Genomic DNA, 72,089 nt, shown 5'->3' with positions numbered 1-72,089 from the left:
GTCACAGTCATTAACAAGATATTATTCAGATACTTCAGAGTTTCCATGTCGTAATGAAATGCCTCTTCCTCCTTCCTCATTCAATCCCTGTTTGCCTTCATTCGTATTACTCCATCTCCCTCCCTCGATCTCTGTTCCCTTCCGTGTTCATCCTTGTTCCTCACTTTATCTCTGTTCCTCTCTGACTCCCCTATCTTCCTGTCTTTATTACTCCTTCTATTCTTCCTCATGTTCTACTTTTAACACCCTCAGACCACATCCTGCTTCTCTGCTCGTATTCCATTCGGTCTTTTTTTCTGCCTCTCAGTCCCTCTCTCCATCCTTATCTATTCCTCACCATCCTTCCCACTACCCACGGAGTCGATTTTAGGATGGCTGAGCGGGTCCGTTCGTGGAGGGGGGGCTCCGATAATTCGGGATTCCCGGCGCGGGTCCAGAGCCCGGCTCTAACCCGCCCACTTCCGGGTTCCCCAATGACGCGCTTAGATGCGTGCGCAGCCCCCGCATGTGGGACTCCCGCCGGCAATTAAAGCTGGCGGGATCCCACTTAAGGCAATTATTTTGATACTTTAGGTCGTTTGCAGACCTGATTGGGTGGATATTTTAGGAGGGGTAGGATTTTCAGGTCAACTGAGCTTGTTTCCCGTACTGGGGGAAACACTCCCAATTGAAACAGACGTGTTGCAGCCACCAGCCTGTGGGAGTTGCAAAGGTCCATTTGACAGGTTAGGGGGGAGACCCTCACTCATTGCAGGAGGCCACTCTGTCACTTGGGACAAGGTTGGCCTGCACCATCTTCCTCCTAACACTAAAATTCACCAACTTGCAACCTCAACCCCGGTGTGCAGACACATTTACCTACCTTGCGGACCCCCTCAAATGTACATCTTCCGGATGGGGGCCGCCATAGCTGCAATCATGACCTCCTCGGAGGACGAACAGCATCACCAGCCTCGCCGGCCATGCCGTCCACCTCTGATACTTGGAGCTCCACAACACAGTGCTGTGACACATCCACCTGCACAGCAGGAGGGAGGGCAACCGCAGAGAGAGATGCGTCGCAGAAGGCACTACCCTCGCCACAGGGTCTACAGACCGAGGCTCAGCTTCCTGGACCTCTCTGAGGAGCAGTGCACACGGAGGCTCAGAGTCACTCGACATGTAGTCGTGGACATCTGCAGCCTCCTTGATGCCGAGCTGCTCCCGGCTGGCCCGAGCACCATCTTCTTACCTGTCGCTGGCAAGGTCACCACTGCCCTCAAAAATTTCTCCTCCGGATCCTTCCAGGGTGCCACCGGGGACCTCGCCAGCGTCTCTCAGTTGTCTGCACAAAAGAGCCCTGCAAATGCACCTACACCCACTCTGCAGTGATACAATGGGTGGCATCAGTTGTGGGTCTTCATGGTGATCCTCAGGAAAGGGAATTATTGCACAAACCAGACAAGATTTGCAAAGACGTGGCAGTAGTGGTGATAACAAATTTTAATGTGCTTTGCAAAGCAAACGAAACTAAATCAAAAACATGACATTCGGTCATACACCCTTGTGCATCCCCTTTGTGCTCACAAAACCTTAGCCTTACGTTTACGGGAACCCCTATGTGGTGCTACCCCTGTGGCTTCAGCAGAGGTAGTGGCAGGTTGCTCTTGTCCATGCCCTGACCGATGAGATGCTTTGCGCGGACGCCTTCTGGGTCTCGGTGCCCGTGAGGGCCCCTCCAAAGACTGCTCCACCTGCACCTGTGCAGGGGCGGACTCAGCCACTGGAGAGGAGGCAGCATTGCAGGTCATGGTTGAGAGGGGGGCAATGGATGAGACGTGGAAGCGCTTTGAGTGGCGTCCCCACTTCTGTGTCCCCTTTCACCATCATCCCTCTCCTGGTCCAGGCCCACATCACTCCTTCCACCCTGCTGGACGACAGTTTGAAGGACTTGTGTGAAGCCTTTGAAGGCCAGTTGTAATGTATCTGTCAGCCTGTTTAAGGCGGCAGAATGTTGCTCACCCTTAATCCGAACGGCTGTTGTCAGGGCCTGAATGGACTCATTGTTGAGCTGTGCTTGAAGCTCGATGGAGGCTAGCCTTTCCTCCATCGCAGACATTACCACACCTACCCGCGACACTATCTCAGAGATGCCTTCACATCCCTGTGACAGTATTGCACTCATGCAGGAGTTGGACTCCTCCATCCTCTGCGCGATTGTGGAGAGTGTGCATGGCAACTGTTCCAGTACCTCGGCAATGTGCTGCTGGCCCTCGATGACTCTCCTTTTCACGGCTGGCCCCCAGGGTTCAGCATCTGGGTCCAGCTGAGCAGAGCCTGGAGAAGAGTGCCCCCACCGACGCGGACTCTCCACGGCTGCCCCTGCCACCAGGGTCTGCTCGTGCTCACATGTGCGTGGTGACTCACCATGTGCAAGCCCAACTAAGTGAGGATGGGGACCCACCGAGGTGTGTGTATCTGCGCTGGTGGATGGCTGGCTCAGATGTGACGATGCACCCTCAGAGGCCGGCAGGTCCTCTGAGGAATCGCCCTCCACCGTCACAGCGGTCGCAGATGGCCCTGCAAGAGAACAGAAAGCAATATTAAGCATGTGGACAGATGTTGAGGTGCTGCAGATGCCAAATGATGTTAAGATCATTCGCTACCATGAGTACTGAGTGTTAGATTTCTGTCACCAGCCGCTTGTGCACTACCAGTCTCGGTGTCCGCCACGGACAGGCATTCCAGCGTCCGGCTTAGTTCCAATGCCTGCTGCTCCGCGTCCGTTAAGTCCACCTGGTGTGGCGGGCCCCCTCCGGTCCGTGCCCTCTCCCGAGCATTCCGGCATCTCTTCTCCTAACAAGGCAAAACACAGAGAGGCGTGATTGAGTGATGGTTGCATGGTGACCCGCTGCATGCATTGGTGTGGGTGGGGGTGAGCGTGAGGGAGATGCATAGGAGGGTGCGTTTGAGACATAGCCATGAGAGTGTATGAGGATTGGGTTGCGTGGTAGTGTTCAAATGGGAACTGGGGCGGTGAGTAAGTGCAGGCAAGGTGAGGATGATGGTTGAGTGGATGTGAGGAGTGATGCGAGAGCCTTGTGGTGGCAGTGCAGAAGGAGTTGTGTGGTGGTGGAGGTGATGTGGAAGAAGGAGTGTGGGAGAATGCGTAAGTATACTCACTTTGGCTGACCTGGTTAGGTCATTAAAGCGCTTCCTGCACTGGACCCAGGTTTGGCACACATTGCTACTGCTGGTAACCTCCTCTGCCAGCTCGAGGCAGACCTTCTTGGTGGCAGAGGGAGGACAGCTCCTCCCATCAGATGGGAAAAAAATTTCCCTCCTACTCCTCACCCCATCGAGCAGCACCTGGAGTGAGGAGTCAGAGAACCTTGGAGCAGCCTTGCTCCTGGCCTGCTGCATGATCCAAAATGGTTCTTTGCCGCAGGAGGAGCATTGGAGGACTGCCCCTTTAAATAGGGCTCCTCCTGCTGACAGCCTGTGATGCGGGTGCGCAGTGCGCCCACTGCGCAGGTCTGGAACGGGAAACCCGGAAGCCATGGTAAGTGCCTTCAATTAGGCTGCGACCGCGAGCGGAGCACCCCGATTTCACCGTGCACGTTACCCACATGCCCAGTCGACCCCCCGCTGCCAATCCGCCTCCCTCCTAATATCGGGCCCCTTGTCTCTATTACTCTGCCTTCTGCCCCACCCCGCCCATATCTGCATTCTGATCTCTTTCTGCCCTTCTATCTATCCCTGTTCAGGTCAATGTTTTTAAATTGTTTTGTTTCTCTCCTTATCCCTGCCTTCCTGTTCATGTCCCTTTCATAGTCACTTTGAGTTTGAATCTCACCCCGGAATCTTCTCTTATCATCCTTGGCCAGTTTAGTAGCCATTGTCAAGCCAATCCCAGAGCAGCATCCCATGGTCAAGGCAGTGTTTTGAGCCATTCTGCGAGTTGAGGGTTCCTGTTCAAGAGAAGAGAAATAATTAGGCTTTGAGATAACCCAGCAACCATTTATCTGCAGCAAGACTGTCTAATCACTTCCTGTAGTTCACATCGCTAGGATCAGGGTGACAACCTCTGCTAAACAGACGGCCAGCACAGGAAAATTTTGACAACGTGAGCATGTTAAAAAATCACATCTTTGCTAACACGACTTGCAGACATAAATATTCGTCCTGCTGTCTTGGGAGCCCATTTTGTTAATCAATATTATAAGATGTATTTCGTTTCTCAAAAACAAAACCTTGTCAGCATTTTATTTGAATATTCAAATAAAGTTAAGAAAGAGGTGTACATGAATTAGTGCAACGTGTGTACGTCTCAAGAGACTGTTCTGTTGAAGAGTCATACCTGAAATGTTAGCCTCTCGTTCTCATTCAGATGTTAATTTATTTTTGTTATTATGTTCTTTGTTTAGATTCAGAAACATTAGGATACGAGTAGTGACATTGGCAGCTACACAGTCACTCACTGTATTTACTATAGTTTAAACAGCAGCCACTGTCTTATGTCCTGTTAAAGGAGGCGCTTTTTTAATGCAAAATGTTTTCCTTGTATAGGTTCTTGCCATGGCTTTAGTTAGGAAGTAAACTGCTTGTTATGGACCTGAGCCACATAGACAAGGAAGGTTAATCGACCAGGGCAGCAGCAGGGTGCTGCAAATAGCATCAGCGCCCCAGCTCCAAGGCAAGGGGTGAGAATCAGCCATGCTCCCTCGTCCAATCACTTATTCAGTGACTCCAACTGGAAAGTGCATTCCAGTGGGTGGCACATAAGTACAGGACTGGGCTGGGCTGTTATGCTCACCGTGGTTAAATAGTCTGTTAGAACTCACTCTTTAGGCTCACATATAAAGAGTAGTCAATTAGGTGAAGTACTGGAGGATGCCTGGCTCCAGTGTGAGACAGCACCTTTAGGGGTGAAGGAGGATAGAAAATTGGAGAGGGGACAAATAATCATCACAGAGTAGACCTAGAGGGGTTTACAGAAAACTCCCTCGCTCTCCCCATTCTCCTCTTTTTGGAAGCTACTGACTGGTCCCAGGGTAGAGCTCCACAGCTGCCAGCAATACTTAATTGTAAACAATTTTACAACACCAAGTTATAGTCCAGCAATTTTATTTTAAATTCACAAGCTTTCGGAGGCTTCCCCCTTCGTCAGGTGAACGATGTGGAAATGAAATCCTCGAAATGAAATCGCATTTATAATTCACAGAACAATGCTTGGTGAGTACAGACAGTTTTTTCAACTGCCCGTTGCCAAGGCAATCAGTGTGCAGACAGACAGGTGTTACCTGCCAGGTCTCACAGAATATACAAATCACCAAAAAAAAAACAACAAACAAAAAAAAAACAGAGATAGAGAGGTAGAAACATAGAAAAGACAGCAACTGACCCGTTATATTAAAAACAGATAACATTTGTTCGCTGGTGGGGTAACGTGTAGCGTGACATGAACCCAAGATCCCGGTTGAGGCCGTCCTCATGGGTGCGGAACTTGGCTATCAATTTCTGCTCGACGATTTTGCGTTGTCGTGTGTCTCGAAGGCCGCCTTGGAGTACGCTTACCCGAAGGTCGGTGGATGAATGTCCATGACTGCTGAAGTGTTCCCCGACTGGGAGGGAACCCTCCTGTTTGGCGATTGTTGCGCGGTGTCCGTTCATCCGTTGTCGCAGCGTCTGCATGGTCTCGCCAATGTACCATGCTCTGGGGCATCCTTTCCTGCAACGTATGAGGTAGACAACGTTGGCCGAGTCACAGGAGTATGAACCATGCACCTGGTGGGTGGTGTCCTCTCGTGTGATGGTGGTATCTGTGTCGATGATCTGGCATGTCTTGCAGAGGTTACCGTGGCAGGGTTGTGTGGTGTCGTGGACGCTGTTCTCTTGAAAGCTAGGTAATTTGCTGCGAACGATGGTCTGTTTGAGGTTGGGTGGCTGTTTAAAGGCGAGTAGTGGAGGTGTGGGGATGGCCATAGCGAGGTGTTTGTCCTCATTGATGACATGTTGAAGGCTGCGGAGAACATAGCGTAGTTTCTCCGCTCCGGGGAAGTACTGGACGACAAAGGGTACTCTGTTGGTTGCGTCCCGTGTTAGTCTCCTGAGGAGGTCTATGCGATTTTTTGCTGTGGCCCGTCGGAACTGTCGATCGATGAGTCGAGCGTCATATCCCGTTCTGAGCCTGAGGAAGGAGGAAGCCTCCGAAAGCTTGTGAATTTAAAATAAAATTGCTGGACTATAACTTGGTGTTGTAAAATTGTTTACAATTGTCAACCCCAGTCCATCACCGGCATCTCCACATCAGCAATACTTAAGAACAGGCTGATAAGATTTGCGAGACTCTATCTTACATCTTCTGTAAGATGCTAACGAGGGGCCTAATGCCTGTTTTAGGCCCCCCTCAGAGACAGCGGGCTGGCCTGAGTGGAGCAGACAGTGGGCCAGCTCCGTTCAGGTTATCTAGGTGCGGTTGCGGACTAGCCGACGGCTGCCACCGCGAGGGTAAGTTTTTAATTATTTTTTTTAAAAATTGATGTGGAGCAGATGTGCCCCTTCCAGCCCCACAGCACTCCTGCCGGCCACAATCGACCCCCTCCACCCCGCCTCCCACCCCGGGCTTAACTCAGGGCTGCAGCCACCCCGAAATGTGATTCTTCAGTCAGGTGAGCTGCCGGTGTAAGCGCGACAGGCACCGGCAGCTCGCCGCCGGTATTTAGTTGTGACCCGAGGACCAATTTCTGGCGATCCTCCGGCCTCCCTCTTCGGGAACAGGGATCGTACCCTGCGCCCTCTTGGCGCTTGAAAACCGGCCTAAACGAATTTCCGGGCCCTAGATTTTTGCAGATGATTACAGTCATATTGGATACCAACTTGGCGAGAATGAAAAGATTTTCTGTAAGCATAAAAGCAGAAGCTGTCAAAATGGGACGTTGTATCAGTACGCAGAAGACCAAGATCATGAAGAGAGGGGAGAATGCTATCAACACTGGAGGATGGGTGACTGATGGAGAAAAGTGCGAAGGGGTTCATCACTTCGTCTATCTTGGAAGAATAATGCCTATTAACAGCCAGCACGCCAGAGAAGTGAAGGCAAGAATCGGCACTTTTCTTTCGTTTGTCAAACGTGTGGAAGAGTAAGAAGACATGTCTTCGCACTAAGATGAGATTGCACAACGCTATTGTCCTCCTAACATTACCGTGCGCCCCGGAAACATGGCGGTTGTTGGAAATGCTCAACAGGTAGCTGAATGCATTGCACCAGCTTTTGTTAAGAAGAACCTTGGTCAATCGTTCATTGGAGAGATTGTGTAACCAGTGAGGAAGTGTTGCACCGCATGGGTCAGCTGCCTATGGATGCAATAATCAGGCAGAGACGGTTAGGGTGGTTTGGTCGTGTCGTCAGGCTACCCCGTGGCAGAAGCACAGAGTATGTCCTGGACTGGATTCCACCTGGAGCGAAGAGAAGGCATGGAGGTCAAAGACTGACCTATTCTAGGTCAACCAAAAGAGATGCTGCCAGTACAAGTTACAATGGATTCAAAACTCGTGGACAGGCAGCACTTAGCCAAGTCCTCACCCTCACAAGATTTTCCTCAGATTGGAAGGCATGAACCTGTAGGCAAATTAAATTAAACTAAACTAAGCTTGTGATCGCCTCCTCTCTCCCCACGACTTACCTGTTTGCTGGCGAGCTTTCCCTTAGTACCGGCCCATGGCATCTAGCTGCCTGAACTTCCTTTCCCGTCCGCTGGCCTCCTACCGCTTACCGCCTGTTTTGGGTGGTCTGCTGGCTGGCAGTGTGTAGATAAGGCCTCGGAGTTAAAATCCCTTGGGCCTGAAACTTAGGTCAACGAGTGCATTCTGCACTCACCCCACCTGCTTGAAACTCGCTCAGAGTTAAAACCAAAATATAGCAGTCAGTGGATTTTGAAACTGCTCATTAACTTTTCATTTTCACTTCTATTGAAAACACATGCTATGGGTAATGTTTGTGAATGTAGAAATCCAATTTCCTGGCACATTGTCAAATTAAAACAATTATTCACACTTTTTTTAATGTGTTTTATGGCAATGGTAGCCTAAGTGATGAGGCAGGTCTCCATACTCAAGGCCTGAATATGGCCTTTCCACGCAGCAGTTATTTTATTGCATTAAATATAGGTTATTTTCACCTGCCTTCCAATTTGAGGAAAATCTTGAAGGTGAGGACTCGGCTAAGTGCTGGAAGTGCCAGGTGTAACCAAAGTTGCTGGAGAGTCAGGGAGAAGCTTTTGACCCCAGAACCTTTGGATTGTCATAAACCCTTCATTTATTCTGTTTTACAAGACATACCTATAAGTGTGTGTGTCTGTCGGATCAGGAATAGGTCATTCAACCCGATGAACCAGCATTATTATTCTTATACTTCTTACACTGAAGATTTTCCAGAGATTTAAGGGGCGATTTTCATCCGACACGCCTGGCGGCAGCCGGCTGACTTGCCCGTCGATCCCACATGGATTCTCTTGTCTTTAATTTTAGTCTGCTCTTCTGAGCAGGTGGTAAGGAGGCCAGACTGAAGTCGGCGAGGTCCTTTTTAAATATGCAGATTGAGATCTGATGACATAAATAACGCCACGACAGCAATTTTAACTTTGGTCTCATCATTGAAACCGTTGTGGATTTCCCACCAGGTGAAGATAGCCAAGAAGAATATCCAGTAGCAGAAGAGGCCCAGGCCTCCGTGCTCCCTTTCCACCCTCCCGAAACCATCTTCCTGCCTTGTTGCCGGCCGTCATTCCTTTGAAGCTGGCCAGAATTCTGCTCCTGCCCTATCATCCAACTGCTGCTTCCTATCCATTTTGGGCGGGCAGCTGAATGGTGGCATGCACATAAGGCCTGGGAGTTAAAATTACCCGCTTCACGCTGGTGAAGGTGGGAGGGGGTTTGGTGCTCGCCTCGCTGCATAATTCATGCTTCAGGTTAAAATCGGGGCTTTCTCTTCTGCTGCCTACATGCCCGGCTTACTCTGATAACACGTTGACTTTTAACTAAGATTCTCTTGTTGAAGTTGCATTCAGACAAATGAATTATTTAACCAATGTATTGGAATAAAGTACCATTTCCTGGTTCAAAGTCTAAAAATCTACCGTCAGATCTTTGCCTGCATTAGGAACTGTGGAAGAGTAGCCCAGGCTAACAAACTATTTCCACTGGCAGGAGGGTCAGCAACCAGAGGACACAGATTTAAGATAATTAGCAAAAGAACCAGAGGGGAGAAGAGGAGGATTTTTTTTTTAAGCAGCGAGTTGTTATGACCTGGAATGCACTGCCTGAAAGGGTGGGGGGAGCAGATTCAATAGTAACTTTCAAAAGAGAATTGGATATATGAAAAGAAAAAATTTGCAGGGCTATGGGGAAAGAGCAGGAGGAGTGAGACTAATTAGATAGCTCTTTCAAAGATCCGACACAGGTACAATGGGCTGAAGGGTGGGGAGTGTCTGGAACGAGCTGCCAGAGGCAGTAATAGAGGCGGGTACAATTTTGTCTTTTAAAAAGCATTTGGACAGTTACATGGGTAAGATGGGTATTGAGGGATATGGGCCAAGTGCAGGCAACTGGGACTAGCTTAGTGGTATAAACTGGGCGACATGGACATGTTGGGCCGAAGGGCCTGTTTCCATGTTGTAAACTTCTGTGATTCTATGATTCTATAATGGCCTCCATCTGTGCTGTAAGATTCTATGATTTTGTTCCAACGATTTGCCCTTTTCTCGTACCTGCCAAACTACATAAAATAAGATTATGGCTGATCTTCTACCTCAACGCCATTTTCCTGCACCATCCCCATATCCCTTGATGCCTTTTAATTTCTAGAAATCTATCAATCTCTGTTTTGAATGTACTCAATGACTGAGCCTCCACAGCCCTCTGGGGTAGAGAATTCCAAAGATTCACCACCCTCTGAGTGAAGACATTTCTCCTTGTCTCAGTCCTAAATGGCCTACCCCTTATTCTGAGACTCTGACCCCTGGTTCTAGACTCCCCAGCCAGGGGAAACATCCTCCCTGCATTTACCCTGTCAAGCCCTGTAAGAATTTTGTATGTTTCAAAAACTCAGAAAAGCTGACAGCTTCAAAAAAGCTGGCACAGCCCCAAACACCTGATAACCCAGAAAACAATACAACTGAAAAATAGCCCAGAATGTTTTTGCCGCAGGATGGTGCCTTAAGTGTAAAGCTCATTAACAAAAGTCTCATACCTGGAAACTATCCAATGTTGACAGCTCTGGATGAGTATATGTTCTATTTAGTTCTGGTTCACTCAAGTTCAGGGTGTCTGCTCTTTTAGATTAATTCAGATATTATGAAATGTTTTTAATAAAACAGATTAAATAGGATTATCCAACATACATGGTAGCAGTGTTCAAGATTTAGATTTATTAGTTTCCACACAGCTGTTATAAACTAACCAAACATAAAATCAAGGGTGATCACTGAGTATTCATTGTGTTTACTCCTTATGAGGTAATGAATGGAACATTAAAGTTGATTCAACATTCAAATGGAGTGAGAGGCTTATTATACACCTCATTGTATCAAACATACTCCATGTATTCTAGATTTCAAATGCTTCAATAATCATTTGGAAGAAGATCCTTTAAAATCCCAGATTGTTTATGGGTTTATCTCTCTCTCTCTATATATATATATATATATATATATATATTTATCAGTTTGTTATAGTTCTCCAATACCTTGCACTGTAGATTAGTGAGATTGAATGTATGATTAATAAGACTGTACTCTAGGACAGGGAACTGAAGGACTTCTACTCCAGAATAAAAAGCTGCTGAGTTCAACACTGAATGTCTAGTTCAGGTATTTTCTGATTTACTTTGAGAAAACATTTTGTTTCTTTTATTCTATTACCAATTTGAATTTGTTCTTAGAATGGTGAGTTTTTGCTCTGCTTTTTAAAAATTGTGATTTTTCTTGGAATACTATCATGAACTAGTAACTATTAGTTAGCAAAATTGAATTGTATTTTGCTTAACTTTCTCCTGGTGACTAACATTCCTACTTATCCTACAATTTCCCATGAGACTCTTTAGACCTTGCTGATCATTGTGGTGGAAAAGAATCTCTGGAGATTCAAGTCATTCTTAACCCCAGTTCAGTCATCGAATGGCTAATTGGTTGGAACTTTTACTTGTTTGATATATTGATGAATGTGTTAATCATGAGTTAAGAAATTAATATTTACCTGATATTTGGTTTCCTTTGACTAACTTAGTTTCACTCAACACCAATTGATCCATAGGATTTTGCTTTGGCTAAAATGAAGTGAGTTTCTCTTTTGATTTTCTGAGTCAGTTTGGGTCTGACTGCAGCATCTCGCTATGAACACAACTGTCAATGGTGGGCAGGCAGTGTTTGTCTGCCGAGAGGTGTTACTAATTCTTAAACCACACTATCTTACACCAGAGTAATGTTATCTGGTTCATTTTGTGGGTGGTTAGAGAACTCCTGGATGCTCAGGCTTTGTTCATTTAGTTGCTCAGTTAGACATCTAGCTTTTCTTTTAATTTAAAAAAAAATCTTGTTCCGTACTTTAGGCTCATTCCTTTCTGCCCAATAGCATGCACCAATTTATGCTTCTGTAGGAAGGTCTAGTGTGCTTTTTTAACCAAACAGTGTTTTATTAATTGTCTGCTGGAAATGTACAAGAACAACCTGGAATTGCTTTCCTCCCTCACAAAGAACTAAATTAGATGCCCCTCTCGTGGTCCAAAACTCAAATGCACAAACCACCCTGCAGAGTGTGTGGGTGCACCATCAAAATGCCTGTATGGATTGTCTTCTATTACTGATTATAGCCAATTGAGTGATAATTCACCAGTTCTTTTCTTACCATATTCCAATTGCTTTGTTGTGGCTAATAAATGTACATGAACAGAAATAAAGAGTACAGCACCTCCTGGACCTCAATTGCTTCCAGTATTTGAGTTTAAAAGAGAATGTTCTATCCCTACACCCAAGTTTACTGGATGGTTTTATAAATCAGTTTTGTAACATGTTAACTGCATCCTGAGCAGTAATCATTCCAGAACTTGAACAGTTAACTATTGTTGAGATAGTCTGAATAAATCTCCATGGTATAATAGTGGGATGAAGTTCACACTGGTTGTCTGGGACTAAAGTGATATGAAATCTCCTCAATCACCAGGCTTTGTACTGCTTTCAGATTCCAAGTGAGGTGGTAATACTTGTATTTTTATTCTGTTCTCCTCCACAATGTCAATAAAGACAGAAGACATGGAGCACTGTGCAAAATCACCCAATAGCAGATGCCAGGCACTCCCAACAAGGTGCTGAAAAGTACTGGTACAGTAGCACAGTACATTGGTACTGCTGCATGTTACACCAAACGTGTTAGGCTTCAACTTCATGCTTGCACTTTTCCATACAGAAAATTCCCCATCAGCCTAGAGCTAGTGGTGTGTGTCAAGTAGATACTAGACACACTCCTACAGGGAAGGAAACAAACGTCGATGGATGAGTTGCACAACTTTCTAACAGCACAGGCAGAGACTTAGTTAGAAGCCTGGCTACCTGCTTTAACTGGAGAATGGTATCTGACAGCCCGAAAGGGTAGGGGTGTGGGACTAATTGGATAGCTCTTTCAAAAAGCTGGCAGAGGCCTCCTTCTGTGCTGCATCGTTCTATAAAAAGAACTTTTAATATGGGCAAAAATAAATTAAATGTAAGTAAAATTATAGCACAGCACACTGTGTGGGCTCCTCCACATCCACATGGACCAATACCAGTATGGTCCATGTGGATGTGGCTTTTCCAGTTGCCTCCTAAACACTACTGCATTGTAATCTGGGGACTACTCTAGAAACTGTGGTGTTGGGCCTGCAGTTAATTTCTGAAAGATTGTAGAGGCTCTCAAAAAGCAACTGATATTGCATTCACCCAGAATATGACAAAAACTTAATGGAAATATTAAGGTGACAATTACTAAAATACAATATTGTAAGGCCATACAACCGAATTAAAGCATGGTGTAGAAAAATGTACCTTAAGTGTGAGCAAACAGTTTTGCAAATACCAAGAGTTTATTAAGACACAAACATAGGAATAAACAATGAATCTGGATATGCTTATAAGATGCTTTTTGTTTGAGTCAAGCAATTCAGCAGAAGCCTTGCTAACATTCACACCTAAAATTCCCTTGCTGTTTGCAAAAACTAGAAATGCAGCAAAACCTGAAGAGCCAGTCGCAGGAACACGACTCAGGTAAGATGAGCAGCCCAGCCTCGATGCTCGGACAGTCCAATATCGGCAAGCATGCTCTGCACCAAATCAGCAGTGGCAGAAATTCAGTTTAATTTAACACATTTAAGGTCATGAAGGTTCAGAATACTCAAAGATTTTGTGATACAGTGCAAGTAAATTATTTTTGCAAATGGTGTGGCGTGTTTCCTAATGTTGTTCCCCCCCACCCCCCAAACTTCGACATGCTACCAGCCGTCCTCAAAGCTGCACCTTGCCTTGATGCTAAGTACTCATCGATATTGGAGTCACTTCCAGAGTTACTATTGATCTTAAATGGTAAGTAAGCATAACCAGTCCATGCCTTTTCTTCCCAAGTTGTAAAAATTTACGTGTAGTTACCGCACTTAGAAAATGCACAAGCCTCTTCCAAACAAGTGCTTGTCAGCATTGCACAGATTCCCTTCTGACTATCTCCCATTTCCCACTGGATTCAGTTTAAGTCCCATTATTACTACAATCAATAAGAGGTGATCAAAACTGTTCAAATAGTGTTACTGTGTATGACACTAACCTGCAGTCTAGAATGAATGACCTTATACACAGTCAGACTTCAGGGTTTCTGGCTGGCTCAACCCAAATGGACTCCATCCTGTCAAACACAGCCAGAACTATGGCACCGAGTTTGAAGGAAGATCAAAGGTGAAACTTTGGGTCAGTAGCTAGTTTTTCCAACTGATGTCTGGTTCACATTTCCTAGTTTAAGAAGACTGAACCAGCAGCAGAGGCAACTTTGAAGCCTGTTACTGTGCTTATTCCCAATTTAATTTATAATGTATCAAAACAGCATTGAGCGTAAAAATATTAATTCACTCGCTTCCTTAAACTGTGGAAAATGTTGCTGAATTTCTACGAGCACTACAAAACCCAACTCATCAACGTCACTGCTTTACAGTTGGGGCATGCAAAAAAGAAAATGCGAGGGGGCCCAGTGCTATCCCTTCTCATCACTGCACCTGGAGAGCAGCCAGAGCTTTTTGCAGAGGGCTCACATCCCACATGGTGGAGTCCCAAGCTAAGAACCACCCTGTGAATGTTGGCGGTTCATTTCCTTGTTTCACAATGACAACGGGAGTGCCAGTGTCTCTTCCAGATGGGTCAGCTTCCAAGTATTTTTTTGCTGCAAGAAAGCAAATGAATATATTAAGTTTGCAAATTTTATAGAAGCGGTGACATTCATTCAATTTATGTTTAGTTTTACATCTGTTTTGAATGATTTTCTAGTCAACGATTAAAGCATTTAATTATCAAATTGAATTGTTTGTTTAGTGTCTGTCAGTTCCTAAACATTTTTTTTTGTATTTGTTCATGGGATGTGGGCGTCGCTGGCGAGGCCAGCATTTATTGCCCATCCCTAATTGCCCTTGAGAAGGTGGTGGTGAGCCGCCTTCCACAGAGCCATTCGGTCCTCTTTTAGAAAAGGTGTTAACCAAAACTACACTAATTGGGAGTCTTTCACATATGGACCATTCTGTGACAAAAAAAAATTCTAGTCTTGCCTGTGGTTTGTTTGTTTTATGCTGATATCCTTCATTTGTGGTCCAAGAAAAATAACTTATTTGTTTCAACATTATCTATTCCTCTCAGCATTTTAAGGCATGAATTTATTTCCTATTAACCTTCTTTTCCCCAATGTAAACAAAAACTAGTCCTGTGAGTTTCTCCCTCTTAAGAGTCCTTAATCCTGGCACCAACCCTGTAATTTTTCTCTGAATCCTCTTTAATTGATCAAAGTTTTTTTGAAGATAGGATGCCTAAAACTACACAAAATATTCAAAGTGTGGCCTCACCAGTAAGCTAAGGTTAAGACAATGTCTTGATGTCCATCAGATCAACCCCAGTGCATGTTCAGTCCTGAAGATCACATTGACTAAATACCCTCTGTGAATGATCAATAATTACTCCCAAATTCTTTAACACTCCACAATTACAGGCAGTACAGTTTATCAGCTGGGCAATGGGCATTTGGGTTCGATAAATGAGTGAGCTCCTGATGTCAGGTAAGAGAAGCCCAACAGATCCAAAACTCTCTTACCTTAGCGACCCCAAAAATGGAAAGAAAGTCATGAGGGCATATTAGTATAACTAACATATCCACTACTTAACCAATGTTTGAAGGGGAGAGGCCTAGGAGCAGGTCACTACATATGATGCTGATCAGAGCAATGACTGGTATAGAAGCCCTTACAAGGGAAGAAAGTAATTTTTTTTTAAATGGAGGGGGCGGGGAAAAGCAGTTTAACAAGAATGCCAATAATTATACAAATGGATATTTTTATATCAAGTTCTTGTGCAATATAGGTTCCTGATTTTTGCTCCTCCTACAAATGAACACCTGCTACAGCTACTCACCGCATTTCAGTGACTCCGACTTCTCCACTTCATTTGCATCCGTGCCAAGCCAAAGAAAGAGCTACAAAATTGTTTAAAAAACGTTAAACTTCTTGACTGTATAGTTGGTACAGCTCTACTTCATTATCTGCATAGCCAATTTCAACATGTTTCTCCACCCCAAACCCACCTAAAACTCCCCTTCCCCTGAGCCATTATGGCCTAAATTTGTTAGTGCCCCAAACCTGGATTGATTCCAGCGGTGTGCAGCCTAAATTTGTCCTGGCCTAATCATCACAATTCAGGTTAGCTGTGGGGACCCCAAAGCTATTCACGTATCAGGGCCTGACCAATTTCAGCTGGTGCCAATGCCCACAGAGACCATCGGGAGGAGAGGCAAGAATGGGCTGGCAGTGGCCCACAGTTGTTTTGTGGAGCCAGGAGGAACACAGCCTGTTCTGACCTGATGCCTATGCTGTTGTCACTGGCTAGCAACCAGGATGAAAAAAAGATGCCGTTATTCAGATGAGACATTAAACGTTAAGGCCCAGTCTGCCTTCTCAGGTAGATGTAAAAGTTTCCACAGCACAATTTAAAGAAGAGCAGGGGAGTTCTCCTTGGTATCCTTGCCAATATTTATCCCTCAACCAACATCACAAAAACAGATGATCTGGTCATTATCACATTGCTGTTTGTTGGACCTTGCTGTGCGCAATTTGGCTGCTGCATTTCCTACATTCCAAAAGTGCTTCATTGGCTGTAAAGCGCTTTGTGACATCCCGAGGTCATGAAAGGCGTTATATCAATGCAAATTATTGTTGTTGAGGAGGAGCAGGAAACCTGCCTGAGACACCAAGAACAGCTGTAGAACTTCTGCAGTGACTGGCATCAGCAAAGATCAGGAACCAAACCTGGGACCTTGTAGTCCGCATTGCTTAGTGTTACACTACGGCCACTGGGAAAGCTCCAAGTTGATGCATAATAAGTAAAATGAGCCACAACTCACTTGATCCCCGGTATCTAACAGCATCACATCATCAACTGCCAAATCACTCTGTGTGAATTCACCTGGAACTTCCTCAATCTATGCAGAAAAATAAATATTAATTTCATTTAGAAAACCAAAGCAGAAATGCTTTAAAAATGGAATCAACCTCTACATAAAATTTTCCAAGATTCAAAATGCCTCAACTCACGACAAATGTTCCAGTTTTGTTTGAGCAACCAAACAAACGAATCGGGTGGGTAGCAACTTCATTTTTGAGGCCTTTGGAGCTCTGGTATTCCTTCTTACCACCAAGAGCCTTCCAGAAGTTATCTGTCAGGAGAAAGCAGAAATGAATTGCCGCAGTGGGGTAGAATTTCCACGGGAATTCCCCCAACGTAACTTTGGCAGAAATCCCAGCGAAACGGTGTCAGCGGCTGCTCACACCGTTTCTTCAAGGTTTCCGCCAAACATATGACAGGAGGTCAGAAGAACCACTGCAGAAACTCAAGGCAAGTGTCTTTATCTGATACCATGTAATTTATTACAGGGAGTTAGTGTTATGACAAGATAAGTTGTGGCTTACTAGTTCAGGAGTAAGGCTAGGGATGCCAACCCTCCAGGAATGTCCTGGAGTTTCCAGGAATTAAAGATTAATCTCCTGGACATTGCTGTGAGCAGCCCAGGAGAAAAATCATGGGGCATTAAAAAAAAATGTTTCTTTTTTTTATTTCCTCTGAAAACCACTCATTAGTTATAAAAATATTGCAGATGGGAAATACGGCTGCTTGGTCAGGGCATTTGAAGGTGGGCGGTCATGTGATAAAACCTCCAGGAATATGTCCAACCAGAGTTGGTGACCCTAAACAAAACGCTTGTGTCACACCAATGAAATTTCAGACTTGAATGGTGGCTATAGTACCCAAATTGCACACAACTACAGCATGGAAACAGGCCATTTGGCCCAATCAGTCCATGTTAGTGTTTGACCTCCATTCGAGCAGTACCCCTAATCCCACATGTCCCGTCTTGTTCCCATTTCCCGTTAGCCCCGCCCCCTAATTTAAAAGAAGAATTGAATGCTCTACCTGGTTCTTTTCCTTCTTGGACCTCAGTTGCACTGCCCCCAAGAACACTGACCACATACTTTGCAGTCTTCAACTCAGTGGCACTAGCACCCACACCTTTCCAAATGTAGCTCTGCTGTGATGTTTTCAGCACAAATGCATCGTTGCTGTTTAGTGACCCTGCATTACAAATCACCTGTAAAGCACAAAGACTTAACTGTGAGCAACTTTTAAAAAGAAAATTAATAAATCCAACTTCTAAAACAAAACATTGATGCCATGCGACTGAACAGGGACATTACCCAGAAACTGCTGCGCTGCTGGAAGTACGGCAGCGCGCGAATTATGCCCAACTATTTGCCCTCGCCTTGACCCTGTCCAATTCTCAGCGATGGGGGTCATTTGCATATTGGGACGAGCATTTGCAGCACTAACAATGGTCCCAGGATGTCTGCCCCACGGACCCAGAAGGATTTTGGAACAGAAACACGCCGCTCTGATTAAGGGGAACCCAGGCCAGGTCTGGCCAAAAAGTTTTAAACCTGCCACAAATTTTTTGGCAGAGATGCTCCCTTGCTGATCTGCATATTTCCAAACAGCAAGCTGTCGTTTGGAAACGGCATTGTGGGCCCCACTTACAGCCCTGCAGGACAAGCACACTTGCTTCATGTCGGCGCACTTACAGTAGGCAGAACTGGTTGGATTTCTAGGGAAGCCCGGCATCCCACCGCTCCCGGCCCCCAAAAGTAGCTTCATGATGGAAGGGGGAGCGGTGCAGAAGAAATGCCTATGCCCACCCACCCCCACAATCAGAATTCGCAATCTCAGCCAGAATGGGACAGAAGCACAGCAGGAACAGGCCTGCCCCAAATTCCCAACCCTTCTGTGCTGGATTTCTGTCTCCCCCCACCCACCCCCAAAAGCCTAGAATTTCTAGGCTATTTGCTTCATACAAACAATCGTTTCAGTAAAGACAAGTGGAAAGAGCCAGTGTCCTCCAGGAAGCCTCACTCTGCTCCATACCATAGATGAAAAATGGAAACCACCTCACATCAACACTACACATAGTGTAAATGCACCCACGTACAATGCCTCTTGAAATAAAAAGTACATTTCATCTTTAAAGTGGTAAACAGAAGTCAGACTACCTGACTTTGTATTGTTGATTCAGCTCCAATTTAAATATATTATATCCCAAATATATGTGGCCCTGTCCTATTAAATGAGACTGAATTAATGCTGATGACTAATCAACAGCAAATTATGTAAAACTATCACTGCTTTTATTTTAATTAAAAGCAGAGTCTGCTTCTGCAGTCTCTTTCCGTTTTCACATCAGCTTTCATACTTTTAGCCTGAGGGAAAGAAAGTCACTTAAAACATAAGTTCAATAGAAGAGGCCATCCGAGATTGTTGCAAGATAGAGCTAATCTTTCACGCTCCCTTTAAATCAAAGTAAACATGAATTAAGTATTGCCATTGGTGGAGTAAATAGAGTTAGAATATAGGCAAAATATTGGAACCCTTAAAGCTTGATTTTGGTTTTACTTACCTCAACTGCTCTAGTTGCTCCTGTTGAGCTTTTCCTAATGTGGAAAAGTCGAACTGCTGCAGCAGGGCTCTGGCCGCCCTTCCTGGAGGTCCCCCCGAGGTGCACAATGAGTGGTTTATCTTTGAACAGGCTCAGCAGATGAGGAGGCTCCTGACCTTGTGTCACCCGTACCTATAAAGCAAACAAGCCTTTACTAATAATGATAATGTAAAAAAAAAAATTTAATTCAGAACCACGGTAACCAACAAGGTAAAAAAGGGTGATGAGGAAGTAACGATGCTAAGCTTGGGTTGGAAAAGCCTGAAGATTATAGGAAGCAAGATAGACTGAGGGAAGCAAGGAGTTCCACAGTCTTGTAGTCCTGAGAAAAATGAGTTAGAGTAGGAGATTGTGCAACAAGACTTACGCTGGGAACTTCCTCGGAGCTGCTCCCACTCCACCACCGATGAATCCACTTCATCGGAAATGCAATGGAGCAGGCAGCTGTTAGGAAATTTCCAGCCTTCATTTCAGTACAGTGGGGCCATATGGAGGAGGAAGAGTGCAGGATGTTGGTTTAGGAGTTTAGAAGGAACAAGAGATGAAAGTTCAGGGAAACATGGTAGCATTAGAAGATAAAGGCGAGAAAGTGATCACGTTCCTCACTCCAATCTCCCCATTATATCCTCTAATGCATTCCTCCCAACAAGTAAAGACAGCCCACGAAAAACAGGGATGAATGACCAAAAACACTTCTTGTTAACATCTACTGTCACCTTAAGCCTGTCATTGTAAGGAGCACATCAATCATGACTCATAATTTGAAGTCATGGTAGGTTAAGTAACTACCTGTGTTAGGATCATGGTGGTTTATTAATATTAAAATGTCAGTTGAAGGGCAGGAATAAAACAGCCGAGGAAAGAGATTGCTGAGAACGACAAAGATTAAGCTGTTTGATAAAGGATGTTGAAGATAAGTGGAGAGATGCTAAGATATAATTGTGCAATGCTGACAGGCATATTTGATGTGTTATTTTGAGTGTACCAATAAAAAGCTATTGGCCTGGAAATTGCTAATATCGGTGATGCCAACAGGACTCATCGTTATTTCAGGGCAAATGGAAGAGCAAGTTCCGACAAGCGAAAATCCGGAAATTGCTCTACCATTTGTCCTGCTTGTTTGAAAGCTGCGCGGGAAGGACAGCTCACCAGCTGAATGAATGGACCAGCGCAAACTTGCTGCACTGCCCACCTGGAAACAAACTAATGTCCCCATAAAAACAAAAAGGTATGCTGGTTTATTTTTTAGGTCTAAACTAACTTTTAATGGCATGGTAAGTCTTAATGACTGCCGAACAACCTCTCTGCCACTGAAAATTAACTTTTAGAAATGTGGAGTCTTGTTACTTCTGATTTTAATTATTGTTGGACATTTCTGTAAAAAAAAGTTTTAAATTTCTAAAAAATCTTTTTCTTTCTGTCTCTTATCTGTCTTAATTCAATATTTTTTACCCTCTATTTATTTTGCTTTCTCTAACTGATTTTACATTGAATTTACTGTTGTAGCTTTCACTTCCTGGTTCTGACTCAGTCAAGGATGCTTCAAGCTGATTAGTTTGGGGTGGGGGTGGGGGTGGGGGTGGGGCGCGTGGTGGACAGGGAGAGGCAGAGAGTCTGAACCATGAGTATGAAAATAGTAAAAGTCAACATCACTGTACCTTATTTTTCCTCAATGAACTAACTTACAGGGTTCAAACACCGTTATAATAAAATATGAATCCTGCCATTTAATTTATTAAGAATAGTAATGTTAGTGACTTTGGCTTGCAATATTTGTTCTGCACTTGCCTATAATAATACTGGGGCTCCAAGAATTGCTCATTGATAAATGGAGTCACACCAGGCCTGGATGGTCTGATAACAAGAAGGAAGTTTCCAGTTGCTATGTGGGCAGAAAGAGGTAGAACAACAATCCTTTGAAGCACACTCCTGAATAAAATTGAAGTGCCAAAAAGGGGGAAAACAAACCAGGGAAGTTGTAGCGCAAGGTGAAAATCATAGGATTTGTTGTGGTCTGTCACACCACAACAAATCGCTTGTCCTGCCAACGGCTGCTCTCGGTACGAGGAGAGAAAACATTGACCATTTACCTTTATTGTGTATAAGTGTAAAAAAAAATTAACAGGTAATGACACTAAATACTGGAGGCATGCACCGTGTAAAATGTAAATTGTTTGGAACTTGCACCGTCCCTTTAACTTGCCAAGAAAAGAATGCACTGAATTTTAGATGGAAAGTCTGATCATTGTGCGAACATAAATTATGCAATAAATGAATGATTAATCTAGTGACGGTTAATACATACCTGGACAGGCAAACCTCGCATCTCGTCATCAAGGTTAATTGTGAGGACTGCTGATGCTCCCAGCTCATCCTTTGTTGCTTTGCTGCCTTGCCTTTAAAAGTAAACAAACGTTAAAAATCCTTGCTTTCTTTTTAGTCGTCCAGTTTAATATTTCATTAATATGTGAGGCGGCTTACCAAGTGTAAATGAGGTGCTGCTGCCTTTCACCCGATTTGTAAGAGTACAGAATAATGTAACAGTCTCCACCGTAGAACTGACCGTACGAGGAAGGGTCAACGGGTTGTTTCTTGAACTCTTCGATTCGCCAAATCTGCAGAGAAACATTGAACACGTTGTGATGCACATTATTGACTCCAGGTCCCTGTGCTTCGGCAAGGTAAAATTCTACGTTGATAGTTGTTGACTTGTTACCTGGACTTTGCCCGATCCGTCATCCACCATGTTGTATTGTGCTGCCATGGTGGTTGAGTTGTGAAGCTTCGTGACATCAAAGGGAACAGATTTAATTTTAGCAACAGTGCCGATACTGTACACTTTTCCAAGTCCTTCACTTTGGTCTTTAGCCTTCCAGTCTTCAAAAAACTGGGTGAACAGTGGCGTCTCACCATTCTCTGGAAGTATTTGTATCTACAAAACAAGGCAAGACTCGGGCTTCAGTTTTCCCCCAAATAACAAAACATGATAAACTGAAAAAAAAGTTAGTGCTATGCAAGTAAAATGCATCTGTAAATTGAGGCTCTGTTCTCCCCATGCCCTGTAAAATTTTACAAATCATTTGGACCTTGCCACCATGGGGAGAGGAGTGCTGGTATGGTATCATTGTTGTTTCTATAATTATACGAGGACTGGGCTGTGATCTGGGTTGTATTGGTGACATCTGACTCGTGGGATACATGACCTGCACCAGAATGGTGAGGTCCGAGGCTCCCCAGATAATGGGCCTCATTATAACGCAGCCGGCGCCCAAAGACTAGTGAAAAATCGGGCTGCTATTGGTGTGGCGGTGGCGCCAGCTGCCTCAGGGCAAGCCAATCTTGGAAAGGGGACCTCAAAACAGCCATTAGGCCCCTTATTTGCATATGCAAAGGATCCAAGGCCTGCTTCAAGCGTGGATAAAGGACGTCTCTGGCCTTACTCAATATGGCCAGCAGCGCACTTCCGGTTATTTTGAGAATGTATTAGGCCGCTTAGCATCTGAAAAACGAGCGCAACTTGGCCAATTTCTAAGCCTTTGTTTGCATGCTAATGTGCCCGCATTAAAACTCTGGATCAGCAGTAGTGGAGGGAACTATCAAAAAGGTTTGTATACAGTGGTCTAATTTTTCTTCAATATCGTACATCCTGACTGAACCAGTCTTGTCTCACAGAAACGCATATCCCATTAGATAGTCACAGAAAACCAATGACAACAGCTGACAAGAAATCTGCAGCTCAGACTGTACTACACTCTCCAATAAAAGAAGAATTGTGTTCTTAGTGGAGTTCAAAAAAAGGGGAAATGGAAATTAATATAGAAACATGTATTCATACACCACATCCCTCAATAAATTTAACAGAAAAGAACTGAGACTGCATAATTGCCAGATACAGTACATTTACCAAATAATTACCTGATTTTGAAACTAAACAGTAATCAATATATGGATGAGGGCATATTAGCAAGCAAAGTGCGAGGTCAAATCCTCTCTTATATTTGAACCTTGCTTACAGGTATTTTATCCTAACTAGAAGCAACTGAACTAGCACAGGCCTCCTGTTGCCTTTCTACTCTGAATTATCTAAAGACAAGGGGTGAATTTCCTTAGTGGTTCTCCTGATCACTCACCATAAAGTCGGCGGAAGTGCTGCAGAAACCCCCAGAAAATGGCATTTACATTATTACTCCTCCCACCATTGAGATGTCTGCGGCGTTTCTGCAAAGTTACAGCAGTCAAGCAAAACCACCCCCCCGAGGAAATTCACCCCATAGCATTTTCTGCTGCTGTGTCCTGTTAGACTTGTACAACCTATAATTACGCCATTTAAAAGTTGAGGTTGCCCACTCTGAAAATGGACTCTGTGCACTTGATTAAAAAGGTTGCTGACAGACATTTTGTGATCAAGAATTATTCAAGATATGTTTAAATTGAGAATCTGCAAGATATCAACAATACTTCTGTAAATTGTAAATGGTCTTACGCTTTGATTGACACATGCTGGGGTACATTTCCAGTGGTCCCAGCCACCTCCGGTACCCCATCTAAGCGACCATTGCGAGCCTACACAGTGGGTGTTGGGAGACTTGCTAAAATATACTGGATGATTGTTTACCTGAGTATTTTTTGAATATCGCTTTGAGTTTATAAAGAACTCGCACGTCTCAAATCCAACCTTCCGTTCAGTCTTGCTGGAACACTTTCCTGAAGAAAGAATAGCTGTTTACATCTGAACCTTGGGGTACTTCATCCTAACTAGAAGCTAATGAACTAGTACAGGCCTCTTATCACCCATACACTCAATCATCTAAGGACCAAGAGGTCGAATCTCTGCAGGGGTTCCCAGTACTCCAGTCATAACTTCAGCGGAAAATCAGTAGAAACGCCAGAGACACCTTTGTAAACAGCCCTTTACGCTGTTTCTCTGGGATTTCCGCCAAAGTTACAGCGGACGATCAGGAGAATCCCCATGGAAATTAATGGTGTTAGTATTTCCTGTTGCTGTGCCCTGATAGACATTATACATCTTATAATTAGACATCATTTAAAACTTGTGGCGAGTCACTTCTAAAATAGATTTCGTGCACTTTATTGAAAATTCAAATGGCTGTCTAGAGACAATTTACCAGTCCATAGGCATGGAGACCTGATTTAAGAATTATTCAAGATAAAGACTCCTTTATGTTTAAAATGAGAATTTGCAAGGTGCCAACAGCACTTCTGTAGATCATAACTGTGTATTGTAAAATGGTCTTGCAACTGTTAATAATGTAATATTACATTATTGTCATGTGATAAAACAGATGAGCTGTGACGCTGGAAAACTGAAGGAAGCAGGTACAACTATTACAAATCATTCCATTGTGTGCGGAGATGTTAATGTTGAAAATTCTTTAAAAATGGGTATCAATGCTTTTGATGAAACACTGAAAACGAGAGCAGGCTAGCGTAATCAAGAAAAAAAACAGTAAGAGCTTTGTTTATAACAATGGTGTGAAATCTTGAAGATAAAGTCCCTAAAATTCCCAGACCCCAATGCGACAGTGCAGGTGTGATGAGGCAGGATTTATGCAGGCCAGAATACAGGAGCTTGACCCCATCGGAAATCCCAGAACTCTGGCGGGACAAGGGCACGAGACCCACCAGTAGAAGGCCAGATGTGCCATTGGGCAGTGAGTGTGGAAAATTTAGGAAGGGGGTGCTGCAAGGGCACGCAACATTGTCATTTGAAGGACTGCATGCAGTTAAAGGGTAGAGTAGGCTCGTGCACGAGGGAGTGAAATGGCTGCCGCAACAGAAGGAAATGAGGCAAGCTTCTAACTTCTCAACTGGAAGTGCTGCCGTCCCACATTAGTTTGCAATTAAAGAACGGAAGGATGCCATCATTGGAAAAAACTATCCTGAAGTCAAGTCACTTGGCAGCAGTCATGTCAATTGTCTCACATCCAGCAATGCTAGCACATTGACGTCTCTCCTCCTAGGTCACTGTTGCCTTCCACCAACCCCGACAAATTATTTCGCCAGTTATTGGTTTTGCCAGCTGTGTTTTGTGGACCAAATAGCCTTTGGAAAGACAGAAATTATACAGCAGAGATACTTAGTTTTTCCTAAAGGCTAACTTTTTTTTTTGCCTTCAGATTCCTTTAAGTGAGCATATCCCATTAGCTTTCATAGCTGCCCTGTAAGAGCTGCTGGTGAGTGCAATTTCTTACCCCAACCCTTTACCTGAGCTGCTAACTTCAGACCCAATATGAGTTGAGTGCTCGTCATGAATATGTAATTAGGGCTGACCCTGAAAAATGCACTGAAATTAACATTGCTAGAAACTGACAAACGTTGTGCTTGTCAAACGATTGATTTCTCTGGTTTCTCTGGCTCTACAGAGAATCTGTCCTATAGTGTAAATCAGGGGGGTGGGGACGATGCCTGATGAACACAGAACAAACCATGATTGTGGATGATGCGCAGTAAAAACAATTATTAAAAATAGATGTTGTAGCTAGCCAATCTCTGGGGGAGATGAAACCAGATCAAAGTAGAGGAGACTTCAATATGGACCTGACGTGCAACCATTTAAACAGTATGGAAGTTGTAAGTCTTTTAACTAATACCATGAACTTCAAGAGAGCATATAATTGCTATTGGTTATTTTTGGTTGTACAACTACAAGAAAGGAGGGAGAGAGAAAACAGGGAACTATAGGCCAGTTAGCCTGACATCACTAGTAGGGAAAATGCTACAATCTATTATTATGGACATAGTAACAGGGCACTTAGACAATCATATGATTAGGCAGAGTCAACACGATTTTATGAAAGGAAAATAGTAGATTTGTCAAATACTGTTTTTTGAGAGCGTAACTAGCAGGGTAGGTAAGGGGGGGCCCAGTGGATGTAGCCAATTTGGATTTTCGAAAGGCATTCAATAAGGTGCCACATAAAAGAGGTTGTTACACAAGATTATGGCTCACGGGGTTGGGGGTAATATATTAGCATGGATTGAAGATTGGTTAACGGACAGAAAACAATAGGAATAAACGGGTCATTTTCAGGTTGGCAGGTTGTAACTAGTGGGGTGCTGCAAGGATCAGTGCTGGGGCCTCAGCTATTTACAATTTATATTAATGACTTAGATGAAGGGACCGAGTGTAATGTATCCAAGTTTGCTGACAATACAAAGCTAGGTGGGAACGTAACTATGAGGAGGACATTAAGTCTGCAAAGGGATATAGACAGTGGGCAAGAAGGTGGCAGATGGAGTATAATGTGGGAAAATGTGAGGTTATTCACTTCGGTAAGAAAAATAGAATATTTTTTAAATGGTGAGAAACTATTAAATGTTGATGTTCAGAAGGATTTGGGTGTCCTTGTACCACACTCTGGGTACTGTGTACAGTTTTGGTCTCCTTACCTAAGGAAGGATATACTTGCCTTAGAGGCGATGCAACGAAGGTTCACAAGATTGATTCCTGGGATGAGAGGATTGTCCTATGAGGAGAGATTGAATAGAATGGGCCTATGCTATCTGGAGTTTAGAAGAATGAGAGAGAATCTGACATTTCATTGAGATCACAAGAGGGCTTGACAGAATAGATGCTAAGGATGTTTCCCCTGGCTGGAGAGTCTAGAACGAGGGGGTGTGGTCTCATGGTAAGGGGGTCAAACATTTAGGACTGAGGTGAGGAGTAATTTCTTCAGAGGGTTGTGAATCTTTGGAATTCTCTACCCCAGAGGGCTGTGGATGCTGAGTCATTGAGTATATTCAAGACTGAGATTGATTGATTTTTGGACTCTAAGGGAATCAAGGGACATGGGGATCGGGCGGGAAAGTGGAGTTGAGGTTGAAGATCAGCCATGATCTTTAATGAATGGCAGAGCAGGCTCGAGGGGCTGTATGGCCTACTACTATTTCTTATATTTCTAAGAGACTGCATGGTGGTAATGAGCTGGCGATCAGACCCTGCTCCTGCCAACAAATATCAGAAAATCACAGGTGCATTGCCCACAATTTTCCATTGGGTTCTGAGTGGTATCAGCCTGCAGTACAAAACTGACCCTAATCCTCAAGGGATTCACCTGTAGTATCCATTTCCACTTGTACTTCATAGGGAAACAAAGAAGTCCTGTATCTTATCACATTCATCTAAGCAAACAAAAAGCTTTTCACACCCACCACCTGCAGAAAGACTTCTGCACGACAAGCTTGCACTAGATTTGAGCCTTTCTGAATGCAGTACATATAAACAAATTATGTGGGGATAAAAGCTGCTTTTTGTGAGGTCTATAGTATCAAACAGAGAAGATTACAAGCTTTGTCTGTAATAGTCCCAAGAGTCACACTGAATGACTGCTTACCCAATTGAGAAACCCAAGTGCAAGACTTGAAGAGTGATATAATGAAGTGCATGCAGCTACTAGGGCCCTGGTGAAGACAATATCAGCATCCTGAAGCAAAGGTTCAGATGCTTGGACTGATCAGAAGAGTACTCCGGGAAATCCCGCAAAAGGTGTCCAGAATTATTGGCATCAGCTGATTCTTATCCAACTTGACCCGACTAAGGGACCTTGCTAATTATCAGGTAGCAGGAACCGGTGACGCAAGAGAAGCCTGACCAAGAGTCAGAAGATGTCTGTCCCATGAACTCGGCAATTAGCAAGTGTTAAGACAGGCTTTAATAGAGAACATTTTCGGTTATGTACATAATGCAGCCAAAGTGTCTCATTAGTGAGCATCTATTTGAACATGCAGGGCAACAAAGCCAAACCCAATCCTGTCCTCATCAGGCAGTTACACATGTGCACTTTCCAGTAGATAGTGATCATAAACAAAAAATGCCAACTTATTTTCCCCACTGGGGCCGATGCCAATAGCAGCCTTCCGACTGCTGTCCCAGGTGAAATCAGGTATCTTAACCTGAATATTTTTTAATCTGGGGTGTAGTTGAAATAGTTATTATTATTGCAAGGGTATTTAATAGAATTTGCTCTAAGTGAGGTATGTTAATTTGCAATTTATTTTTATTATTTTAAATAAATTGAGTTTGTTTTAACTCTAGTTGCTGATTCGGTTTGTTTATAAGTGATTGATTTCTGAAGGGAGAGCATCAGCTTCATGGAAGGAAGTATCCACAGGTATTTGAAAGAGTAGTTGTTACTATAAGCATCACCACCAATGATTCCACCAGGGCTTCTTCTGGTCTTCCGAAAATTGGTAGAAATTCCAGAAATTGCCATAGACAGACGATCTTTTGCCGAAGTTACAGCTGGAGATTGGGGAACCCCTGCAGAAATTCTTCCCATGTACATAGATTGCAAATACAAACAGTTGAGCCAAGGGAATCAAAGGGCAGTGGTTTTAGAAAAGGAAAACTCTACTTTAGAGAGCTGGCTGTCGGGAAGGCCATGGACTGGGTACAGCTCTAAAAAAGGTGCAGCCTCATCCAGTAGGCACATGGAACATGGGTTATTGATGTTCTTGGTACGATATCACTCCTGTGAAGCACCTTGGGATGTTTTACCAAGTTAAAGGCATGATATAAATACATGTTGTTGTTGTTGTGGGCCTGGATTTTCCAATCTGGTGGGAATCCTGCCCAATCAGTGGCAGTGCAGGCTTTAAGCACATTCATCTCTACTCTGACCCCGGCAGGTATTCTAGGGTCAGGCAAATTTAAATTGTTGTTCCAGTGCACCTGGGTCACATGCCTTGGGTGGTGCTGCAATAACTTGACTGATGATACCAGCTGAAAATGTTTATTTTCCCCCCCCAAAATCTCCCACCATGCCTAGTGCAATAAAAATGCTTGGTGATTATCTGTACTATGTGAGGAGCCTGCCCTCCAACCTTTGCTGCCCTGGCAACGCTGGATGTCAGGAGCATGATGTTGTGTCTGACGATCAGCATTGCTAAAGCATTAATAACAGGAAGTACATCAGATCATGCAATCCTGCTATTTGCATAAGCCTGCCCAAATATGAGTGGGCATACTGAATGTCCCATCTCACTTTTGGTAGAAAATCCTATAAATAGTGGTGGAAGCAAGTGAGCCAGCTGAACAGCTTCCCACTACATTTCCCACTCCTGTCACTCAAACTACCCCAAAACAGACAGATTTATTTCAGAAATTCAGACCCCAAAATTGTGAAAATAAGACTATAGGTATTTGAAGGTTCATTTTTGGAAATGTTGAAAATCTTACAAAGAGAATCATTAAACCACAGTAGTTTTTATAAAGAATAATTATAAGCATACAGCAATCCTAGAAATAAAAGGAATTTTTAAGAATTGAACACTCATCTGGTAAAATCCACACAATTAAAAAATGCACAAGTGTGTAGACTTTCTTACCTTTCCACATAAATATATGGCCACACGCCCCATTATCAAGAATATAACACTCCTTGGTTGAAAGTGTTGCCATGGTAAACGGATTCTCAGCAGCTACCTCCGTTAAAGTTAATTCTCCACTGGCATCGGAAATCTAAGAGATTACAGTGTTTAGTATCCAGGATTGTTGTTATTTGTGTGGTATTTTAAGAGAGCATTGCAGTTGACTGAGAAGGCTGCAGCTCAGAGTCAGGAATGAAATTGTGCATTATCCAAGATCCTTTTTAAAAAAAAAAGTTACCATGTAGAGTTTGGCTTTTTGCTTGCTTGATGATTCAGCTGTAGAATCTTCAACAGTTGCTGCCGGAATGGTTGGTTTGGAGCCCAGTAACTGCCATTGAAAAAAAGGAAACATTTAATCTTGCAGAAGCCCTCCTGCATTATATAAACTTTACAATAAACTCCTAAGTGTTCTCCACATACTCACATCAATAACCACTGTGGGCTCGTTTCCTTCATCCACCACCTGTACTTTGGCACGTCCCATCCTCTCACCGTCACGAATGCCTGCAGCAAGCTGACAGCACTTCAACCGCTCATAAACGTTGCTCTTTGATCCATTCCACTGATAGATGGTCTACAATTACAAGTTCATCTGTGACTTTGCATGTTGTATAACCGTATTTTAAACTGAAACTAAACCTTATGCTAATTATGTACATTACTTGCCAGTTTAAGTACAGCTGGGTATGAAAGCTATTACTGTTTGCAGGTGTCGTTTGATCAGTGGCTTAAATTTCATCGTACTGTAACCCAGCTTGGTTTTCCACCTCCACTCCCCACCCTCTGCTCCTTTCCTCTCATTCTCTGTCCATTTCCTTTCTCACTCTCCCCCCCCCCCCCCTCTACTGCCCCATTCTCACTGTTTTAGACTGAGATGGTCTAATATTTCTGGGGACACACCGCTGTCTATGCTGCTGGAGCTGAGTGGGTGAAGTTGTCTACGGTGGTTCCTGCACACCAGGATGAAGAATGGATAAGTGGGGAAGCATAAATATTCTGGAGTTTTGCTTGGTTATTTGTCCAGAACATTCCTTCAGGAGATTAAAAAAGTGAAGTAGTCAATGTCAAGGTAGATTGTATATGGTCTGTGGACATTATTGTTCTGTATACTTTCTTTCTCTCTTGCTTCACAACGTACGGATAGATATACATGTACTACAGGCTGATTGGCCAATAAAATAGTTTGCAAAGTTCTGCATGCCCCTTTTAAGTGCACGGTTAAGAGCAGTAACATCCAGTAGTTCAGGGAGGTGGCCATTTAAGTGTTTTCAGCTGCTTCTTTTTTCAAGCTCCCAACTTGGAGATCCTCATGGTACACCAAAGCTTTCAGAGGGACTCCCAGCTCCATGTACCTAGCTTGATTTTCCATTCCATTTCCCATTGTTTCTATGCCTCACTCCTGGACACCCAGTCAGCAGATATCAATGATGTTGGGATATAGGACTGCTCACTCACCCACCCCAGCAAGATAAAGCAAAAGAATAAATATTAGCAAGAAGGGTTTTCCTACAACTGTGACGTAGCACCCACAGCACTAGATTCTCAGACAGAAGAACTTGGTATTTTCTCAGAAGATGAGCTTTCCTAACCTTGCTCAGGTCCTTTGTATGAAAGAAAAACAATTTTGACCCCACCTCCCCCCCAGTTTACGATAGGTTGGCTGAACTCGGCCAAGGCGGTGGGATGCCACAATGGGCCTCAGTATCCGTGTACTGGGGGGGTGGAGAAATCAGCAAGGGTTTCCACTCTCGATCACTATGCAGTGACCCCTGCTAGAAATTGCACATGGGGTGAGGACAGAATCATGCTCAACTGTGATGGGTCCCCCCACCCAATGACTGAATATTCTGCCAACACTTACCCTTCTGGGCTCACAGGTGAAGAAGAGCCAATTGGACAAGCTACCAAAGGGCAACTGGCACCTGTGGAACTGTGTCCAACATGATTCAGCATCTTCAGGAGGGGAGGGACAAAAACTGCAGGTAAAAAAAACAAACCCAAGACCACCATATAGATTGACTTGCGGTGCCACTGGTCTGTGATGTCAGTGGGCTGGATCGTCCTTGCCCTCAACCAAGGAGGAGAGCACGATAACCGTAGATAACAGAGGAGGGGAGTACTGAAAGTAATAAGGATCAAAGTGTAACTGAGCTTGCTGCCATTTCTTGAAAACCTTTAACATATTGTACTCACAGCTCCTACATCAATAATGAAGCAGTCTCCGTTGTTAAAGCTGGACCATGTGAAAGGCACTTCACTGGCTCGCACATTTCGTTTGCCTTTAACATGCAACAGTCTCTTTGCATTTGTGTCATTGGTGACAACATGCTCAAATCCAGATGCGACACCTCCTTCCTACATAAGGAGACAAAAACGCTGCAGACGATTATGACGGCAACAATAAAGAGAATTATTTTCAAAATAAAAGTCCTACAGGCCTTTGTATTCCTGCTTGTGAGTTTCAAACATTTAACCTTAAATTACATAAAGGAACGCCAAATAATGCACCAGAACGAGTCCTATGTTTTTCTGTGCTTTACAAGATTATAGTCTGAGTTACAATCTATTCCAGACTGATGACTGTTAAGGATCCGGAGTGAAATGAGTCTGGTTAGTCTTAACCCAGTTCGAAGGAGTCATAAATTTACTGCAAAAAAATCTGGCAATCTCACTTGGATATGTCATGACGATGGCTGGAGTGGGATATTGAAATATCACACTGGTGCAATAAAGAAAACTTTATCCCCTATCTCATGCTTTTCAGGCCTAGGAATGCTTGATATTAACATTGGATACAAAAAGGAAAAAATGGTTAATTCCCCAGCACAGTCATTCTTCACCATCCAGGCTGACACTCTAGTGCAGTATTGAGGGAGTGCTACAATGCCGGAGATACCATCTTTCAGATGAGACGTTAAAACCAAGGCACCGTCTGCCCTCTCAGGTGGATGTAAAAGATTCCAAGGTACTATTTTGAAGAAGAGCAGGGGAGTTCTCCCTGGTATCCTGGCCAATATTTATCCCTCAACCAAAATCACTGAAAAAGATTATCTGATCATTATCACGTTGCTGTTTATGGGACCTAGCTGTGTGCAATTTGGCTGCCACCTTTCCTACATTACAACAGTGACTACACTTCAAAAGTACTTCATTGGCTGTAAAGCACTTTGGGACTTCCTGAGGTTGTGAAAGGTGCTATATAAATGCAAGTCAGTCTTTTTACAAATTATGGCTCTAGCCATGTGGCTAAGCTCAAGGGCGGTACTAATGGGAATATCAGGCACAGTTAGCTCCCCTAGTCCATGGCCTGCCCAATCCAATTGGGTGTGCTGCGAATCAGGAGCACTAACCTCCTCACCCGACATTCCAATCGCATTCCCATTGGGAAAAGCTCTGCACTTGGAGCACTAATTTATAAAAGTTACCCTGTTTTGAAAAAGAAACAGTTCAAGTATCCTGCCTCCTTACACTCCGGCAAGTGCCTGTTTCATTAGTTTCAGGTCAGGCCGCTAGAATGCAATACTTTTCACACAACAGGACTGATACCTTTATCAGATCAGATCTATTTCCCACCAATACAATTTTTTAAAAAAACAATGTAGTTTGGTTGTGGGTTTTCCACTTTGTAAGCAACTAAAAGGAAAGTTGATTCTACCATGCATCCCTCAGACTCCATTAGGAAATGACTTGGGATTCAAAACAGCTTCCATTCTCTGAATGCATTAAACTTAAATTGCAGTAAATTATTTAAACATTCAGAGAGTGCACTGAAAAAAAAATCAATATTCCTTCCATAAAAGCTTCTGTTCATAAGCCTTACAGTTAAAACACTAAGTGAGGATACAATTGAAACATGGTGACACAGTACATGCTGACATTAACAGTGTAAAAGGTACTTCAGGTGTAAGGATGGCCCTCAGGTTCGAGTGGGATCTTTGACTGACACCAAACTCACCTTTGCTTCCTCATTTCTTAATCAGGCCACTAAATGGACAGGACCTGCCATTCCTCAGAGTATCAGCTATGGAGAAGACTCAGCAGACGGAATACATGACACCATCCAGCTTGTCCCAGAGCGAAAGTGAATCAGTACTTTTATGCCTCCAAGAGGACACTTCCCAGTTGTTTTTCCCCTCATACTTCAGTTTTCTTGATGCTAGTGAGCAGCCTCATCTCCCTTCTCCAAATAGCCTCCAGGACTTGATTGTCTCCCTTATGTGTCGGTGACCAGAACTAGACGCAGTACTCAAGGTGTGATCTGACCAGAGCAGAATATAGTTTGAGCACAATTTTCCATGTCTTCTAGTCTATTTTGGTTATATAGTTCAGCATCCTATTTGTTTTGTTGATTTCTGCTTCCCAGTGGTTGGACATGTTGAATACCAAGGTCTCTTTCAGCTTCACCCGTAGCTATTTCAACACCATTCATGTTATGATACTCATTTTACCAATTTTTCTTGCTCTGTGCAGTACTTAACACGTGTATTAAATTTAATCTGCTATTTCTCTGCCCCCATACATTGTTTGTCCTTCTCATTTTGCAGTTTCAGAGCTGCCTTCTCAGCTTCAGCTGACTCCTCCTCTCCTCCCAGGTTTGTATCATTTGCCGATGTGAACAATTTGCATTGAGCTTCTGTACTAAGTTGTTCATCTAAACAAGAAACAATCAGGATCCAAAGATGAATCCCTGGGATACCCCACTCAGTATTTCCCCCTGCCTGGATATAATTCTAACTAGTACCTACTGTTTTTTACCCTTCAGATAACTTCTTATCCATTCCCCAGGTTTACTCTGAATCCCAATTGCTTTGAGCTGAACAAGTAGCTTTTTGTGCAGAACTTTAGCAAATGCTTTTTAGAAGATGATGGGTTGGCAGGAATTAGGCAGTGATGGGGTAAGAAACCAGAAAAAAGTGTGTTGGGGGGGGGGGGGGTAGAAAAGAGTATGAAAGCAGGGAGAATTCAAAACCAAATGTATTTGAATATCCTAAATAATCATGAGAAAGGTGACCTTGATACACCTGGGCAACATTAAACATTTTACTCGGGGGGGCGGGAGGGAATGCTTTGTTTAAATGGAACTCCTTCCTAGTACATCAATCAGCCCCTTTAACAACTTTTGCTCAGTGTAAAGCTAGTTAGGCAGAGCTCCAAGCTGCCGTTGAAATTCAAATGCTTGCAGCACATACAGGACAAACGGGCCAAAGTTAGTGACTATCTGACTGAGTTTGTACGTACCAGAAAGAAAGAACACACACTGAAGAAAGCCACTATAGTCATTGGTGAACATGGGAGGAATCATTGCAACCCCTTTTTAGAAATATATAAAATTGGACTTTTTTTTTACACCCATTCGTCAACAGATAAATGGTGCCTCCAGCTTTTGGTGACAAAAATGGCATTTCACACTTCGGGTAACAAGAATGCATAAACGTTAGATACCTCAGAGACTTGATATTTTGTAAAAGATTCCAAGCTCTTTGAAAGACAATGTTTATTGTTTACATTACCTTGTACACAAGACCATTCTTAAAGTAGCTCAGGAAAATGTTTGATTCATTGCCTTGCGTTTCCCTGTGCTGCACTGGTTTGCCATTGAGACTATCATCCAGCTGAACACAAAACATGGCAGCAGATCCAGATTCATCTTGACTGCACTGGTTTCCTGGAAGAAAATATTTATCAAAGACCAACCTAAAATAGTAAAAAAGTTTTATTCCGAATTGCATTAACAATAGTCTGAAAATCCATATGCAAATATGAATGCAGACATACCTAACCACATGTGGGCATTGTATGAAAAATCTGGAGCTGTATTTAGTACAAGATAGGCATCACCAACGTAAAAATTTCCATACAGCTTTTCAGGAACTGGCGTGGGGTTCAATTTCTCAATTCTCCACACCATCAGCCCTGGCTTTTTGCCGATATTTTCAAATGCCTCGTGACAAGCCATTGTCTGTGGAGAAAATTGGACAATTGGTAACTGGAGATAGACAGAAGCGATAAACAGAACTAACAAACAGAATGCTGAGATGCAGAAATTTTTAATCTGGGGGGGGCGTGGTAGATTCAAAAAGTAAGTCAGTAATTTAGCGAGGTACAAGACAGATTTGCAGCCGATTCAATCATCTTTTGTAACACAGCAGCTTTCCATACCCTCCATGTTACAATCTGGTGCAGTTTAGGCACTCACGAAGAGCCAGCATTTTTTGCAACTTACCCACAGGAAGAAACTAACAAAGAACAGACATGGATCTTGGCAGTAAATCTGAAAAGTCTAACAGAAATTAGAACCTTTTCCAGAAAATCACTATTCGGATTTTAAAATTAGTAAACATATCTAGTGATTCCAAAACAGTATTAAAATATGAGTAGCTACATACTGATCTGTTAAACAACAGCTATATCCATGATTTCACTTAAGTAGTCAGAGCACACCATCTGCATTTATTCTGTAAACAATTGCCCCACCCAACATCCTTTTGCCAAAGTTTTGATTCAAGTTGAATGTCTTCATGCACCTCTCTAATGCTTGAAAGCATGGGATTGAGCACAGGTGGTTCAATAAATATTTCAATGCGTTAGAGCACAAAGCACTAATTTGGTTCAAAGATGATCAAGCAAATGTTTTCCTGTAAGGGCACAGAAAAGCCTAATAATGCCCATCACTTCACTGCAAACCTCATCCATTAAAGGGCTAGGAACCACATAAAGGTGGGTTCTGAATGACTCTCTGAAGTCCCCAACGTGTGCTTAATTCTTATGGTGATGAGTTTCTCAGGAGCACTGTCTACTGAAAATACAGGAATTTTTTTTTTTAAAGTGAAGCTCTGTAGCACTTTGGCATGTTTAAGAAAATAATCAACTGCAATTTGAGGCCTAAGATGCATTTTTAAAATTGTTTTAATTGGTTTCTAAGTAAAAACAGACTTTGGAAAAAGGTCAAATACAAAACTTTCCCCCAGCTGCTTACTAGTACCTTACATAAACTTCTGAGAAAAAAAATGTTTGTTCTAGAACGCGATATATAGAGTCATAGAGTTATACAGCACGGATAGAGGCCCTTCGGCCCATCGTGTCCGCGCCGGCCATCAGCCCTGTCTACTCTAATCCCATATTCCAGCATTTGGTCCGTAGCCTTGTATGCTATGGCATTTCAAGTGCTCATCCAAATGCTTCTTGAATGTTGTGAGGGTTCCTGCCTCCACAACCCTTTCAGGCAGTGAGTTCCAGACTCCAACCACCCTCTGGGTGAAAAAGTTCTTTCTCAAATCCCCTCTAAACCTCCCGCCTTTTACCTTGAATCTATGTCCCCTTGTTATAGAACCCTCAACGAAGGGAAAAAGCTCCTTAGTATCCATCCTATCTGTGCCCCTCATAATTTTGTACACCTCAATCATGTCCCCCCTCAGCCTCCTCTGCTCCAAGGAAAACAAACCCAATCTTCCCAGTCTCTCTTCATAGCTGAAGCGCTCCAGCCCTGGTAACATCCTGGTGAATCTCCTCTGCACCCTCTCCAAAGCGATCACATCCTTCCTGTAGTGTGGCGACCAGAACTGCACACAGTACTCCAGCTGTGGCCTAACCAGTGTTTTATACAGCTCCATCATAACCTCCTTGCTCTTATATTCTATGCCTCGGCTAATAAAGGCAAGTATCCCATATGCCTTCTTTACCACCTTATCTACCTGTTCCGCCGCCTTCAGGGATCTGTGAACTTGCACACCAAGATCCCTCTGACCCTCTGTCTTGCCTAGGGTCCTCCCATTCATTGTGTATTCCCTTGCCTTGTTAGTCCCTCCAAAGTGCATCACCTCGCACTTTTCCGGGTTAAATTCCATTTGCCACTGTTCCGCCCACCTGACCAACCCATCTATATCGTCCTGCAGACTGAGGCTATCCTCCTCGCTATTTACCACCCTACCAATTTTTGTATCATCAGCGAACTTACTGATCATACCTTTTACATTCATATCCAAGTCATTAATGTAGACCACAAACAGCAAGGGACCCAGCACCGATCCCTGTGGTACCCCACTGGCCACAGGCTTCCAGTCACAAAAACAACCTTCGACCATCACCCTCTGCCTTCTGCCACTAAGCCAGTTTTGTATCCAAAGTGCCAAGGCACCCTGGATTCCATGGGCTCGTACCTTCTTGACCAGTCTCCTGTGGGGGACTTTATCGAAGGCCTTACTGAAATCCATGTATACCACATCCACTGCGTTACCCTCATCCACATGCCTAGTCACCCCCTCAAAAAATTCAATCAAATTAGTCAGACATGATCTTCCCTTGACAAAGCCATGTTGACTATCCCTGATTAATCCTTGCTTCTCCAAGTGGAGACTAATTTTGTCCTTCAGAATTTTTTCCAATAATTTTCCTACCACTGATGTTAGGCTCACTGGCCTGTAGTTCCCCGGTTTTTCCCTACTCCCCTTCTTGAATAATGTGCACAAGAAAATAAACAGAGTAATTCAGCTAATAGCTCAGGATCTAGGATACTTAGTAGACCCACCAGCAATTCACCTGACAGAATCCTGAGGGAGCACAACTTAACCTAATCTGCATGCTCACCTCTGCCCACCCAGAAACTTGTATCATCATACAGGTTAACATGTCGAGCTCTCATTTCCTTTGAGCGGAAAAGCTGTTTACAGTTGTACAAATACGTTTCCTCAATTAACCCCAACCTTTTTTTAAAAAAAGCAAATTGCATTCTTGTAGCTGCTGAATCGATAACTAGTACATTAGATCATTTCTACAGAAGCTTCGTACACTTTAAATTGAATAAAAAGCCACCATAAAAGTTTACTTAGTCAGCTGAATATCTTTCACCAAATGAATTGATAAGCTAACAAGATTTTGAATGGGATGTCGTTTGCACAGTAGTATCTAGGAAAACTGCTATCTGTCTTAGCTTTCGGCGGCTATACTTAAGAGTGCTTATTGTTACTCTCCTGGAACAATTTTCATATACTTTCCATGCTTTTTTAAAAAAAAAGTCCTTTCTTCCCAACCTGAAAATCAAAGTCAGGGTACCTAATGAGCAGAGTTAGTAGTTTCTGGTTAGTAAATAAGTCAAATTGTGTTTTTCACTGATATTTCAGAGATTGCAAGTTTTCCTTAAAAGCAGAAAACCAGTGGTTTAAATGAAAAAAAAAGGCCTTTCCCACAATATAAACAAAGAGACTGCTTTATCCAATAATTAGGGCGACTGTTATACCATGACCGAATCAGTTTAAGGGATGGGATTCCAGGATTTTTAAACCAGTGTTTTGAGTCTGTAATTCTATCCATTTTGTCATTTTAAGCATAAACCAACAGCCTTGCTCATCAGGGTTCCCACTGCCTCCTCCCCCATGCCTACAATGTTTTCCCTACAGCATGGCTTATTTATTAGGGTGCTTCTTCTGAACTTATTTTTGCTGAGGTACACCAGGGAACTGGTGTGTGCTTCAGCACATCTGTTTCACACAGTTTAGGAAGCCAATTGTGGAGGAACTGATTTTGATTGTCCTTACAAGGACAGATTGTGATGTGGATTGTGAAAGGCTACAGATCACAGATAGGGGAGCAGGATAGGCAGATAGGTGGCAAATGCAGTTCAGTGTGAAGCAATACACTTCGGAAGAATAGAGAAAGAAAATACATCATAAATGGTAAAAGTTTAAAGGACTAGAGGAACAGAGGGATCTTCATATCTGGAAACAAAAGTCATTAAAAAGGTGGTCGTGCAAGTAAATAAGGCCATAAAAAAGCAAATGGAATCCATAGCTTTACCTAAAAAGGTATAGAATACAATAACAATGAGATAATGTTGGATTTATATAAGACCTTAGTTACGCTTTATATGGAATATTGCTTTGGACACCCTATTAGAATATAATAGCAATGGAAAAAAAATGCAGTGTAGATTCACTAAGAAGTTGGTTTACAGTTAACGAGAGGCTTGTAAAATTAGGGCTTTTTTTGCTAGGTAATGGGAGACCCGATAGAGGTCTTCAAAATTATGAAGGTTTATTGAGGCAAATAGTGATTGATTATTTGCACTGGTCAATGAGATGTCACAGCACAAGAGAATTAGAGGTGAGAAGCCATTCTTTACACACAGGATGGTTAAAGTGTGGAATTCTCAGCCACAAACCATTGTTAAATCACTGTCCGTAAATTCTTTTTTAAAATCTTTTTTTTAAAAAAAAGAGAATTAGGTAGTTGCTTGAAAAAGAGCATTATTAAAGGGAATGGGGAGCAGGACAGTGGGATTTGACTGGATGAGCTGAACGGTCTGTTCCTGTGCTGTAACATTTTATGATTCTGAAAATTACACCCAACATCTTCCAAACCTGCCACTCAGGGGTATAGGTTTCAGATCAGTGACTGCACTAAACTGGGGTCCTGTTGTCCGAAAAAAAATTGGGAAACGCTATCAGAAGATTTAGAGAATGGGAAAGTGATGCGGTAACTGCACAATAAGCACACTTAAAACTGCTGGGGCCTCGGGCCTTGAAAGTAAAAGTCTCAAATTCAAAATGCTTCCAAAAGTTTAAGAACACAGGGGGCTAGAGCAGGCATGAAAACTTATGACAACCTATCCGCATTTAATTGTCAAACTCCACCCCTCTCCCTCGCCAGTGCTGCAGGCAGTGTGGTTTCTTTGTGTATTCACAAGTGTCTCAGAACGAGAGGAGGCGACAATGATTGTGTCCGATTCTAGCACTGTACAGTGACCCAATTCAATGCCACACAGACACCGTTTATTCACATAGTTTGTTAACGCGTCGTTGATAAATTCACGCCTAGTGAGAGCCGACGAGCTGAATACCCGGGAGTATTACTGGACCCTCGCCAGGGTCTCAGATTTGGGCAGTTGCCTCGTTGGGTGGCAAGGGTTGGGGCAGTTGCCACCGCTGACTGCCCCCTCCCCAGTTTGCACCTTTCCAAACTTTACCCGGTCCTGCAAAGAACACCTCGAGATGTCAGGGAACCCAGTTGAGCCCAGTGCTGCTACAGAGAGGGGAAGAGAACTGCGGCGCTCTTTAAATCAGGGGAATTAAGCGAAAGGACAGTGTGGGAAGAGCATCAAAGCGAAGAGGTTAGCTGTTGGCAGCCGGAATGGACCCTCTGCCCCCCTCCCGCTCATGTCCAACATCCTAGGATTTAATCCAAATACTATCAGCGCATTTGGCCGAGCTCATAAGTCTCTAACTAACCTATCGAATCTTTCTATAAAGCACTCAGCCACACCCACTCAAATCTGCTGGGACATTTTTAGCTCTGTTGGAAAATAACTTTAAATAAATAACTTGCGATTTCTTTTCTTCATTTCAGCTACCAGTCAACTCTAACATGGCAAGTCACTCTACAGCTTAGTAAAAATTCACAAAGTGATCGCACTTGATGTGAATTCCAGTCTGCACCTTCTATTCTATCTGTTGCGTTTCCTGTTCGTTATCCGTCTCCACTAGCAGTGAAATTACAAGCACCACTTTAGCGATCTGTGCCCCTCCCAGGAAAAAAAAATGTTTCCCAGATCGCACAAAAAAAAAACTCCTTCAAAATGGAGATGACCAAAGTCCATTTCTTATTGAGCTGCAGTCCTTTTACCATCGCACCAAACCAAACAGGAGCGGAGCATCAGGAATTTCCTACTGATCTACTTTAACCAAAAGAACACGGTGGCCATGTTTCTAAGACTGAAAATCTGGACTTTATTGTCTGTTTTTAAAGACAGTGTGGAGTTTGCAGAAACTTCAACGTCCTCCACAAAAAACGGCAGCGGTAAGAACTCTTCCCCAACTCAAATTTATTAATTTATCAAACGCAGACCCTTCCCCAACCATCGCAGAATCCAATGCATTTTAAAAATTTAATCGATTCCACTTGTGAAAATAAGAGCTGGCAGGAAACTGACATGATCCGTTGTAAAGCGGGGGAAAAAAAACACAAGCGATACAAAATACAGCACAAGTAAAACAAATACTAATGGTCAAAGTGCAGTCAGGGGCTGAGGAGAGCACGGTACTTACCTACGGGGAAGCGTGTGGTCCCGGATACGGTTCCAGAAGTAATATCAATCGGAGATGCTGAATTCAGGACTCGTACAGCTCTGGTTCGCATTCACTCTAGGCTTTTTTTTCATAAATCAAAGAGAGTGGAACCAGAACTGCAATCCCATTGGTCGTTCACGTGATGTGGGCGTCGCTGGCAAGGCCTGCATTTATTCCCCATCCATAATTGCCCTCGAGAAGGTGGTGGTGAGCCGCCTTCTTGAACCGCTGCAGTCCGTGTGGTGACGGTTCTCCCACAGTGCTGTTAGGAAGGGAGTTCCAGGATTTTGACCCAGCAACGATGAAGGAACGGCGATATATTTCCAAGTCAGGATGGTATGTGACTTGGAGGGGAACGTGCAAGTGGTATTGTTCCCCTGCGCCTGCAGCCCTTGTCCTTGTCCTTCTAGGTGGTAGAGGTCGCGGGTTTGGGAGGTGCTGTCAAAGAAGCCTTGGCGAGTTGCTGCAGTGCATCCTGTGGATGATACACACTGCAGCCACGATGCACCGGTGGTGAAGGGAGTGAATGTTTAAGGTGGTGGATGGGGTGCCAATCAAGCGGGCTGCTTTGTCCTGGATGGTGTCGAGCTTCTTGAGTGTTGTTGGAGCTGCACTCATCCAGGCAAGGGGAGAGTATTCAATCACAATGTTTAGCTAATAATTGTTTTGTTTGAATACACTCATTCCCCGACTGCTGACTATTCGATCCAGCTCTTTCTTCCAAATGACATTATCATCCCCTAAAAAATGTAAACAGAGCAAGGGGCTTCATTCTTCAGGGTAGGGGAAGGGATGTTGGTCATGATTCGATTAACTTTCAAACTAAAGCAACACCTTCCATTGATATAGCACTTTTAAGGCAGAAAAAATGTCCCAATGTGCTTCACCGAGACGTGAAGAAAAAAATGGATACCAAGCCAAAGAAAGATTAGGATGGGTGACTTACATCCTGGATAAACAGATGGGTTTTAAGGAGGGTCTTAAAAGAGTGGGAGGAAATTCCAGAGAGTGGGACCTAGGCAGCTGAAGGGACAGCTGTCAATGGTGGGGCAAAGGGAAGGGGAGATGCACAAGCACCAAGTCAGGAGAACTGACGATTGGGGGCAGTTTATAGGACTGGAGGAGGCTCCAGAGATAGGGAGGGGTATGGAGGGCTTTAAACACGAGGATGAGGATTTTAAATTTGAGGCATTCATGGTGAATAGTTTAAACCCTGCCCAAACACTGCATTAATCTGCATCACACTGTCCCAGTTTAGCCTATTATTTAGCAGCAATTCTTTTCATGTTTTGTCCTGAATATTTTCAATCTATTATTTTAAGCATTAAATAGAAAACTTTTCAATAAACCCATTACTTTGTGCCAGACAAACCAAATGAGTCACTGCAGAAATGTTAATGTCAGTGACACACTGGGGGTTCTTTGTGATGGAGAGGATATGGGGTCGGAGGCTCAGTGCAGGGCTGAAAGGGACACTGAGGTTGCGAACAGTCTGTTTCAACATAAGACAGTAATGGGCAAGATGAAAAAACTGGATGTAGTTCATGGGATTCAAGATATAGTCTAACCAGAGCGCTATACAGTTTAAGAATGACTTCTTCTGAATTGTAATCTACTGGTTTGGCTATATAGTTCAACATTCTAATTACTTTTTTTTTTGATCGCTGGTCCTCAGTGGTTGGACATGTTGAGCTTTCTTTCAACTTCACCCGTAGCTATTTCAACACTGATCATGGAATACTTATTTTGCCCATTTTTTTTCCTACCTGCAGCCCTTTGCCCTTGTGCATATTAAATTTCATTCACCATCGTTCTACCCACTCACATATTTTGTCCAGCCCACTTTGTCGTTCCCAAGTTCCCTCCTCAGAATCAACTGTCGCTTCTAGTTTTGCATCATCTGCGAATATGTCTCTAAATCCAAGTCATGATGCCTTCACTTTAAGACAGTTCACAGTACCAGGATTATTTGAGCCACAAAGAAGTGTGAAAAGTTAGCTCTGAGATGACCAAAGCTATTCTCGAGTCCTGGTTCATGACATCTCTGAGACAGCCACAAACTAATGCTGGCTGCATGGGCCTACTTTTGTCACTGAATGAATGATAGGCATCTTGAAACAACACTTAAGGTGCCTGGAGGTGTCCTACAATACAGCCCTAAGAAGGTCTCCAGGATCATAATGCTGTGCTACATGCTGCACAACTTGTCTATTTAAAGAGGCATAACACTGGAGGAGCAAGCCAGCTACCTGCAGTTAGGAGATATGCAAGATGAAGATTAGGAGCCTGAAGAGAAGGTATTCTTATTTCGGGCATGCAGTTGAGGCTCAGGAGTTAAAATCGCCTGAACCTCACATTGCCAAGGACAACAGGGTTTGGCACTCACCACCCCTACCCAGCTAATTTCCACTCCCGGTTAAAATCAGGGCTACAATATTCCATTTTGAAGATTACACTATGTGCTTGGCAAAGTTAACCTATTTTGGTTTAAATAGTGATGTTGAAGGTAGCATTTGTGCTCTTCCTCTTTAAGCTTATATCTCGGAGAGTATTAATGTAAAACCTATGACTCCATAGTAGATACAGCACAGGAGGCCATTTGGCCCATCATGCCTGCGCTGGCTCTTTGAAAGAGCTATTCATTTAATCCCATTCCCCTGTTCTTTCCCCATATCCCTGTAAATGTTTTCCCTTCAAGTATTTATCCAATTCCCCTTTTGAAAGTTACTATTGAATTTGCTTTCACCACCCTTTCAGGCAGCGCATTCCAGATCATTACTCACTGTGTGAAAAAAATGCTCCCTCATGTCACCTCTGGCTTTTTTGCCGATCAGCTTAAATCTGTGTCCTCTGGTTACCGAACCTTCTGCCACTGGAAACAGTTCCTCCTTATATACTCCGCCAAAACCGTTCATGATTTTGAACGCCTCCATTAAATCTCCCCTTAAACTTCACTGTTCCAAGGAGAACAACCCCAACTTCTCCAATCTCTCCACATAACTGAAGTCCCTCATCCCTGGTGCCATTCTAGTAAATCTCTTCTGCACCCTCTCCTAAGGCCTTGACATCCTTCCTAAAGTGTGGTGTCCAGAATTGAACACAATACTCCAGTTGAAGCCTAACCAGTGTTTTACAAAGGTTTAGCATAACTTTCTTGTTTTTAAACCCTATGCCTTTATTAATAAAGCCCAGGATCCCATATGCTTGCTTTAAAAAAAAAACAGCCTTCTCAATTCATCCTGCCACCTTCAAAGATTTGAGTATGTGCACCTCCAGCTCTCTGTTCCTGCACTCACTTTAAAATTGTACCCTTCAATTTATATTGCCACCTCTCATTCTTCCTACCAAAATGCATCACTTCACTGCATTAAATGTCACCTGCCATGTGTCTGCCCATTTCACCAGTCTGTCTGTCCTCCTGTAGTCCGTTGCTATCCTCCATGTTGTTTACTACATTTCCGAGTTTCACGTCATCTGCAAACTTTGAAATTATACCCTCTATACCCAAGTCCACGTCATTAATATATATGAGAGAGAGCAGTGGTCCTAATACTGACCCCCTGGGGAACACCATTGTATACTTCCTTCCAGTCTGAAAAACACAGTTCACTACTACTTTCTGCTTTCTGTGCATTACTTCTTCAAAGAACTCAATCAAATTAGTCAAACACTATTTTCCTTTAACAAATCCATGCTGTCTTTTATTTATTAGCTCATATTTTTGTTTAGAAACTCTGAGCTTAAGCTCCAGCAGTTGGCAGCACTTCCTGCACACATGGTTTTCCAGGACACACAAAGTGTTCTGGACTTCCTAAGTAGCACAGGATGTGCATGAAATGGTCCCCAGCTGTCCTGCCATGTTAGTTAACAGTTATTTGAACTGTCTGTTTAGCTTTAAAGCAATTTATTGTTTATCTGATACAAACACTAACCACTAAAAAACACCAACCAACCACCCACTAATAAAACACTAACCGATGAACTAAATACTTACGGATTTACCCTCAGCGCGCCTCCTTGTCATGTGACATCATTTTGATTTTTTCTTGACTTTTGATTCCTCATCTGTCTCCCTTTATGTTCTGCTTGGTCTGTAGTTCTTTGGTTTAAATCACTTAGCATCTCCTTCCCCCTCTGCACCTAATTCCCACACTCACCAAATTCCCAGTTGAAAGTCCTCACTGTTAGTAATTCCCACACTCACCAAATTTCCGATTTAATGTCCTCACTCTATTAGCACTTCACTCCATTAAAGGTTCACACTCATGTCTTTCCCACCCTCTGTGCTCAAGCTCTATGCTTGGGCAAAGATCCCTGTACCTTTCTGACACACCCTAGTTACAATTGGTTAGTCAACTCAATAATTAATACCTGGTCGGGAACCTACTTACAGCTGGTTGTCTGTTAACTACTAACTGCCACTGTTTAAAAAGCTGCAAGTCAATGCTGCAAAGTTTTTAAACTAAGTTAAATTTCAGTTTAAAATAAAACACACTTACTACTTACCAGTGAATTCCCACACTCACCAAATTCCCAGTTGAATGTCTTCACTCTGTTAGCATTAGAGGTTCACTCTCTGTCTCTTCCAACCTCTGTGCTCAAGCTTTCTTCTTTGATAAGGTTTAGCTGCTGAGCCAAAACAGATCCATTTTCCTCTGCAGTGTGCTGGTTCCAGTCTCTGTGTAGGTCGTCAGCAAACCATCTGTAGTCTTCGTTCTTGGTATCACCAGCAATGTTATTCTAACTTCAAGTGAACACTATCCACATACTGACACTGTTATATTGTACTTCCTTAAACGGTCCTACGACTCTTTGTGAACTGTACTTAGAAACAATCTAACATTCTTAATTACAGACTTTGTTCCTTTTCAAACTTCTGCCTTTTACTATTTAAACTTCTGCAATGTAAAATCTGATGCCTTTACCATCTTATCAAGATTTTTCCAAGTTTGCTGATAACACAAAACTAGGTGGGAATGTGAGTTGTGGGGATGATGCAAAGAGAGTTCAAGGGGATATAGACAGACTAAGTGAGTGGACAAGATCATGGCAGATGGAATATAATGTGGAAAAATGTGAAGTTATCCATTTTGGAAGGAAAAACAGAATTGCAGAGTATTTTTTAAATGGTGAGAGATTGGGAAATGTTGATGTTCAAAGGGACCTGGGTGTCCTTGTAAATGAATCACTGAAAGCTAACATGCAGGTGCAGCAAGCAACTAGGAAGGCAAATGGCATGTTGGCCTTTATTACAAGAGGATTTGAGTACAGGAGTAAAGATGTCTTACTGCAATTATATAGGGCTTTGGTGAGACTGCACCTGGAGTATTGTGTACAATTTTGGCCTCCTTACCTAAGAAAGGATATACTTGCCATAGAGGGAGTGCAGCGAAGGTTCACCAGACTGATTCCTGGGATGGTGGGATTGTCGTATGAGGAGAGATTGAGTAGACTGGGCCTGTATTCTCTTGAGTTTAGAAGAATGAGAGGTGATCTCATTGAAACATACAAAATTCTTATAGGGCTCGACAGGGTAGATGCAGGGAGGAAGTTTCCCCTGGCTGGGGAATCTAGAACCAGGGGTCACAGACTCAGAATAATGGGTAGGCCATTTAGGACTGAGATGAGGAGAAATTTCTTCACTCAGAGGGTGGCGAATCTTTGGAATTCTCTACCCCAGAGGGCTCTGGAGGCTCAGTCATTGAGTACATTCAAAACAGAGATCGATAGATTTCTAGATATTAAAGGCATCAAGGGATATGGGGATGGTGCAGGAAAATGGCGTTGAGGTAGAAGATCAGCCATGATCTTGTTGAATGGCAGAGCAGGCTCGGGGGGCTGGATGGCCTACTCCTGCTCCTATTTCTTATGTTCTTAAGATGAAAATATCTCCTCAGGCAAATTTGATCCATCAATCACTCATGATGGGCGTTTCTACTAACTACCGATTTAGACAATTTACCCTCCCCTGCCCAGACTTCCCTCTCCTTCCACCGACCGCGATGCCCTCCTGACCCCCCTCCTAAGCACTTACCCGAGTACAAGGGATCGTTCCTTCAGGTCTGCAGTGGCATCCTCCTCCAGCCCGAAATCATGCTCCTGCCCACTGGCCAGCTAGCACTTCCTGCCAGGTTTGGGCAGCAGACTGACTGGGCTCATGCAGCTGAGGCCCAGGAGTTAAAATTTCCTAAGCCTCATGCTTGCAACATCATGGGGGAGTTAAAATCATAGAATGATGAGCACAGAAGGAGGCTATTCGGCCCCTTGTGCCTGTGCTGGCTCTTTGAATGAGCTCTCCAATTTGTCCCACTCCCTTTTCCCATAGCCCAGTAAATTTTTCCTTTTCAATTATAGTTCCAATTTTATTTTAAAGTTATTATTGAATCTGCTTCCACCACCCTTTCAGGCAGCGCATTCCAGATCATAACAACACGCTGCGTAATTTTTTTTCCCTCATCTCCACTCTGGTTCTTTTGAAAATTATCTTAAATCTATGTCCTCAGGTTATCAACTCTCCTGCCGGTGGAAACAGTTTCTCCTTATTTACTCATAAGGAGTAAATATTTAAAATCAGGAATTAGAATTTTCCCAAAAGGGACCATGTTCAGTGATGGAGCCACTACCTGTCAAATATCTCCAAATTCTGATTGACAAGTACCTGGCTGTTCCCTGGCAGCAGCTCTGAAAGCCGCTGAATATTACAGGACCTACCTGAAGCTGAAAAACACTCAACTGCAACAACCCACCTCTATTTTACAGCACCACTGCCTTTACCTCAGTACCAGTGCTGTAAAATTATGGTTTTGATATTGGACTTGCACCCAAAGGTTATTAGTTCAAATTTCTGAAACTGAAAGCAATAAATCTAGTAATCTGTGGGCCAGCACAAGAAAATGACCATGTAAGTTGCTGGATTGTTGTAAAACCCCAACTGGTACATTAATGTCCTTCAGCGAAGGGAACCTGCAACCCTGGTCTGGCCTACATGTGATTCCAATTGCTCGTAATGCCCTCAGGTCAACTAGGGTTGGGCAATAAATAATGTTGCCCATATTCCAAGAACAAATAAAAAATAAATGAGATGGAGAAGCTAGTACCCAACTAGAAGCTAGTAAAATAATTGCCAGTATTCACGAAAACTTTTGTGATCTAATTACATTTATGCAGCTGTGAGTCACTGTACATAAAATAAATTAAGGCAGTGGTTGTTTTCAGTGCCGAATCAAAATGTCTTCAATTTTATTGTTTGTTATTAAGCTAACAACATTAACCTAAGGATTTAGCAGTGTGCATGCCTATATATATGTGTACAATTTTACAACACCAAGTTATAGTCCAGCAATTTTATTTTAAATTCACAAGCTTTCGGAGGCTTCCTCCTTCGTCAGGTGAACGATGTGAAGGAAGGAGGAAGGAGGAAGCCTCCGAAAGCTTGTGAATTTAAAATAAAATTGCTGGACTATAACTTGGTGTTGTAAAATTGTTTACAATTGTCAACCCCAGTCCATCACCGGCATCTCCACATCATATATATATGTGCACACATGCACTCTGGTTAATGTTATTAGCTTAAAAAATATATATATGAACAAACATACGAACAATGACGGACAGGAAAAGACCCTCTGCTCCATCCAACCTGTCCCACATATACAATATCTAAATATATTCACAGGTTATTGTTATTTAATATTGTGAGCAAACTCTCTGCAAAGCATAGTCAATTCCAGGCTAAATAGGAAGAGTATCAAAGCTTTTTCTCTTTATTGGCCACTTAGTGCACACCATGAAACCTCATGGGCCAAAATTAAATTTAAAATAATCTTCCCATTAATTTTACTAGAATGATTCCAGGGATGAGGAACTTTAATTATGTGCATAAACTGGAGAAGCTGGGGTTGTTCTCTTTGGAACAGAGAAGGTTGAGAGGAGATTTGATAGAGGTATTCAAAATCATGGAGGGCCTAGACAGAGTAGATAGAGAGAAACTGTTCCCATTGGTGGAAGGGTCAAGAATCAGAGGACATAGATTTAAGGTGATTGGCAAAAGAATCAAAGGTGATTTCAGGGAAAACTTTTTACACAGCGAGTGGTTAGGATCTGGAATGCACTGGCAGAGGGGGTGGTGGAGGCAGATTCAATCATGGCCTTCAAAAGGGAACTGGATAAGTACTTGAAAGGAAAAAAATTGCAGAGCTACAGGGATAGGGCGGTGGAGTGGGACTAGCTGGATTGCTCTTGCATAGAGCCGGCACGGACTCGATGGGTTGAACGGCCTCCTTCCGTGCTGTAACCTATGATTCTATTTACATATTTCTCAAGCTGTGGAGACCAGCCAATCTTGGTGTTATGATTTAGGATTTATCCATCAATGAAGCAATGGCTCTAAGAATAGCCTTTACTCGACTTTCTGGTCCAATTAATTCAAATAGGGCAAACTGGTGAGTAAGAAATGTAGACGATGAGTTGCCTGGGCCTCATGGATCAGATTTCCAGGGCTCGCATGTTGCATTTAAACTCACAAACTATCTAGGGGGGAAATTTCTGCTTTTCCACTCCCAATGCAGAGCAGTGCACACCAGGAGAATATACTAGAATATCAGGTTGGGGGATAACTCACTTGTTACGAAGCCCGCACAATCTTCTGTCCAAGGGTGGGAAGTCGAGTGGGCGGTGTGATCGATGCACCGCCTCTCATGCCTGGTAGTCTGATATGCACTCCTGACACACACTGCTCTGCACCAGGAGCACAAAAGAGGAAAATTCCCCTGATGTAATTTCCAAATGTATGAATGTGTGTTACATGCTCACGGGCTTGGCTTATAGAACATGAGTGCTTCAGTGATTCTGTTTACATTCAAAGCTTGCAAGCTTCCAGAGCCTAAAATAGCTGGTTGTCAGTCATGGCTCAGTGGGTTAGCACTCTCGCCTCTAAGTCAGAAAGTTTTGGGTTCAAACCCCACTCCTGAGACTTGAGCACACAATCCAAGCTGACAGTTCAGTGCAGTACTGAGGCAGTGCTGCACTGCTGAAGGTGTTATCTTTTTCTGATGATTAAACCGAATCCCCATCTGACCTCTCAGTTGGACATAATAGATCCCATTGCACTATTAGAAGAAGAGCAGGGGAGCTCTCAGTGTCCTGACCAACATTTCTCTCTCAACAAGAATTACTGAAACAGATTATCTGGTCATTTATCTCATTGCTGTTTGTAGGACCTTGCTGAGTGCAAATTGGTTGTCGTGTTTCCCTACATTACAATAGCGATTTCACTGAAAAAAAAATACTTCATGGTTGTAAAGGGGTTTGTGGTATCCTGAGGTCATAAATGCAAGTTCTTTCTTCCTAAAATAATTACAAAATCGAGGCTATCATACAACAGTCTTCCTTTGGTTAAGTAATATAATAGTGTTGCACAGAGGTTAAGCAATAGTTGGATGTTTATCAACCATGGAACATTTTCAGTAAAGTGGACAATGAACCTAAGATGATCAGGTCTGGAGTTTAATTTTTGAAAGTAAACATCTTCAGGAGTAAAGGAGAGGAGAGAGAAAAAAGCAATAGGTCAGCATATCTGTGCAAGCCCATTCTTTTGAAACAGGGATAACATGTGGAATCCTGTACAATCTGGTTTATTGAAGGCTGATCAGAGTCAAACTGGTAAAGTTGGCAACATTGAGGATGGGTAGTCACTTCAACTATCATTGAAAAGAACTCCTTAACCCTTGCAGAACAATGGTAGCCTCTCTGCATTAGCTCCAAAATGATTCAAGCTGATTTAAGTATGTGCGTTCAGAGGAGTTCTACCCAGGAAGTTCTTTCAAGTGGTCAATTTTGATTCGCACATCCAGTACTTTTCTTTTTACCCCTTCTCCTTTTATTTTTATTTAGGATAACAGGTCAACCCTTCAGAGTCAGGATCCTAAGTTGAGCATATTCTAAAACATTTGTCTAGTCTGGTGTTCTCTATCTTCTGCACTCCTTAAATTTGAAAATTAAATCAAGTTCTAAGTTTATTGCATTGGTCTTCAAAAATATCTTTCTCAGATGATCCATAGTACAAGTTCTAATTTAATAATTCCTGTATTCATTTCTTCAAATGGTTGACTCTTCAGAAGAAGGACCTACTGATGTATCTGAGGAGGAGAAGCAGGAAAGTGACTCATGATTCAGAGAAGGACGTGAGATGGATTCTGCCAATTCTGGAGAGCCAATTTCTGAGGACCCAGACAGAGCAGCGAGGAAGAACCTTCCACATCATGAATCTTCCCAGGTCCAGTTCACAAAGAACAGGTCATCTGAGGAGCCATTTGTAATACATATAGTGACACATCAGCCAATCCAGTCATTTCTAAACTCATCCATTTTGAATCAGCTCAACGCAAGGAGCGTCCCAAGAACTCGTGGCACACAAAACATCAGTGAGGCCGAGCTCTCTACTGAACAGTAGCTACACTATGGTGACATAAATGACTTGCATTGCTATGCATATTTAGCTGAGCAGATGAACTCAACAGTCAACTTGCTGACCTATACGTTTGCAACCAGACATCTTCCTCCAAACAGTTAGAGCAACTTTGAATCTCCATGATCTCGAATTCCTCAAAGTTCTAGATATATCCTTGTACTTGCTTCATGTTTGCTGAGGGAATTCAGTGGGGAAAATAATTCTTTGCATCTGGAAGATCACCCAAGATATTTGGACCAGAAGGAACGAGTGGAAGAACGTCTCCAGGAGATGACTCTTGGGAAGGTCGTAGCTACAGTAAAAACTAAGATCAGAAACATGGGGGTGGATTTCGAGGCCTCCTGCCCAGAGGAAACTGGGCCATAGTGCCCTGAAAATATTGGGCAGGAATTACCACCCTGTTCCTGCAGTTGCTGTGGCCACAGCTATCCTCCCGTGGGCCTACTGCTGGGCGGCTAGAGCGCCCCCTGATTCAGGCAGTAGGCCTATTTAAAATGCAAATTGGTGGCTTATGACAGACATAGGATCCCAAATGTCATCTTAGGAGAGTGCTGGGTGGAGCCTGTGCTGCGCTCGTTCTGTCCATTATCAGCTGGCAGTCCAGCCAAATAGGATTCCACAGGAGTAGGAGTGGGGCTCCATAAAACAAGCCTGGGCCTCTGCCACTCCAGGTTCCCCCAGCCTGTGGTAGATTCCCCCCATCCCCGACCTATCTTTTTCCGGGACCAGTGTCCGGCTGGGCCGCCCAAAATTGTGTTGGCCCAGAGATGGCGGGCTGTCTTGGGGTACTCGATTTCTGCCCGCAGCCCGCCGGCCTGATGCTAATGATGCCCAGTCTACCTTCAGCACTATCGGGCGGCTGGCTGGCTGGCTTCACAAGGGAAAAGAAAGTCGGACGAGGTGTAAAGCAGGCGGCCCCATTCACTATCCCAATTTTTGCCCAGCGTTTAAAATTAAAATGACCTCATAATGAGTTGTGGACTCTAACATTTAAATAGCTTGCAAAGAAATACTGTAAATATTGTAACAAGAAGACCATATCCATAAATAAGAACTTTCTTGGACACTTCAGCTGAGAAAATCCAGAGTGCTCTGCTCACATTCATCAGTGGAAACTTTGGGCTGCTGCATCTGGCTTATCTCCAAACACAGACGAGGTCAAACATTTCTTGGAATAAGACTTTATTTTGAGTCTTTACTTCTCCTAATGTATAAGGGTTGAAGTGTTGTTAAGTGTTACTTCTGTGCTTCTCTTTGACTACTTGTACCAGCCACAATGAAGTGAACATTTCTCTTTGAAAGACAATCGAAGGACCTTATTCTGTCCCAAAAAAACCTTTGTTCAATGTCATACAATCACTAGCCATCTAGTTTAGCCATCTTAAATAAACAGGTTAATGCCTGTTAAAACAACAGACAGAGGAATGTTATATGAATGTGTCCCTCCGCTAATATTGGCAAGAGTCATTTCTTGATTATAGGAACAAAACTGAGCAGAAGCAAATACAGAAGCCCAAATTAAATGCTTTTGCAGATTGGGATGCATCTCTGGAATAGGAGGACCAAGACATGCCCTGACCCCAGCCCATCTTCTGGCCTCTGGCTCATTAGCATTTTTTTTTTGTGGGTTCCCGGCCTCTGCCGGGAGCCATCCTGGAGTGGGAGCGGGAGTTTTGTTGTGGGAGGCCTCAGGGTTGATGGTGAAATGAGAATATCTGCCAGCCTGGCCTACACAATTGATTTGGGTTTGTAGAATTTAAGCCCTCCCTCCACCGCCACAGCAACAGTGGATACCAGGGACCAGTAGGTGTTCGATGTCGCGATGCCTTTCTGTCATTTATATATACATTACCCAGATGTATTGTTCAGCATTTGTCCCTCCCCTTGGGAAATTGGAGGGTTGTTAAAAATGGGCCAGAAATTGGATCCCATTTGACTGAATTATATTTAGAAATCAGCAGAGGGCGGGCAGTTAATCCTGGCCAGAAACTCCAAACTTTTCGTCTGAAAACATACAACAAAAATGATCCATATACTGCACAGAATCCATTCCTGACTGGTACAAACTGACTTGCTTTGCAATTTACTTAGAGTATATCACTGGAATTATGGACCTAACTATGTTATAGGAAAAATAATGAACACAGACAAACCGAAGAATTTAGTTGTTGGCAAACTTGATACTGGGTTTTGTGCGGTGTATCTGAGTGCAGTGAAACTTGGCAACATATACAGAGCAATTAGAAACTTAAATCAGTCACAGTTCTTTTGCTTTGGTAAGTATATGAGCACAGTGAGCTAAGTATCTGTAGCAGAGATTGTCAGAATTGCTTTTTGCCAATAATTTGTTAAATAATTCTGACCTTGATGTTCATATTTCAGATACTGTTTCTTCCCATTTCTGGGACTGTATAGTCTGGTTTGACTCATTTGTTGTAGCTTCAGTTTTGGAAATAGTAAAACTGATGGCTGCAGTTTTTATTGCCTTCGCCAGTTCTTTTAGCAATTTAACTCTCTCCATGCTGTCCTGGATGGATGTGGCTGGAACACTGTACTATTTCCAATCTCCATTTCCTCACTCTCCACTCCATCTCGACTGGCCCTCTAACCCTCTTGTTTTTATAAGGCTGCAGGAACTTGGCTCCCATCCATTTCATGTTACATTTGATGCATAACATACTGATAATGTTCAGCAGGAGCCACATATTTACAGATTACCACTGTGCAGGATTTCTCTGATGATGAATTAGAATACAGGAAATAGAACATTTTCCACTTTGCATTTGGTGATGGCACCAGCCTTGGGACACACATTGTACACAGGCCAGATGCAGAATGATTCAGCACTAAACAACCTCCTACGCCTCCAATATGGCGGGCAGAAAGCAGTGCTCATTATGAGCCGGAGGTGCATCTCCTGCAATATTGGTAAAGGCCAAAAAATCCGCATGCAGCGTGAAAAATTGCTATGAGGCCCTTTGTATATGCAAATAAGAGGCGTAATGCCTGTTTGAGGGCCCCTTCTGTAAGATTGGTTTGCCCTGGGGCAGCTGGTGCCGACAGCCTCAGGAAAACCAGGTCTACATGCGGCCTAACAGGCAGCTGGAGGCCGCGACCAACAAGGTAAGATTTTACAAGATACTTACTTTAATGTGGAGCTGGGAGGTGCATGAGTGTTCATCCCAACCCCACAGTCGAAGAATGAGGACGGCTGTCAGCCACCGCACCCACCCCACCCCACGATCACCGCCACACCCCCCAATCACCACACCCACCCCACCCCACGATCACCGCCACACCCCCCAATCACCACACCCACCCCACCCCACGATCACCGCCACACCCCCCAATCACTGCGCCCCCTCCCCCCCCGATCACTTCACACCCCCCAATCACCGCACCCACCCACAATCACTCGGGCCTCCCTACCCCCCCCCAATCACCCCCACACCCCCCAATCACCGCGCCCCCCCCAATCACTCCACACACCCACCCCGATCACTTGACACCCCCCAATCACCGCGCCCACCCCCAATCACCGTGCCTCCCTCCCCCCCCCCGATCACTCCACACCCCCCCATCACCGCGCCCACCCACAATCACCGTGCCTCCCTCCCCCCTCCGATCACTCCACACCCCCCAATCACCGCGCCCACCCACAATCACCGTGCCTTCCTCGCCCCCCCGATCACTCCACACCCCCCCATCACCGCGCCCACCCACAATCACCGTGCCTCCCTCCCCCCTCCGATCACTCCACACCCCCCAATCACCGCGCCCACCCACAATCACCATGCCTCCCTCCCCCCCGATCACTGCCACACCCCCCAATCACTACGCCCACCCACAATCACTGGCCACCCCCCAATCATTACGCCTCCCTCCCCCCGCCCCCCGATTACTCCACCCACCCCCCAAGATCATCGCCACCTCCTCCTCCACCCCCCCACCACCCGATCACCGCTATCTCCCAACCCGGTTGCCCCTCTTCCCGATCCCCTTTAACAATTCTCCTGAGGGCTGTTGCTGGTATCGTTGTGGTCCGATCATCCATCCTGCTTCAATGGTAATGAGTCCCAAGACCCAATATCAGAAGGACATGCTAATAGGGTGAGATGAAGTAGGGAGGGAGGAGGCTCGTGTGGAGCATAAACACCGGCACAGACAAGTTGGGCCAAATGGCCTGTTTCTGTGCTGTAAATTCTTTGCAATTCAATGTAATATCAGGTGCACCTCAGGCCTCACCATTCAGGCGCAGGGATCGCTCCTTGCCTGCCAGACTTCTAGGCCCTAAACTCGAGTCCCAGAATAACTTCCTCTACATCGCTGCGATGCACTTTCATTTCCCAAACTGTTTTTCCTCACAGATTGAGTAACGTTGTTAAATGATATTTAATTGTACCAGGGTGCACTGCTAGTTTGTGCTGTAAACTCATGTATGACCATTTAAAACAAGTCTGAAATAGCACAAAATCATTCAATTTAGGAGTCCGATTGTAAATAGCCCAGTTTAATATTTAAACAAACAAGTCCTTTTTTGCATTGGTCTGGACTGGACTGGAATTCAGATCCTAGAGATGAAAAATAATGTTGCACATTACTGCAAAATATTTTGTATTCTGTCTTTTTATCCTGTCATTTCTCATTTACTTTGTTTGCCAGCAGAATGTGTCAACCCTGGTTTGAAATCGAATTGTTTGGTTCGAGGTGTGGAAACTTTTTCAAAGCAAAATGAGCTGAATGCCAATATTTCCTCCCACTCTGTTCGAGCTGCTTTGCAATTTATGCTACATCAAGTTACATCAAAACTACAGCACAGAAACAGGCCATTCGGCCCAACTGGTCTATGCCGCCGTTATTGCTCCACACAAGCCTTCTCTCTCCCTATTTCATGTAACCCGATCGGCATACCCTTTTATTCCTTTTTCGCCCATGTGCTTATCTAGCTTCCCCTTAAATGCATCAATGTTATTTGCCTCAACTACTCCTTGTGTTAGTGCGTTCCACATTATTACCACCCTTGGATAAAGAAGTTTCTCCTTTTACTCCCTGCTGGATTTATTATCCATAGGACCATAAGAGATAGGAGCAGGAGTAGGCCATTTGGCCCTTCGAGCCTGCTCCGCCATTCAATGAGATCATAGCTGATCTGATTATTACCCCAACTCCACTTTCCCACCTTTTTCCCATATCCTTTGACTCCCTTGCTGATCAAAAATTTGTCTAACTCAGCCTTGAATGTATTTAATGACTCAGCCTCCACAGCTTTTTGAGGTAAAGAATTCCAAAGTTCACAACCCTCTGGGAGAAGAAATTCCTCCTCATTTCCGTCTTAAACGGGCGACCCCTTATTCTGAGACTATGCCCCCTAGTTTTAGATTCCCCCATGAAGGTAACATCCTCTCAGCATCTACCTTATCGAGTCCCCTCAGAATCTTATATGTTTCAATAAGGTCTCTTCTCATTCTTCTAAACTCCAATGAGTATAGACCCAACCTGTTCAATCTGACCTCATAAGACAAACCTTCCATACCCGGAATCAACCTAATGAACCTTCTCTGAACTGCCTCCAATGCAAGTATATCCTACTTTCAATAAGGGCACCAAGAACTGTACGCAGTACTCCAGGTGTGGTCTCACCAGCACCCTGTACAGTTGTAGCATGACTTCCCTGCTTTTATACTCCATCCCCCTAGAAATAAAGGCCAATATTCCGTTTGCCTTCCGGATTACCTGCTGTACCTGTATGTTGACTTTTTGTGTTTCATGTACGAGGACACCCAGATCCCTCTGTACCACAGCATTTTGTAGTGTTTCTCCATTCAAATAATATTTTGCTTTTTTATTTTTCCTCCCAAAATGGATGACTTCACATTTTCCCACATTATATTCCATCTGCTAAATTTTTGCCCATTCGCTTAACCTGTCAATATCCATTTGCAGACACTTTGTGTCCTCCTCGCAATGTGCTTTTCCACCTATCTTTGTATCAGCAAATTTTGCCACAATACATTCTGTTCCTTCATCCAAGTCATTGATATATATTGTAAATAGTTGAGGCCCCAGCACTGAGCCCTGTGGCACCCCACTAGTTACAGATTGCCATTTTGAAAATGACCCTTTTATCCCAACTCTTTGTTTTCTGTTAGTTAGCCAATCCTCTATCCATGCCAGTATATTACCCCCAACACCATGAGCTCTTATCTTGTGCAGTAACCTTTTATGTGGCACCTTATCGAATGTCTTTTGGAAATCCAAATATACTACATCCATTGGTTCCCCTTTATCCACCCTGCCCGCTACTTCCTCAAAGAACTCTAATAAATTTGTCCGACACAATTTTCCCTTCATAAAACCATGTTGACTCTCCTTGATTGTATTATGAGTCTCCAAATGTCCTGCTACTACTTCCTTAATAATGGATTCTAGCATTTCCCCAATGACAGATGTTAGGCTAACTGGTCTATAGTTACCTGCTTTCTGACTCACTCTCTTCTTGAATAGGGGTGTTACGTTTGTGGTTTTCCAATCCGCTGGAACCGTTCCAGAATCTAGTGAATTCTGGAAGATTACAACCAATGCATCCACTATCTCTGTAGCCACTTCCTTTAAGACCCTTGGATGCAAACCATCAGGTCCAGGGGACTTGTCAGCCTTTGTACTCATTAGTTTACCAAGTACTTTTTCTCCAGTGATAGTTATTGTTTTTAGTTCCTGCCTCCCTTTTGCCCCTTGATTTTCTACTATTATTGGTACATTATTAGTGTCTTCTACTGTGAAGACAGATACAAAATATCTGTTCAATTCCTCTGCCATTTCCTTCTTTTCCATTATTATTTCCCCAGTCTCATCCTTTATGTTTACTTTAGCTACCCTCTTCCTTTTTATATACTTGTAGAAGCTTTTACTGTGGGTTTTTATATTTCTTGCATGTTTACTCTCATAATTTATTTTCTCCCTCTTTATTATTCTTTTAGTCATCCTTTGCTGGCTTTTAAAGTTTTCCCAGTCTTCGGGCTTACCAGTAATCTTTGCCACGTTGTATGCTTTTTCTTTTAACCTGATACCATCCTTGACTTCCTTAGTTAGTCATGGTTGGTTCACCCTTTTTGTGGAGTCTTTCCTCCTCACAGGGATATATTTTTGTTGCGAGTCATAAAATATCTTTTTAAATGTTTGCCACTGCTTATCTACCATCATACCATCTAATCTGTTTACCCAGTCCACTTTAGCCAATTCCACCCTCATTCCTTTATAATTGCCCTTATTTAAGTTTAATACAGTAGTTTCAGACCGAAGATCGTCGCTTTCAAACGATATGTGAAATTCTATCATGTTATGATCACTGCTTCCCAAGGGATCCTTTGCTTTGAGACCATTAATTAATCCTGTTTCGTTACCCATTACCAGATCCAAAATGGCCTGTTCCCTGTTTGGTTCCCCGACGTATTGGTCTAAGAAACAGTCCCTAATACACTCTATGAACTCCTCAGGGTTATTTTTGCCAATTTGTTTTGTCCAATCTATGTGAAAGTTAAAATCACCCATGATTATTGCATGATGTTTTTTACAAGCCCCACTTGTTTCCTGATTTATATTTTGCCCTACAGTGTAGTTACTGTTAGGGGGCCTATATACTACTCCCACCATTGATTTCTTTCCCTTGCTATTTCTTACCTCCACCCAAATTGATTCGAAATCTTGATCTTCTGAGCCAAGATCATTTCTCACTATTATACCAATTTCATCCTTTATTAACGGAGTTACCCCACCACCTTTACCTTTTTTCCTATCCTTCCGAAATATTAAATAACCCTGAATATTTAGCTCCCAACCTTGGTCACCTTGCAACCACGTCTCTGTAATGGCCATGAGATCATACACATTTGTTTCTATTTGTGCCGTCAATTCATCTATCTTAATATGAATGCTGCACGCATTCAGATAAAAAACCTTTAATTTTGTCTTTTTACCATTCTTTCCTACCCCGACCCCATTTGCTAGTGCACCCTTATGTTTGTATGTTCTGTCCCTTCCTGACAAACTCTGTTTATCATTACCCCCATCACTTTCCTGTACTACTTCCTTGTCTTTTTTATTTATCAATCTAAACTTTGCCCCACCTGAGCCCTCCCCCCCTCTATTTAGTTTAAAGCCTTCTCTACCGCCCTAGTTATTCGGTTTGCCAGAACACTGGTCCCAGCATGGTTCAGGTGAAGCCCGTCCCAACGGAACAGCTCTCTCTTTGCCCCGTACTGGTGCCAGTGCCCCATGAATTGAAACCCACCTCTCCCACACCAATCTTTGAGCCACGCATTCATCTCTCTAATCTGATTTACCCTGTGCCAATTTGCTCGTGGCTCAGGTAATAATCCGGAGATTACCACCTTTGTGGTTCTGCTTTTTAATTTAGTCCCTAGCTGCTCAAACTCCCTCAGCAGAACCTCTTTCTTAGTCCTACCTATGTCGTTGATACCTATGTGGACCACAACAACTGGATCCCCTCCCCCTCCCACTCCAAGTTCCTCTCCAGCCCTGAGGAGATGTCCTTAACCCTGGCACGTGATAGGCAACACAGCCTTCGGGACTCTCGCTCTTGGCTGCAGACAACAGTATCTATCCCTCTAACTATACTGTCACCTACTACAACCACATTCCTTTTTACTCCCCCCACTTGAATGGCCCCCTGAACCGTGGTGCCGTGGCCAGTTTGCTCATCCTCCCTGCAGTCCCAGCACTCGTCCACAAGGGCTGCAAGAACCTCGTATCTATTGGACAAGTACAAAGGCTGAGGCTCCTGCAATGCTACCTCCTGGATCCCCGTACCTGCCTCACTCGCAGTCACACTCTCCCGTCCCTGACCACATGCCAATTCTACAGTATTTAGTCTAAGGGGTGTGACTGCCTCCTGGATCAAAGTGTCCAGGTAACTTTCCCCCTCCCTGATACCTCACTATGTCTGTAACTCGGACTCCAGCCCCTCAATTCGGAGCCGAAGTTCCTCGAGCTGCAGACACTTACTGCGGATGTAGTCGCCCTGGACAAAACTGTCCAGTAGCTCCCACATATTGCAGCTGCAACACATCTCCTACCCTGTCATAACTATTTTATTTATTACTACAATGCCAATCAAATTATTTTTAGGTTGAACCAAGTACTGGCCTTGTTTAATTTATTAAATTAAGTTTAGTTTTTAAAAAAAAAAATTCATTTTATGCTATAAGTTACTTAGCCCACAGTCCTAAGAAAGAAGAAAACAAAAGAGATACTCACCACCAACCACCTACCTGCCTTACCTGTGACGTCACACTCCAGTTTGGTTTTGTTGTTGCTGTGACCCGCTCTCGGTACGCTCCTCTCCGCTCTCGGTACGCTCCTCTCCGCTCTCGGTACGCTCCTCTCCGCTCTGCTGACAAAACAAATGCACCTCACCCCTTACTGCACCAAATCCCCGCACTCACCAAATTCCCAATTATAGACTCTGTTGAAACCAGACTCCGTCAAGAGCTGCTACTATCTTATACTTATGACCTCTAGTTTTGGACTCTCCCACAAATGGAAACATTTTCTCTACGTCTACCCTTTCATTATCTTAAAGACCTCTATCAGGTCATTCCTCAGCCTTCTCTTTTCTAGAGTAGAGAGCCCCAGCCTGTTCAACCTTTCCTGATAAGAATATCCTTTCAATTCTGGTATCATCCTTTTGAATCTTTTTTGCATCTTCTCCAATGCCCCTGTATCCTTTCTATAATATGGAGACCAGAACTGTGCATAGTACTCCAAATGTGGTCTAACCAAGGTTCTGTACAAGTTTAACATAACTTCTTTGCTTTTCAATTCTATCCCTCTAGAAATGAATCCTGGTGCTTGATTTGCCTTTTTTTTTTTAAATAGCCTGACTAACCTGCATCACTACTTTTAGAGATTTGTGTATCTGTACCCCGAGATCCGTTTGTTCCTCTATCCCGTTTAGACTCTTACTATCTAAGCAGTATGTGGCCTCCTTATTCTTCCTATCAAATTGCACCACCTCACACGTATCTATATTGAAATACATTTGCCAATTACATGCCCATTCTGCAAGTTTATTCATATCTTCTTGCATGTTGACACATTCTTCCTTTGTATTAACTACACCCTCCCCCCAATTTGGTGTTGTCTGCAAATTTTGAAATTGTACTTCCGATTCCTGAGTCCAAATCGTTAATGTAAATTGTGAACAACAACGGTCCCAGCACCGATCCCTCTGGAACACCACTTCCCACATTTTGCCAGTCTGAGTAACGACCTTTAACCCCTACTCTCTTTTCTGTTTTGTAGCCAACTTGCTATCCATTCTGCTACCTGGCCTCAGACTCCACATGCCTTGACCTTAATCATGAGTCTACAATGTGTTACCTTATCGAAGGCCTTTTGAAAATCCAAATATATTATATATACTGCATTACCCTTGTCTACTCTTTTTGTTACTTCTTCAAAGAATTCAATAAGGTTGGTCAAACATGACTTTCCCTTCTGAAATCCGTGCTGACTATTCTTTATTATATTTTCGTTCTCCAGATGTTTTTCTATTACATCTTTGAGTAAAAATTCCATTATCTTTCCTATCACTGACGTTAGGCTAACAGGTCGAAAGTTTCATCTCCCTTTTCTAAATATAGAAATCACATTAGCTGTCCGCCAGTCCTCTGGCACTATTCCCTTTTCTAATTAATTTTTATATATATGTAATAGTGCCTCTGCTATCTCCCCCCCAAACTTCTTTTAATATTCGGGGATGCAATCCATCCGGACCAGGGGTTTTATCCTCCCTAAGTTTGATTAATTTATCAACTATCTCCCCCCTTTCTATCTTAATTCTGACTTCTTAGGTACTGCTTACAATCTCAGCAGATACATCAAATTAATTTACAAACTATATCACATGTCCTACCTCATTTGATAACCTTGAAAAATAAAATTGAATTGAAAAATTTAGCGATTATTTCCCTCAAGGAAGTTGAAGAGGACGATTTCCTTGTGAATTGGTGCAGCATCCTTGCTGAAAATGTTGATAACTGATTGAGCATATAGTACCCTGGAATTGCTTAATGTGAAGGCTGATCTTCCGCAGATGGTCCAACATAGTAAGTTCCTCAAGTGCTGGACTGTTAAAGCATTTGGGATTTGAACTTTAGGAACATAGGAACAGCATAGGCCATTCAGCCCCTCGAGCCTGCTTCGTCATTCAATTAGATCATGGCTGATCTGTACCTCAACTCCATTCACACACCTTAGCTTCATGTCCCCCGTCACCCTTATTTAAAAATCTATCGATCTCAGTCTTGAAAGCTCCAACTTTCGCAGCATCCACCGCCTTTCAGGGGAAGACAGTTCCAGATTTTCACTACCGTTTGTGTGAAAAAGTGCTTCCTGATTTCTCTCCTAAGTGGCCTGGCTCTAATTTTAAGATTATGTCCTTCGTTCTTGATTCCCCCACCCGAGGAAATAGTTTCTCTGCATCTACCCTATCGAATCCTTTTAACAATTTAAACATCTTGATCAGATCACCCCACAAATCTTCTATGCTCAAGCTACATTTATGCAACCTAGCCTCATAATTTAACCCTCTAAGCCCTGGTATAGTTTTGGTGAACATGCGTTACATCCCCCCGCAAGGCCAATATATCAATCCTGAGGTGCAGTGCCCAAAACTGCAGTACTCCAGATGAGGTCTGACTCAGGCTTTGTACAACTGAAGCCTAACTTCTTCCCCTTTGTATTCCAGTCGTAGGGTGTTGCTGAATGAGCACTCCCTTTGCCTACATAGCAACGGGCAGCGGTTGTTAAGAAGTAGTTCATTTTGTGAAGTGTTTTGAGTTCAATGTGACAAGATGCTACACGAATGCAAGAATGATTATTTATTTTTAAAAGTCAGATTGCAGCACGCTCCGATAAATAACCTGTACACAAACAAATAACAGCAGCAGGCGTGGTCTCACAGTACATCACAAAGAAAAACAAATGATCTTTCAGGCATCTGTCTATATTTTAAAAAAAATCTTGTATCATACCCTGATTATTTTATGTACCTCTAATAAATGTCATGAAATAAGGTTGCTGCACATAAATGTGAAGCTGGGTCTGAGTCAGATGTGCTATACTGTATTTCCATCAGATCTCAGGAGTGCAAACAGCTGCATCAAAAAATACAAGATACCACATGTTAAAGAATACATAAAGACTGAACTGGCTAAACCACAATTCCGTGGTTAGTGTATCTATCAGGACATGCGAGTTAAAGTATATCTAAAACTAACCTAATGCAACTACATGTTGATGTATTTAAATCCTAACAGAGGAAACATGGAAGGGCAAATGTAAAGCAGGAGCAGGGTAAAGTGTTAGGTATAAGGGGAAAGCACATATAAAAGAAGAATACTCCAAGGTGGACATTACATGTTGCAGTGATTGGGGGAATTCCCAGAGAAATTCCAAAGATATGAAGCACTGGATCAGATTGGTCATTACCACTGGGTCCAGGGTTACAGTAAATGTATCCCTTGAATTCAGTGAATCTTTAATGATTGAACTTATTTCTGATTACAGAACAGAAGCAGAGATTAGGAGAACAAAATTAAAAAAGCAAGTTAAACATGAAAATAGGATGGCCAGTGGGTAGGATGATTTAGCAATTCATAATGCAGGGCAAACATCTTTGTTGCCAAGTGAAAAAAACTCCAAATGTTGGAAGTCTGAAATAAAAACAGAAAACGCTGGAACTACACAGCAGCTCAGCCAACCGAGAAGGGAAAAGACCTAACATTTTGGGTGCAGATCCTTTGTCAGAACTGAAAATTGAAAGATAAGCAAGAAACCCTTAGCAGGGTTGAAAAATATAAAAGGGAAGAGGAAATAACAGGGAATACACAGAGAAGTTGTTACTGGATTGAATGACCTGCAAACTACTTAATAGAGAAACAGGATACTGTTTGGTAATAGAACAGATCTCAGTAAGACAATGAAAAGATGTTAAGAGAATAAAACAGTGTGCAAGTAAGAAAGATCCACAGAAGGAAAAACAGAAAAAAAGGAAAGGAAAGAAAAATCCACAAATTCAGGAGGTCTGAAACTAAAATAGAAAGTGCTGGAAACAGACAGTACACCGTCAAAGATCCAAAAAGGGAAAAAAAAAACAGGCCAATGTTTACATTTAAATTTTTAATAAAGGTGTAGCCCTCCCTCTATCCCCTGCTAGTGCTGTGTTCTGACAAAAGGTCCACACCCAAAATGTCAATTCACTTCCTCCTCCCCCTGGACACCAATTAAAATTTAAAGAAAATGGAGGATATGGCTAAAGTCTGAAGTTACTAAAGTTATTGTCCCGACTAGTGGACTGCAGAGTGCCCAGGAGGAAGATGTTCCTCATGTTGGACTTATATCATGTAGAACTTCCAGTCCAGTCCAAAGAAAGGCTCGGACAGCAGAGATAAGTTCACTTTAGAGATTTATTGAACATATATGTGATTACAAGCAAGCAAATGCATCTATTATACTCACAAGTAGCATATCCACTGGGGACTAAGAGCTGCCCCTATCCAAGACAGTTCCTAGCATTATGTATCAAAGAATGCATGACTCCATCCCATGTTTATATCTTTCACTAGGACACACCTATTTTGGTCACAGGGTATGATGTAACACCAGCACCATGTGCTTTCCCTTTGTCTAAACCTGACTTAAACCAGTTACGCCCAGTTCTGCAGTACATGACCTGTTTTTGCCACAAAATTGCTAACTGGTGTATCATGCTTCAGTTCTTCTAAGCTTAACTAGTCGGGGCCATGATCTTTTACCACTATCACTCCTGTCCTTGCTCCCTATCCACTTGGTCCCTGTCCTCCAGCATATCACTTGAAAGATGCTTGTCCTCATCCTCATTTTCAAATCTCTTCGTCGTCCTGCTCCGTATTAGCTTAGCAATTTTTTCTGAATGTATCTCAACCCACAATTGCTGCTCCTCCAACTCCACATTAGTGCTCATACCCCACCACGCTGTTCCACCATCACGGGCTGATCTTTCAGCCACTAAGCTCCAGCCCTTTAGAACTCTCTCCCAAAGCCACTTAATCTTACTAACGCTCCTTTCTTTCAAAACCTTCCTAAATGCCTCTCTCTTCAGCCATGCCTTTGGTTCACCCCACTCCTGCCTTGCCCTTTAGTCCTTCCCATCTACTCTCATCTACCTCCTCTCCACCTTCAAACAACCTGAGATGTTCTCCTACATAAAGGCTTGTTGTTTTATACATTAACATGTTGGCTTGTCTTCTTGAGCAGTTCAATTCATCTGCGGAGACATTCTGGCCCCATCAGATTATCAGGAAAAATCCAAATATACCTGCCAATTGGCATAAATTTTCCTCTTCTTTGAGATTTAAGGCCTCCATACTGACCAAATCCTAGACCTCGATCAAGGCCCAGGATGTACAGAAGGACGAACTCTGTGTATGGGAGAGTATATCTACAATTTATTACAAAAAGGCAATTCGTCAGTGAATTCGAAAAGCAATCCATGTTTTTTTTTAAAATTAGCTAATTTCTATCAGATAATACAATTGTGTTATATTTCTCTCCACAATAAAAAAATCTGTCAACAGCAACACACTGCTTCATTGCACAGCACATCAGGGGACTGACTAAGTGTTTACCTGAGAAATGCTTTTGAAAAACACTTTAGGTTCCCTGATGGCCTCGTAGTAAAGACATTGCCTGGAGTGGTGCTTAACCATACAGACCAGAAGGTGCCTGGTTTGACTCCTAGGGGTGGGGGGAAATTCTCCTCCACCAACCTGCCTGAAATCAGGTGCGATCACAATGGAGAATGTTGACATGCAAATAGTGGGAGGGAGGCAGGCCTGGGCCCCCAGCGGATTTCCCTCCCTTCCAATCCACTTATCGTTGCTTATCAAGGCCACCACATAGAAGGTTGTGTTAGGCTCAGGGGAGCAGCAGTAAAGCCCGCTAATTCCCCCAATGTAGAGAAAGGACCTTGTAGCGGGCTTGTTCTCTCAACAGTTGGCCCAATACACTTACCTTGCAAGGGTGTCGGTCTTGGAAGACGCCCTCAGTAGAATCGTTCGTTCCAATCTTTGAAGTGCTTCATCCCCATCAGATCCCTCGCTGCCGCCTGGCACTGCAGCTATATCCCCTCTGCGGCACCGCTGGAGTTTCCTCGGCAGCATTGGTGGGCTTCCTCTTGATGGCAGGAATCCCACCGGGATTGCGTCATGCGCTTGCAATGAGCCCCAACCCAGGAAAATGGGTTGGACTTGGGGTGGATACGGATTGGAAATCCCATCCCAACAGAACTCTGTTCCGAAGAAGAAAATCTTGCCCCCTGCCCCCAGTCTCTGTTGGGTTAGCTGATCAGAGTTGGGGCAGCTGGGTGTTATGAAGGGATAACAGTTGAATGTTACAATATGTCTCAGTGCCACTGGGCTAGGACTCTTAGGGTAAAAAATCAGCCAGGGATCCCCCTCCAGTTAACCTGCTGCATGCGTGTAGATGATGGGATCAGGTTTAGTTGTGATGCCTCTCATGGTTATATAATCTGTGAGCACTCACCATCTAGACTCAGGCTCAGAGAATGGACAGTTGGGTGAGGCATTGGGAGACACCCAGTCCCAGCCCCCGTCGAACCATACTCCAGTATGGCTTTGCCATTTTGGGGAAATGGTGCAGAGCTTCGAACAAGATATTCAACTCTGGAGGCATCAATGTCAAACCCAATCTTGTCCTAACCCATCATCTACACACATACACTTCCAGCAGGTATCACTCGACAGCAATCAAGAGTGAGACTCTGGGTTGATTTTCCCATCCCTAACCCGGAGTGCTGAGGTTAATTGTGCGTTAGTTACTCATGTTAGCTACTGGAAGAGTGTGGATCTCTTTCATTTGCTGCTCTGTAGGTGCTCTTATATTTGACATTTAGTTTGGGGGAGTGGAAAGTAACATCAAAGAACCAGTTCCCCATGTTTCCATTGCTAAAATTAGCTCCTTTATCCTGAGCTGAACCATTCATCCACAGAGAAGTCTTCTTGCTATGGGGGAGTGTCTGAGATTCCACTTGTCACTTGCCCACAATGGCAAAGCTGATGTCAGAGAGGCACTATGTGGGGTTGATGGGTGTGACCCATCACACAACACTGGTTTAAGTGTCTTAAAGGCAGACAGGAGACGAGTCAAAATTATTCACATTAACACTACTGCTACACAGTAGTTAAATATTTACGGCCACCATATTTTTAAATCCCATGTTAACTGGCAATTTAAGACATTTTAATTACAGTGCTGTTAAATGTATACTCCTGGAATATCAATTTCTAATAATGCATTATCATCCCCTATTTAACCAGCAGCAGCTGTTTGATAAGCTGCATCTCAATCTCTCTTTATTTTTTTGAAACTAAGATCTAGCTCTCCATCTTGTTCATTTTACAATTGCTCATACTTTATTTTACATTTGAAGTACCGTCACAAAACATTTGAACATATTAATTGCTTGTACACAAATTGATATATGTTCATTTTAATGCTGCAGTTATAATACAGAATAAGTTCCTGATGTGATTCCATAGTATAGCCTGAAGCTATAGAATCCACCCTGTTTATGTTATGCTGATACACCATGGCAACAAAATCAGCAGTGCTTACACAAGCACATACGTTCACATCTGTTTTAAAGGGATTTCTTTTCGCCAGCCGCTGGGGAAGCAACGTGCAAACCAATAAGGAAAAGGCCCCACTGCTGAACTGCTGAGCCACTCAGCCCACCAGCCAGAAAATACAGCGGCCTTTCCCTTCAACAGTGGTGTTTTGTTGCCACCAGGGACACAAGTATCTCTGAATCGAACCAGTGGAAACCACCTCCCTACAACAACAGCAACCTGCATTTATATAGCACCTTTAGCGTAGCAAAACGTTCCAAGGAACTTCACAGCAGCGATTTTCAAACAAAATTTGACACCGAAGCATATAGGGAGATATTACGACAGGTGACGAAAAGCTTGGTCAAACAGGTAGGTATAAGGAGCATCTTAAAGGAGGAGAGAGAGGCAGACAGGCGGAGAGTTTTAGGGAGGGGATTCCAGAGCTTAGGGCCTAGGCAGCTGAAGGCACGGCCGTCAATGGTGGAGTGATTAAAATTGGGGATGTGCAAGAGGCATGGATTGGAGGAGCACAGAGATCGCGGAAGGTTGTAGGGCTGGAGGAGGTTACAGAGATAGAGAGGGGAGAGGCCGTGGAGGGATTTGAAAACAAGGATGAGAATTTTAAAATCAAGGTGTTCCTGGACCAAATAAAACCACGTAGCCTATCAGCACAGAGTATTGGTAAATATCCTTCTGCTTATTCCAGCCAGGACTACCTAACACTTTAGGGCATTGGCTTGCAATGGTGTCCTGAGCTGAATGGGAAGAATCCCAGCCCTTAGTGACAGGTCTACCCATCCAGGTTTCATTCGTGAGACAGGCTGGCTGGTCGGTCACCAAAGGTGCCCTGGATTATTACCAATCTGTTTGGCTCAGGTACCGAATGACTGAGTTTCCAAAAGAGGGTTGATTTGGTTCCAAACTTGCAGCACCAGGTGTGTCATCCCTGGAATCACCTCAACCTAAACCTGCTGACCTCCACCCCGCCAACCCCGCCCCCCTTCCCGGGAGAGGTGTCACTAATTAGTCAATAAACAATTGAACAAGTGTGGGTTTGAGCGATCAGTACTGAGGGAGCACTGCATTGTCGGAGGTGTCATCTTTCAGACAAGACCTTAAACCAAGGCCCTGCCTGCCCTCTCAGGTGGACTTAGAAGCTCCCATGGCACTATTTTGAAGAAGAGCAGGAAAGTTCTCCCTGGTATTCTGGCCAATATTTATCCCTCAACCAATACCACTAAAACAGATTATCTGGTCATTATCACATTGCTGTTTGTGGGAGCTTGCTGTGCACAAATTGACTGCCGCGTTTCCTATATTACAACAGTGACTCCACTTCAAAATTGTCTGTAAAGTGCTTTGGGATGTCCTGAGGTGGTGAAAGGTGCTATATAAATGCAAGTCTTCCTTTCTTTTCTTATCACTAGTGGACAGCACGTACCCTGAACTCCTCACAAGTGACAAGGTGAGCAGCACAACTGAATGTAAAATGTCTGAATGCATTGCCACCACCCACCGAACCACAGCATAGACGCACACCATACCCTGTCAAACGAACAGTTCCACCAGCTGGAGGTGTGAAGCTTCCATAACGCCAGCTTGGCTCGGTACCTACTGTTACCCAAAATGCAACATCAACTGCTTGTCCTCATTACGGACAGATAGAAAGATGTTCATTCCTTTCCACTTGTAGTTTCTCTAGCACAGACTTAATCAAATGAGTTTACTTCAGGCATGCTGGGCTCGAAGACTAGATTCATCCCAAATGACTAATACAAGTTTGGAGATGGATTATCCTAAATTTATGATCCATTTCCTGATAAAAGGTGTTAATCTGCAATAAGCACCTGTTTGTGAATGAGATTGCTGTAAAGACTCGAATGTTATGGTTTGATTACAATTCTTACCTGGTAACAATTAGGACAATAATACGATGGCGGAGCAGGCTCGAGGGGCCGTACGGCCTACTCCTGCTCCTATTTCTTATTTTCTTCGAATTAATGTTTGAGACCATTTTGTGCTGGAGCTGAGGACACTGAGATAATGACAGCAGAAGACCACAGTATAAGACAACATGGGACAAGAAAAGGCTATTTGCTCCATCAAGCCAGTTCCTTCCTTAGACAAGTACAAGCCAATCCAGTTAATCTCCTGAGGAAAGATTCTCCCTGGCCCCTTGCATGATAAATCAAATGACAATGGTTTTACCACAGTTACTAACCAAAATCCCAGAAGAACTCATATCAATAAATCGAACATAAACTTACCTGAAATCATTATAAAACAATGCCTCATGAATTCAGCGTCACAACAGGCAGGTTTAACTATTATGTACCAGCAATGTTAGCATGAACTACGTTAACATGACTTGACTCCAGTTTGTTTTTAAAAATATTTCTAACCAGTAGTTTGACGAAGGTTATACCCATCAATCCCACTCACCGAGCTCTTGATCTCAGCTGTACATTTACAGGCCCAAAGTTGCCCACATATTGGTAGTCTCAAAGGGATTCTCTCACACCAAGATCAGGAGGTACAGACTAACTCTTTGAATGTTCAAAGCTGAATGGGAAGAAGGAGGAAAAGATAGTGCCCAGCATAAAGAGAAATAGATGATCTTAACCAGACCAGAGTGCAGCATCTTCTGAAAACTTTCACAAGCTAATTACAGATGAGGAAGGCTATTCAGCTCAGCTTAATTCATCCATCCAGAGAGATCTTAATGCCCTCCCACTGTAGCATCCAATTGTTTCTTATGGCTTTTCTCTGCACTGCTTCCAGTGTTTGAGAGTCTCCCTTGTTTTTGGATGTAGTATTCACGGCGTAGTCTGACCAGAGCACTGTGCAGTTTGATAATTACCCCCTCTGACTTGTATTCTATTATTTTGGCTGTGCAACTCAACGTCTTATTTGCTTTGTTGACTGCATTGATTGGACGTTTAGCATCGAGTCTACTCATCGAGTCCTGTCGAATGCACATCCTATGCCATATGGGAACTCTAGGTCGCATCTCATGTCCTGGACAACCACAGGTGCAGGAAGTGTCATCAGCTGGAGGAGCTCGAGCTCCGGGTTTCGGAGCTTGAGCAGCAGCTGGCGTCACTGCAGTGCGTCCGTGAGGCTGAGAGTTTCGTGGATAGCACGTTTCAGAAGGTGGTCACCCCTTAAAGATTGCAGGCAGAGAGAGACTGGGTGACCGCCAGA

The 72,089-nt window shown here is 43.4% G+C and overlaps 1 protein-coding gene and 1 long non-coding RNA gene across 2 annotated transcripts in view; both read right to left on the bottom strand.

The window, feature by feature from the left end:
- The window catches only part of LOC137324965 (uncharacterized), a 7,236-nt gene extending 3,160 nt beyond the window's left edge, over positions 1-4,076 (bottom strand). The window contains exon 1 of the long non-coding RNA XR_010963757.1: positions 3,836-4,076. This is a non-coding gene — a long non-coding RNA (uncharacterized lncRNA). The remainder of the gene's footprint in view (positions 1-3,835) is intronic.
- Positions 4,077-13,071: 8,995 nt separating this feature from the next.
- Positions 13,072-41,814, bottom strand: LOC137325160 (scinderin-like). The gene is made up of 17 exons (XM_067989939.1): positions 41,706-41,814; positions 35,446-35,629; positions 35,181-35,335; positions 31,864-32,025; positions 30,095-30,244; positions 29,909-29,998; positions 29,629-29,761; positions 23,897-23,985; positions 21,998-22,213; positions 21,763-21,896; positions 21,587-21,677; positions 19,243-19,413; positions 17,712-17,886; positions 16,835-16,956; positions 16,645-16,722; positions 15,660-15,720; positions 13,072-14,427 (listed from the first exon to the last, which is right to left on the bottom strand). Exons 2-17 carry the CDS (start codon positions 35,624-35,626, stop codon positions 14,255-14,257), a joined length of 2,181 nt encoding a protein of 726 aa, XP_067846040.1. The 5' UTR covers positions 35,627-35,629; positions 41,706-41,814; the 3' UTR covers positions 13,072-14,254.
- Positions 41,815-72,089: the final 30,275 nt, after the last annotated feature.

Source organism: Heptranchias perlo, chromosome 9, assembly GCF_035084215.1.
Source record: "Heptranchias perlo isolate sHepPer1 chromosome 9, sHepPer1.hap1, whole genome shotgun sequence".
Classification (NCBI taxonomy): domain Eukaryota; kingdom Metazoa; phylum Chordata; class Chondrichthyes; order Hexanchiformes; family Hexanchidae; genus Heptranchias; species Heptranchias perlo.
The sequence above is the reverse complement of the archived record's forward strand: the minus strand, read 5'-3'. Positions and strand labels throughout refer to the sequence as shown.

Coding starts and splice junctions, on each gene's coding strand:
- LOC137325160 (XM_067989939.1), bottom strand. CDS start 35,626: ATGGCTTGTCACGAGGCATTTGAAAATATCGGCAAAAAGCCAGGGCTG. Junction 32,026..35,180: donor AGAATGGTCTTGTGTACAAG/GTAATGTAAACA, acceptor CTCCTTATGTAG/GAAGGAGGTGTCGCATCTGG. Junction 21,678..21,762: donor CAGCACCTCATTTACACTTG/GTAAGCCGCCTC, acceptor TTACTTTTAAAG/GCAAGGCAGCAAAGCAACAA.